This window comes from Lathyrus oleraceus, chromosome 5 (genome assembly GCF_024323335.1).
Source record: "Lathyrus oleraceus cultivar Zhongwan6 chromosome 5, CAAS_Psat_ZW6_1.0, whole genome shotgun sequence".
Lineage (NCBI taxonomy): Eukaryota > Viridiplantae > Streptophyta > Magnoliopsida > Fabales > Fabaceae > Lathyrus > Lathyrus oleraceus.
The window spans coordinates 621,026,114-621,098,202 of NC_066583.1; the positions used below are offsets into that span (position 1 = coordinate 621,026,114).

At 36.7% G+C, this 72,089-nt stretch overlaps 1 protein-coding gene across 1 annotated transcript; it reads right to left on the minus strand.

Moving 5' to 3' along the window:
- Positions 1-37,819: 37,819 nt before the first annotated feature.
- LOC127082468 (uncharacterized) lies at positions 37,820-39,196 on the minus strand. Its single transcript, XM_051022705.1, has 2 exons — positions 38,848-39,196; positions 37,820-38,736 (listed from the first exon to the last, which is right to left on the minus strand). The coding sequence occupies exons 1-2, from the start codon at positions 39,194-39,196 to the stop codon at positions 37,820-37,822; spliced, it is 1,266 nt and encodes a 421-aa protein (XP_050878662.1).
- Positions 39,197-72,089: the final 32,893 nt, after the last annotated feature.

The window sequence follows — 72,089 nt, forward strand, 5'->3', positions numbered from 1 at the left end:
CTTCTTCTTGTACATCTACAATATCTTCCGATTTCTTTTTGGATTTTGACGTGTTTAGAATTTTTGTTTATGGTAGTTTGAGGTTGGTTCTCTAGTGTCAAATTGCTATTTTGGTTTTTGGGTTATTGTGATATTTTTCTATTAAAAGAAGTTGAAGAACTACATAATCATCTACGCCTCAAGATATCAAATGCATATGATATGTTTTTTATTTATTTAGCCATGAGTTTAGTTATAGTATTTTAATTTTAACATGATAGAACATAGTTTTAGATTCTAATTATAATTGATGATTGCTATTTTAATTTTAATTTTAATGGAGAGTGTGTCAATAAATTTTCAAAATATTTTAGATTTTTCCAGAAAGTTGAGGCTAATGAAAACATATATATGTTTGCACAAACTAACATTTTTTGTATTTACTACTACTAATAATAATATATTTTTTATAGGAAGCGCCATATGACACTCTAAACACTAGAACAGTAGCACCGACGCCAATGGCAAATAACAATAAATTACAAAATCAAATTAAATATAGAGGTTAACGATTAAATGTTACAAGTTCAAAATATCATAATTAAAAAAGGAATAATTTAAAATAGTTTATCCTTTTACTCCTAAAATTTATTTATTTGTAATTTTTTAAAGGAATAACTTAAAAAAAACTATAGTAATTTTTTAAAAAGAACATCCTTCTATTTGTATTATTTATTTGTAAATTAAAATTAAAATTAAAATTATTATTATTATTACTATTATTATTATTATTATTATTACTATTATTATTATTATTATTATTATTATTATTATTATTATTATTATTATTACTTATAAAAATAATTATAAATGTGTGCTTTTGTACAGATGCGATAGGGAAATAATTTCTTAATTTATATTAGATGTTATGATAATTTTTTTTTTTAATTTAAATTGAAAGAATCACGGTCTCTTATAAAAGGCACAATTTTTCAACCTTAGTAATAAAAGCTCTTTAATTTTCATTTCTCATAAGTAATATTTTTCTCCTTTTACTTCTCCAATGATGATTCCCTATGAGAACCCTTTTCTTAATTTAAAAAAAAAAAAAAACAGACTCTCCTTAATTAATGTTCTATTTTTCATTCAGAATAATTTTCTCATTTTTCTTCTCCAATGTTAAATCCATTTATAAAAACACGCCTCATTTTTTAGTCTGTTCATAAATCTTTTTCTCTACAAGTATAGCCTTTGTTAAAGCTTTCAAAATATTTTCACCATTGAAAAAACATTGATTAAACAATGGAATGGTTTCAAGAAGAAGACAAAGAGAAGGTTAATTTTTTGGATAATATTGAACTAAGTAAAAGAGAATAAAAATAGAATTTAGTTCATTTTTATCCAATGGGCTAATCTTTCCTTTGCGTGTATTTAATGCTTTGATGCATACTTGTTGTGTGTGTATATTACAGTTACATTCTATTTGTACTCTCAGATTATTTTATAAAATGTTTTGGATTTTGCTAAAATGAGATTTTTTTTAGTATCATAATGTAAAACTTATACTCAAAATCAAGATCAAGGGTAAAATATGGAAGAAAAACATGACATTAAAGAGCTCATTATGTTAGGAGAAGAAAAAATAATATGAAAATCAGTTTAAAAATGACAAACAAACTTTACAATGAGATGCACATTGTCCATTGGTATGACTTCACTCGAGGGTATGATTAGGGGTGGCAAACGGGCATGCCCGCCCTGTTTAGGCCCGCCCCGCAAAAGCCCGCAAAAAAACGGGACGGGGCGGGACGGTCATAGTTGAGGATGTGAGCCTAAAACTTAGACCCGCCCCGCAAAAACGTGAGGGCGAGGCGGAGAAAGACCGCGGACACTGCACTCTTTAAGCCTAAAAATGCAAGAATTTATATAAATACACATGCCTGCAAAAACTCGCGAAAAAAATAGGACGGGGAGAGACGGACACATTTGAGGGTGAGAGCCTAAATCCTTGGCCCGCCCCGCACAAAAGTGCGGGCAAAACGGGCATGCCCCGTGGACCGAGCCCGTTTTACCACCCCCATGTATGATATAAACAACTTGAAAATCAAGGAATCAAAATATATAAATCGAAATAAACTATAATATACAACACATCAACTCTTTTGTGAAAAAAAGAGGCACACTGATAAGAATAGAAAGAGAAGGAAAAAACGAAATCAAAGGAATCAACATAATAAAGAAGACTTCGAGTTTCTTTATCAATACATTCAACATCAATAATAATAAAAATAAAAAAGATAGAGTTAGGGCTTGTTTGGTTTAATTTTAATTTTTTATTTTTAAAAACTGTTTTATAAATTAGTTTTAAAAATTATTTTTAGGATGAAAACAAAATAAAAATTTATTTGAAATATGTATTATTTAAAATTATTTTTGAGATAATAAAAGAAAAAACGTGTTTGGTTGATTTGTTTTTAAGAGCTAATTCAAATATTGTTTGATATGTATTTTTTGGTGTTTTCCATGTGTTTAACCCAACAAAAACACATTTTCTATTATAAATTCATATTTAACAAATTAATATAATTACGATCATGTCATTAATAAAAATTTAAAATTTTCCATGTATTTTCAGTTTTGGTATTTTAAAAATTCAAAAGTAAAATAATTTTTAAAAATTTTGGTTTTTGTTTTTAAAATAAAAAAACAAAAACGTTTTTTCAAAACAACTCTCTTAAAAATTATTTATCAAATGAGTTTTTAGTTTTTCAATTTTCAAAAACTAAAAAATGTATTTGAAAAGGGAATCAAACCAGTCCTTATTATTAAATAAAGAAGATATTGATATTCTAACCGGAGGAATAGAAGTGAGGAGGAGGAAGAATGTGTAATAAAGATGATCCATTCAAAATTTAAAGACCAAAAAATAAGTGAAGCTTATTTATTTCCGTATCAAATAAGCTTTTGTGTGTTTATATTTTACTTTTGCGTATGAAATAGTTTAATGTTGCAATACAATATATTTTTTAATTTTGCAAGTCTTTTGCATGTGCCTCTGTCAACATATTGTTTATGTTGTTGATTGGAGTTAAATAAAAACAATAAAATAGAGTAGGTGAAAGATTATTCATTGAGAAGTTGAATACAATGGTAGAAAAAAAGTTTCTCGTAACATATAATAATAAAAAGGGAAATGATAAAGAGTGCCAACGAATGCTTTAGGGACACTGATTATAAAATTAAAATAATAAGTTGAATATTATTTAAAATATTAAAAAGACATATTTTTTCTAAATATATGTATATTAAATATACTGAAAATATAAATAATTAATTTTTTTAAAAAATATTATATGTATTTAATAAATTGAACATAACATTTTTTTTATTTGAATTTCTTAACCAATGTTCTCTGGACACTAGTTAGATGACCTTGATAAAAAAATTGTAGACAAAATCTATAGAAAAATAACTTAATGATGTTCATGGATGATTTGTGGGTTTAATATACAATAATTGATATCATCGTAATATTGAATAATAAATATAAATATAAATAAAAGTTAATACAAATGTAAATAAACATTATTGTTTTTTAAATATATACATATCCTATCACTTCTCCGCAATCGAAGCGATAGGTTGTGAGATGCTAAGACTGGCTCTAAAATTTTGAAATAAATTTAAGGGTAGAAATTTGGTTAAGATATCCACAATTTGATAGCATTCCACCTTCAATATTACTATAGTTAAAACTATTTTTAACTTTTTAGTAAACGTTATGCCGGTGTAATTGTGAACAATCATTCAAATGCTTTGTTTCGCCAGGAACCCCCCCTCTTTAAAGTAAAATATTATGTTGGACTTTCATGGGAAGATCCTTGCGGCCCCTCATGGAAATATTACGTTGGAATTTCATGGAAGATCCTTGCCACCCCTTGTGGCAATATTACAATGGACCTTTATGGAAGATCCTTGCCTCCCATAGTGGCAATATCACGTCGGGCTTCCACGGGAAGATCCTTGTCTCCCCTCGTGGCAATATTACGCTGGAGTTCTATGGGAAGATCCTTGTTGCCCCTCGTGGTAATATTATATTGGACTTCCACAAGAAGATCCTTGCAGCCTCTCATGGTAACATGAATATACTAGACCGTCATGGAAAATCCTTCCAGTCCCTTGTAGCAATATTAAGTTGGACCTTCATGGAATGATCATTATCATCCCTCATGGCAATAATATGCTGGACCTTCACGGTAGAATCCTTGTTTCCCCTCAAGGAAATACATAGGCTACGGACTCCCACCAGAGGATTATTTCCGCCCCTAAGAGAGATACAAATAAATATCATCTAAACACTCCGCTTGAAGGAATTAGAGTTTCCTCGAACGGGATCAAGACATATAAGTCATGCCCAAACGGGAGCGACCTATATCAAGCTCCTGAGACTTAGTGTGAAGTCTTACTAGAGGGACCGATGGAGATCCCTCCTGAAATATTAACGACCAGCCTGAGGGACTCGGTATCCCCTCAGTCGGGATACATATTATAACATCTGAGGGACCTATATTCCCTAGAGGGAAAAATCCGCTCCCGAGGGACTTAATATATCCTTAAGAAAAATATCTTTGGAATTCATTCTCAAACGGGCGCGACCTATATTAAACCCCAAAGACTTAGTGTCAAGTCTTGCTAGAGGGCTTGATGGAGGTTCCGCCTAAAAGATTAATGACCCGCCTGAGGGGCTCGGTGCCCCCTTAACTAGGCTACATGATATAGCATATGAGGGACTTAGAATCCCCATAGGGAAAAAGTCTCACTCAAGGGACTCGGTATCTCCTCGGACGAGATAACTTCATGAGTCATTCCCAAATGGGCGTGACCTATATCAAGCCACAAATACTTAGTGTTAATTATTACTAGAGGGCTAGATATAGCCCCCCCCCCCCCCAGAAAGATTGATGGCCCGCCTGAGGGACTCAACGTTTCCCCTGTCGGGCTACCTAATACAACATTTGAAGGGCCCAATACCTCGGCAGCTAAGTCGTATGGTCGTAGTTTAATAAAAGCTTGAATTCCTAAAGGTCGACAAAAGCCTCATAAGGGAAAACATCAATCCTCAAAATACTCTCATTTAAGCCTTATCTAGGGGCGACAATGCAAGGTCACCCGAATGGATGTACCGCCTCGCCCCTACGTTTTCCTCGCCAATGGGAAGAAAAAACATGGGATAAGATATGTCTTGCATAACGGGAAAGTCAAGATAGTTTTTGACCCATGTCTCCCTTGGAAATAGGACTTCAATAGTCCACCTTTTGACTAGGTGGACGATGACCTTTCCAAGAAAACCCTAAGAATAAGGAATCTCTATAAATACCCATCCCTCAAAGGGATAAGAGAATCAAGTGGTATTCACTCAATATCATCCAATACTACTTAAAGAGAACTTTTCTCCTAGTAGTCATAACACCAATAATTTAATCGCCCGCCTGCAACCTAGCAGTGCCGACCACCAATAGAGCATCTCACCTCATGTGAGTTGGTTCCTTAAACAACCTAAAAAACAATTGTACATGGATACTCACCACAATGATCTAGCTTTCACCTCATTCGTGTAATATACCTAATAGGGTCTCTAAGTATCCATGCTCTTTCAAGGGAAACACACACACCTATACTTTTTTTGGACGGTATAAAATGTATAGTGAATGTTAAGTTTGAAAGGGAACCCAAGTCAGTAAGCGCATGGGAGTTTCAAGGATCATATTGAGTGCGTATTATTTGGTTGTCAAGAGTAGGAGAGACTTATTTGGAAGTCTTTGGGTCGATTATCTTCCAAAGTAGTATTAGGTTATATGAAATCAGTGCATGTCTTTCACCATTTGTTGGAACTAAGTGAATTCTGAATCCCACTTTGTGTTCCATCATAGATGTGTGAGTTTGAGAAAAGAGTTTCAATATTAATGCAAGTCGGGTCGTTAGAATTGCCTTTGAAATTCCTAAAGGTGTGTTGCATAGTCGATCACCCGTAGAGATGCCAAGGAAGTTATAAGCTTGGGGAGCCAACCTATATGAACTGTATTTAGTGTGAATAAGCCTTGGACATACCACTCTAGAGTGAATCTAGAAGAAAGTTACCGAGTGGTGGTCTCGAGATGATGAGTTCATTGTCTTGTTAATGTGTCGATAAGGTATGAGAGGATAGTCATAGTATGGCATCTGGATAATTTAGTCATATACACGGCCTTGGAGGTGGATCCCCATGAGAGTGGTACTTGATGTATACAAGGCTATCATACCCTGTCGACCAGATACATGAGATATCCTCCTAGGAGAGAGTGGGGATGAGATATTCCTATGAGATAGACTAGGTTCTTAGTCTATTCTTATGAGGATACCTTGAGTCGTCATAGTCGTGTAAGTATTTCAGGAGTTATGTCGTTAGATGCTTCTCATTGTTTGATGAAGCTCAAAGTGTTTCCATCTTAGAAGCTTAATTTAAGGTTTACATGTGACTTCTGCATATCTATCATTTGACATGTGTTGGTTCTATTTTCAACAATTGTGCATTTGCAAGAAAGTTATTCTATCGATGGATGTCGATAAAGTGTTAGTATTATTTTAGACAGTAGGCGCTTAAGAGGGAAAATGCGTATTTTTTATAGAGGCCCGTAAGCTAACCAATAATGCTTATGAATCTCATGTGTTCCATGCCGATTGAATCAGAGTAGGGAAATAGAAGCGATGGATCGAATAGCTCAGTAAAGTTCATAGAGAATCAGAGAAATGATTGCTCCTAGGATTGGAAGTAAGACACTTTTGCATCAAGTGTGTGAAATTTTATTGGAGTAGTGAGGAGGAAGTGAGGCATCGGGAGTGTGGATGCTTAGTATGTAATACCAGGCCAAGTGAAGTTTGATAAGATTATCAATAGCAGGGGAGTAAGGTATCTTGAAATTGTTGAAGAATTTATAAGAGAAGAGTCATCGATATTGCATGTAGGCAAGGAATTAGTGGTTAACACCATGAAAATTTGATAATGTTGGCTATTTGACTAGAATAATTTGCAGTGATTATGGAATTTGGTTAACTCAGTGCAAGAAAGCGTAAGTTTCAGACTCCGGGTTGATCTGTGACCAAACAAATCAGAGTGGAGGATCAGAAGAGGTAAGATGTTAAAAAGTTAGGAGTTAGTTAAGGATTATAAATAGAAGTATGGTTAGACCAAGGAGGTATTGAGAAGTCCAGAAAGAACGATAAATGCTAATAAGAGAAGTTAGAATTTTGAGTATGTCAGAGTGTTGTACACCGGGCAGTAAATCGAACTCAAGCAAAGTCAAGTGTTAACTTAAGCCTCATATGCAAGAATTGTATTCATCTCCTTACTTAGGAGAAATTCGGGAACAAATTCCAATTTAAGGGGGGAGAATGTAATATCTTATATCCTGTTAAAAACTATGTTCTTTGTCGTTGGGACAAATTGAGTTCCTATATGCTCTATTCTTTGTCGATTGAGACAAATAGAGTTATTAATGATCTCATATGAGACTAATTCTCAACCAAATTCTCTTGATCTTTACTAACTAGTAAGATAAGACATTTTGGTCATTTTGGTGGATGGCATTTTGTAGATTTTGAATGAATGGTAAGGGCAAAATGGTCCTTTCTCATTGAAGCCACTAAAGTCAAAATTCCTTACTAAATATCTTCTCTTAATTTATCTCATACCATTCATGTATTGTTAGTAATAAGAAAAGAAGGAGAAGCTCAAGGAGAAAAATCATCCTGTTCATCTCATTTTCATCATCACCTTTTTCCTAGAGGTGGGTTCTAGGTAGTTTTAGCTTTTGGGGGAGAAATTTCCATGAAAAGGGAACTAGGTTTTAGTGTGTTTTGTTATGAGAATGAATTTGGTGTTGATACATGAAGTCTTATTGTTATATATGCTTGCTTTTGATAATCCATGATTATATGTTGTGTTGGTGTTATATGTTATGTTTTTGTCTCCTTGAGACATGAATTCTTATTGTATTATTGTTGCTAATCCATGAACTTAATGTTGTGTTGATAATGTATTGTTGTTGTGGGAACATATGATGAAACTATGTTATTGTTGTTGTTGTTGTTGTTGTTGTTGTCATGATATGTTGATAACATCAATGGTTTTGGTATGGTTAGATATTAATGGGGCTAAGAAGTGATGAAATAATTGTGATCTATATATCCTTATATGATGTTAATTTCATGGTATGAAATTCTTGGATATGTTAGACTATGATTGTATATGGTTTGGATGGTTAGAGGTTGAAGAAGGTGGGTTTAAAGATGATTTTTTTGGGAAGAAAACAAAGAATTTCAGCTCTAAGAAGTTTGATACAAAATAAGGTTTTAACCTGATTCAAATCAGAGGTCAAAATTCTATAGAAAAACCTTCTACCAAGATTTATTCGAATAAAGAAATACACATGATTCGAATTAGGAGAGACAAATTTTGTCCCTACCTTGTTTTCCTTATAACTTGAGTTTCGTAACTCAGATTTAGACATGATCGGATGTATTGGAAAGATAACACAGAAAGCTATAACATAGTGGAGCTTCTGTGTTATTATTCAAATCTAATTACCCATTTTTTCCAGTTAACCCCACCATAGGATAATCAATTATGCGCTTACTATGTGGCGTGTAAGTGGATTAGCTTAGGCTGAAGTAGGTTGCGTTGAAACTTTGCCCAATGCTTAATTAGCAAGTTAATTGAAAAACTTGTGAGGAACCATATATGAATGTCACATATTAATAGATTGATGATATTATACTATCATGTATGCTTATCACTTGTGTAATGACTTATTTCCCTGTTTCCACCATAAAATGGGATTCATAACTCTGATTGATGTGAGGTCAGATACTTTAGAAAGCGATTCCAATGTTATACCTTTTGGTAAAGAGAAACCGTGTTTATGTTTCCATTATTGGTTGGATGTTTAGTGAGAAACTTTTTTTCTAGAAGTCCTATTTGGTGAGGAACCTTTGTTTCGAAAGTCCTATTTAGTGGGGAACCTTTATTCCGAAAGTCCTATATGGTGATGAACTATCATGTGTGCTTCATGTATAATATTATGTATAATATTATTATGTGTATCAATTGAATGAATAATGAATAAATCAAGTTATAATGATGACAAGTGAGAGTAAACATAGAGTTATAGTTAGGTGAATGAAATTAGTAAAAATAACTTAGGTTGTGATATTCAGACGTGAAGGTACCTCGGTGTGTATCGCAGACGAGTAGTCACTTGGAATGAATCGTTCCATCTATGAGAATGTCAAATGACATGGATGGTGAACAATAGTTAATTCTAAAATTAATGGGCTTTGTATGGAACATGTTATGATGTTAGAAAAATGGTGAGTATAACCACCTAGTGGTTGTTGAGTACAATCACGTTATGAATGTTGAGACTGGTCATGTATTTGGAAATAACCTTTACTCGTGCCTGTCTCGATTGTGATGCTTACGTAAAGTATAATTGGGATATACGCACTATTGATTCATATTCTCATAAGTGGTTTAGAGTCCCATAGAGGAAATATGCCACATAAGTGGGTTAAAGTCCCATAGATAAGTGCACCTCAAAGTGGGTTCGAGTCGCATACGAGGAAAGATACTCAAAGTGGGTTTGAGTCCCATACGAGTGATGATTCTTAAAGTGGGTTCGAGTCCTATGAAGAATATGAATGCATAAAGAAACTTAAATCATGATACAAACATTTATGACCCGTGTCCATAGTCTTAGACGTAGGATCATCCTGGGAAAGATGCTTTAGTGCATTTTCCAATAGTGACTTATTGGGTTGTGTGAACTCAAGTTCACATATTTTCCATATAATGAAAAAATCCCATAGATACTTAAGTTTTGCTTTATTGTGTCAATGTACACATGTATTGCAAAGTTGAGAAACTTAATTTAAGGAATCTATAATAGTCTATGTAGAGCTGAGTGGACCCATAAGATAAGGAACCCAATGAGATTATCACCTCATCCCACTATTATTGTTATTTTTCAAGTAGTTCAGAGTAGGTGAAAGGAAATGGAAAGTTTGTCTGATGATGTTTCGAAGACTTTTGTTATCGTGATCCTTCGATGTGGATTATGTGCATATGTGGATATTGTACATATATCTTAGTTTTTATTAGGTACTGAAATTATGTTTCTCAGGGAACATATGTAAAACACGGCGCTCAAACAAAAGGTTCGACAAGATACACCAGAACCACTATAATAACAATTACTAGATAATGGAGTAGAAAAGAAATAAACAACACAATCAATTGTTTACCCAGTTCGGTGAAACTAAACCTATGTTTGGGGGGCTTAATCCACAACCCAAGAAAGGAAAATCTTTTATTAGTAGTTTAGTCCAATTAGACTTACACGCAACAACAAACCTTATCTTGTTCAATGCCTCTTCCTGATATTACCAAATGGATTTCTATTTAGAACCTCCCCTTAAATGTGAGAACCTACTCACTTTATTCTCTGCCACAAAACTAGTGTAAGGGGAAAATAACTACTAAACCCTAGTGATCAACTTCAATCTTCACAAGATGAACGAATGTTAAATATTAAAACTCAACTAGACAATCATTCTCTGCCAAGTTACTGAAACATAGAGGTGTGCATAACAATGTTGAATATTACAACTCAACTAGACAAATATTGTATGCCAAGTTACTGAAACATAGAGGTGTACATAAACAAGGACTCTTGTAAACCCTAACACTTTAAGATCTTTAATGGGAGTGCTTGCTTTCCAATGTAGGTTTGAGTTCCTTATATAGAAAAGCAACTCTGGGATTTTCTTTATGGATTTGAGATTGATTTTCATCAAGAGTTAATGCATAATTTTCTCGATATTTGATTTATTCCTTGCATATCTTCAAGAAGATATGATTTATTTTAATTTAAATTCAAATTTAAATCTTCGTTTAAATCCTAATTAATCTTCACCCAATTTTCAAACAAATCACCCAATCATATAGTTAAATTAATTACAATAAAATCTTTAACAAATGTTATGTAAAACATACTCCAAAACACAACATTCTGGCGCTTCTTGCACAAGGCCCAGATGTCGTACCAACATGCTGACGCATCGCGCCTAACATGTGTCTCTTCTTCAATTTCATAGAGCTTTAGCAAGCTAGACCAATATTTATTACTTGGATAATTCTCCAAGTTTTTGTTTTGACAATCAATCCAAAGGGACAATCCAATAGGAACAACAATATCCCCATTTGGAAAATTATGGCAAAACAAATCTTCAAGATTAATAACACTTCTTCAATCAGAACAAGTGACAACCAATAAATGTACTTGATCTTCAGAGCATTTTAGGAGCAACAACTTCCATCTATCAGAGTTAAGCATCAGTAGTAGCAGAATTCAGAAGCAACAATACATATGCTTACACATAGTCGATTCAGTTGCTCCAAACCAAACAGGAAGTCATGCAATCATTCACAGACTTAGTCATGCAAGAATCTAGTATGACATAGTTAGTAGCATTCAGTCCTACTAACTGTCATATATCAGTATGAAATCATTCACATACTTAGTCTTGTACACACAATCAGTTAGTAGTTGATATCAAAATATCAATGAATACTTCTAAGACAGATAATCTATTTTCATAGATACAAGGACCAAGACTAGATGTCGTACCTGATGTTGCAGCATGGAGCATAACATTAGTACATTCTGAACATCCAGTACTAAACAATCATGGCGTGTATCTATACACAACATATACACCACTTCCTCATATTACTCCTCCTTTTTCCCATAATTTGGCAAAGGGTTAGTCCCTCGACATGGTCAGTATGCATAGACAATAACATATACAAGGTCAATCATTTAAGGGTTATGTTAGCACATGCACACCTAGAAACATGAAAAACAACTAGAACCAACATAAATAAATGCACAATCATTATTACACAATCCAGTGTCAAAAAGTTTATAAAGCCCTTACCAGAAAACAACAAAAAAACATGTCCAACAAACAAGGACCACCAATCTGACCAGACAGGAGCATAAGATCCTTGAAGGGTAGTCTTCAATCTTCATGCCTAGTTGAATTCGAGTAGTTCTCAAGGTCTTCATCTGATTCAGAATCATTTCCATACAGATTCATCGGGTCCTTTATAATATCCTCCACCTTCCTTATCTTTTCAAGGTTAAGATTCTTAATGAGACTCTTCTTATATAATGTTCCACCAGACGGTTTGTCATACCCCAATTTTTCCCCTCATTCAGTAAATTGATACACTCATCATAAGTTTTGCATCATCTACATAGCATAACATGCATTCCATACCGCATATTGCCTAGAATATCAGCTGGAATAATTTTTCGGATCTACAGGCAAATCGGTTGAATCGATTGTCAAATGTGCGTCAAATCAGCGGGCGAAAAATTTTAAAATCAAGCTTGCATACATCAGTTTTATTAATCTATGTTTCGTGTAGTTTAATCTAGTATGCTCGATTTATTTTTCGGCTAATTGTTCGGTCATATTTTGACTCGTCTGAGCATTTGAACCGGGCATTTTCTATATCAAAATTTACCAAAAACCTGTATGATTTCGAGAAGTTTAGTTCGGGCTGATCATTTTGGTGCATTCATTTTAATTTTCTGAGCATTTTTGTGCCCACTTTTTATTCATTTTGAGTCACTCTATTTTTATCCTTTTGTCAATATGGTCATAAAAAATAAATAGAATTAATTGCATTTTCATTATAATTTTATCTTGGTTATTTAGAAGCATTTGATTTTTATTTGATTTAGATTTTAAAATTCATTTTTAACACTCTAAGGGTATTTTTGGGGAATATTAAAAATATGAAAAGTTGTCATCATATATAATAGACCAATGCATGAAAGAAAAAAGGATGACAGATAGCATCCTCTCAAAAAAGAACACGCGTGCCAACTCTCAAAAAATGAAACCATCATGCATGTATGTGGCCTGACTTTGAAGGAAGATGTGATCATTTTGTTTTCATAAAAAAAGGAGGAATTCGTTTACTCAAAAAAAGGGAGAGGACGGACCACATAAAGAAATGAAGGAAGCACATTAATTTAAGGAGGAACAAATCACAAAGAGGATTCTCTCTCATTATTCAGAACATTGACAAAAAAAAACAAAAAACAAAAGAGAGTGATATTGGGATTCGTTTTCCAGAAATAAGAAAGACACTCAGTGACTTTCCTTTTTGGGGGGACTTCATTTTTTTGTTACTTCATGCTCATTCCCACACAAAAACTTGGACGTTGTTTTTCCAGTCCATGCATCTCTCTTCACGCTAAACACAAACTGAACTTTATATATTCACCTCCCGTACTACTAAACATAAGAAAAAAAATAAGACACACATCTCTCCCTCAACCAATTGTTCACACCCCCGACACGAATCGTAACTCATTTCCATAACCAACTCGCGACTACCCTCTCCATGTTTCAACCTAACCACCTTCGACATCAACAACAACAAGACACCAAACTTTCTTTTCATTTTTTACAGAAGAAACATGCTGGTTTTTTTCTTCATGATAAAATATCATGATCTCCACCCACATTCCAACCATTTCAAACTCCATCAATTTTACAACTTCTCCATGCGAAAACCATTATGAAACTCACACCGTGTTTGTTTAACTTTTCACTGTGTTTCCATCATCGAACGAAACCGTAAAATTTCAGCAACACGCGAGCCAAGCAACAACGCCTCTGATTTACTCGTCCAGCTCAATACCTTTTTGCTTCGTTAACCTCATGCTGTCATTTCTTTGTGTTCATCGATGAGACTCTTCTTATATCATGTTCCACCAAACGGTTTGTCATACCCCAATTTTTCCCCTCATTCAGTAAATTGATACATTCATCATGAGTTTTGCATCATCTACATAGCATAACATGCATTCCATACCGCATATTGCCTAGAATATCAACTGAAATAATTTTTCGGATCTATAGGCAAATCGGTTGAATCGATTGTCAAATGTGCGTCAAATCAGCGGGCGAAAAATTTTAAAATCAAGCTTGCATACATCAGTTTTATTAATCTATGTTTCGTGTAGTTTAATCTAGTATGCTCGATTTATTTTTCGGCTAATTGTTCGGTCATATTTTGACTCGTCTGAGCATTTGAACTGGGCATTTTCTATATCAAAATTTACCAAAAACCTGTATGATTTCGAGAAGTTTAGTTCGGGCTGATCATTTTGGTGCATTCATTTTAATTTTCTGAGCATTTTTGTGCCCATTTTTTATTCATTTTGAGTCACTCTATTTTTATCCTTTTGTCAATATGTTCATAAAAAATAAATAGAATTAATTACATTTTCATTATAATTTTATCTTGGTTATTTAGAAGCATTTGATTTTTATTTGATTTAGATTTTAAAATTCATTTTTAACACTCTAAGGGTATTTTTGGGGAATATTAGAAATATGAAAAGTTGTCATCATATATAATAGACCAATGCATGAAAGAAAAAAGGATGACAGATAGCATCCTCTCAAAAAAGAACACGCGTGCCAGGTCTCAAAAAATGAAACCATCATGCATATATGTGGCCTGACTTTGAAGGAAGATGTGATCATTTTGTTTTCATAAAAAAAGGAGGAATTCGTTTACACAAAAAAAGGGAGAGGACGGACCACATAAAGAAATGAAGGAAGCACATTAATTTAAGGAGGAACAAATCACAAAGAGGATTCTCTCTCATTATTCAGAACATTGACAAAAAAAACAAAAAACAAAAGAGAGAGATATTGGGATTCGTTTTCCAAAAATAAGAAAGGCACTCAGTGACTTTCCTTTTTTGGGGGACTTCATTTTTTTGTTACTTCATGCTCATTCCCACACAAAAACTTGGACATTGTTTTTCCAGTCCATGCATCTCTCTTCACGCTAAACACAAACTGAACTTTATATATTCACCTCCCGTACTACTAAACATAAGAAAAAAAATAAGACACACATCTCTCCCTCAACCAATTGTTTACACCCCAGACACGAATCGTAACTCATTTCCATAACCAACTCGCGACTACCCTCTCCGTGTTTCAACCTAACCACCATCGACATCAACAACAACAAGACACCAAACTTTCTTTTCATTTTTTACAGAAGAAACATGCTGGTTTTTTTCTTCATGATAAAATATCATGATCTCCATCCACATTCCAACCATTTCAAACTCCATCAATTTTACAACTTCTCCACGCCAAAACCATTATGAAACTCACACCGTGTCTGTTTAACTTTTCACCGTGTTTCCATCATCGAACGAAATCGTAAAATTTCAGCAACACGCGAGCCAAGCAACAACGCCTCTGATTTACTCGTCCAGCTCAATACCTTTTCGCTTCGTTAACCTCATGCTGTCATGTTTTTGTGTTCATCGATTTTATTTTAGTTCAAGGTTGGATTTATGTTGATGTTAGAGACATAGTTGTTTGCTGCACTTTGTTGTTATGTTCCAGTTGAGTTAATTTAGTTTATTACACTTCTCTATTTTGTGTTAAAATTGCATAATGTTTTGATATAATTTTGGGCATCTTATTTTTGTTTAATACAAATTCGAATACTGTTATTGTTGTGATGTGGAGTTCGAATGTATTACTTTTATTTTTCAAATATGTTTCTACTGTTTTGATGCGAGTAGAGTATATAACTATTGTTCCAACACAACGTTGAATGTGTTCCGATACAATGTTAAATGTTGTTTATTAGTGTTGTTTTTTCTTCTAAAAAGTTTACATTTGGTTTTGGTTTGTAATGATGTTTGGATTCAATATTTATGAGGATTTTATTAAGATATTGTTTGTGATTTTTGGTACTGGTGTTTTGTTGTTCTGTTTGAGCATGTTTTGGTTTATGAAAAATTATGCTACTGTTATATTAATTTGGCTGGTTTTAAAGTTTCATTGAGGTTTTATTATATATATATATATTATTAGTTGCAATTGAATGATAAGAAAATATTCTTGGTTGAGTGGTGGAGCTTATGTTAGCAATCCCAAGGTTATTGCTTTGATTCTTGGTATCTCACACTTTCTAGGTTTTGTTTGTTTTTCCTCATTTTTCCATTTTTTAATGAAGTATATATTATATATTATTTGGTTGCATTTGTTTATTACTAAGCACTAATGGTATTAGAGGTATTTTGTGCTTTCCACTAGGTTATGGGTTCAATCCTTGAACGCTCCACTTTCTACTTGTTGTTGTATTATTACTACTATTTTTATCTTCACCTTTTACATTTAGTCCTATTTTTCGATACTTAATAAATTAGTTGCTAATGGATTTTTTCAATTTTATTTTGTTCTTGTTATTAGGTTCTTTTAAGGAAATCTTTTATGTTGATTAGAAGTAATAATATTGAGATATGATTTTACAAATTTGAAGTGAGCCAAGAGTTAAAAAAAAGAGAAGATAATAAACCATGGAATATTGTTTACAAAAATGAAATATTGTCACTCATTATTTTAGACCAATGATAATATACAAAGTTTTCTTTAAAAAAAAAGAGGAAGAGGTTTTCTCTTTTTAACTTGCAAAATTGAAAAATTTGGGATTTATAAATCTTTAGGCTTGCTATCATTTAGTGTAGTACATAAAGCATCAAATTAACCATATAACCAACATTGGATGGAATCTTTGACCAAGCAACCTACACAAACAAGTACATCACAGGCATTAGCATAATTTTGAAAAGAAATACAAAGACATAAAACTAATGGAAGAATGGGGGAGTTTTTCACTAGGGATACTTCTTTTCTAGAGCAATATCTTTGTAAGAGACGCACCACATATTCATCCAAAACCTTAAGATGATAGGTGAATGAGTTCTCTCACTTATAAATGTTCAAGTCTCCATATTACTAACCAATGTGGGACTATTATCCACACTACTCACATTTGATACATTCTCAACACTCCCCCTCAAACACTCCCCCTCAAGTGTGAGTCCACAATCTTTTTACTTCCACAAATTCTTGTACCGCACAGGCATTAGCCTAATTTTGAAAAGAAATACAAATACATAAAACTAATGGAAGAATGGAGGAGTTTTTCACTAGGGAGACTTCTTTTCTAGAGCAATATCTTTGTGAGAGACGCACCACATATTCACCCAAAACCTTAAGATGATAGGTGAATGGGTTCTCTCACTTATAAATGTTCAAGTCTCCATATTACTAACCAATGTGGGACTATTATCCACACTACTCACATTTGATACATTCTCAACACTCCCCCTCAAACACTCCCCCTCAAGTGTGAGTCCACAATCTTTTTACTTCCACAAATTCTTGTACCGCACAGGCATTAGCCTAATTTTGAAAAGAAATACAAAGACATAAAACTAATGGAAGAATGGAGGAGTTTTTCACTAGGGAGACTTCTTTTCTAGAGCAATATCTTTGTTAGAGACGCACCACATATTCACCCAAAACCTTAAGATGATAGGTGAATGGGTTCTCTCACTTATAAATGCTCAAGTCTCCATATTACTAACCAATGTGGGACTATTATCCACACTACTCACATTTGATACATTCTCAACACTCCCCCTCAAACACTCCCCCTCAAGTGTGAGTCCACAATCTTTTTACTTCCACAAATTCTTGTACCGCACATAACATTTCTTATTCACCACACTGACGCGAAGGTTTCTTGGCGCGAAAGTTTCTTATTCACCACACTGACGCCATTGACTTACGATACAAGTAAGTCGGTCTCTTTTTCCGAACCAAAGGCTCATGATACCATTGTTCGGGGAATTTTTTTTCACTAGGGGACATTAAACATTGTGGGTAGAGCAACACCTTTGTGAGAGACACGTCACATATTCACCCAAAATCTTAAGGTAATAGGTGAGTGAGTTCTCTCACTTATAAATGTTCAAGTCTCCACATTATCAATCAATATGGGACTATTATTCACACTACTCACACGTCATACATTAGATACATTATCATAGCAGGAAACTTACAATGAAATGTTAGGACATTTTTTTGTCCTCATAAAAAGTGTTTCAAAAACATTACCACTTCTATCAACTTTGCAGCAAATAGAACACATACATTGCAATAAAAAGACCTAGCAACCATTTGAGAAAGGGGAGGAAAACAGTAAAAAAAACACATTTTGCACCAAAACTACATCACATATCACGAGACTGAGAATCACAACAATACAAAATAGCAATCTATAGTTAAGCAGGCATACCTTCATTTGTTTTTGCGGAGCCGCGGTTTCCGTGAGGTATTTTTTCGTTGACTCCATATGTTGATTCATTTTGCTCAGATCATTGTTGTTTTGATGTTAAATCCATCTTCTCTTTCACTTATATTATTTGTTGAGATTTTGAGAGTTTATGGAGAGGGTTTTTCAAAAGAAAAAGGATATACCTTTTTTATAATTTCGGACGAGATCATGAGCATGGCCAAGCGGGAGAGCAAGGAGAGAGATGTGTTGTCGGTCGGTCGCCCCCTGATTTTCAATTCATGGTCGTTCATGAGATTGGGAATGCATTTTTGTTACGCTCTGTTCTCACTTTTATTTGTATTTGGTGAGTTCTTATTTGATTAAATAGGGCATTAATTATTATTTAATATTTTGTTTTTTTATTATTTTTAAAAAGAGAGGAAAAACAAGGTTAGAAGGTGAGAAAAAATGGTTCTTGCGGTATTATTATTTTTTATTTTTCTTATGTTCCTAAAATACCACATGTCATTCTATGGGTGGAGAATGTGTTTTTGAAACTTAAAACTTGCATAAGTTATTCGCCCCTCTCTCATGTTTTTACTGTTTTTAAATTTTTTTATTGTTATTTATTTCTCTAATTTTTTTTCCTTTTTTAGGACATTAAGTGTTAATAAATATTTGTTTTAGTTTTGTTTAAAAATAATAATAATAATAATAATAATAATAATAATAATAATAATAATAATAATAATAATAATAATAATAATAAGATTGTTAGAGATGGGGTGTGGCCCCTTTGATCACTTTTTTTTCAAAAAATAATTATTTTATTATTTTTCTCTTTTAATTTTATTTTATTATTACAATTATTAATGTTATTATTATTATTATTATTATTATTATTATATTATTATTAATATTATTATTATTATTATTATTATTATTATTATTATTATTATTATTTATTATTATTATTATTATTATTATTATATCTTTATTATGATTGTGGTTAGTGTTGAAATTCAGTTTTTGAGATTCTTTGATATAGTAGCGCCCCATGTCCATATTTATACCCTTACTTTATTTTACTCTGATTTATTTTATTTATCAAAATATGTTAATTAAAACTAGTAAAATAAGATATTAGTTTTCTCCCATTAAATTCAACTCTTCTAAAAAAAATCAAATATATCCTAATGTCTAAAAAATAAAAAACATATCTTTACTTTTTCTAAAATAAATAAAAACAACATGAAGATATATAAAAAAAAATAAGTTTTTTTTATGTTTGTAATCTATTTTCTTTTATTTTGTTTATGTTTATTTATGTTGGTTGTTTATTTTTATATTATGTTTATTATTTGCTTTATTGATTTTTTTATTCTCTAAATGACAAGTGTAACTCCATCCTTTTAAATTGTAATATGTATTTTTTTTTGCCTTTAGATAGATTAATTGAATTAATTAAATAATAGACAAAAATATATAAAAGCAAATTTTCAAATAATAAAAGACATTTGGTCAACACCAAATCTCCACCATTCAACTTCAAACCCACTTCACCTTCAATCATTCAAGTAATTTCAAACTTTTTTAAGGATTTCACTTTTAATCTCTTCAAACCATTTTCTTTAATAAAATTGGAAGAAAAATATTACGTGGGTGAAAGGTCCAGTTGTAATCCCGAATGCTAGGCTCAAGTTGTAAGAGCTTGCAAGCCATAAGTGTTCGTCTTTTCTTCTAAAACACTTGTAAATATTCAAACCCTTTTCTTAATAAAATTGAAAGAAAAAGATTACCTGGGTGAAAGGTCTAGACGTAGTCCCGAGTATTAGACCCAAGTTGTAAGAGCTTGCAAGTCCTTGCAAGTCCTAAATACTCGTCTTTCAAGCCCAAAAATACATTCAACCAATCAAACTCTTTTTTCCCGGTCGTGCGGTCTTTAAACTTTTTCATAAATGAAAGACATCTTGTCTTAAGATGATGCAAAGCAATGCTTTATCCATAATTGTTGAGTTGAGATAAGTAACGTTTTTCCAAATGTTGATTTGTAAACCCATTCGATGTATTGTATATGCCCGCTCCTCATCTGTTTTGGGTAAAACAATGTTTCTCGTAGATTAATACAAGATAGATTTTGTTAAAATAGACCAACAAACAAACCTTTTCTACCCATAACTACGTGTGCCTTGAATTCTCTATTGAGATATGTAGGAGCAGGATTGTGAAATTTTGTCAGACCCATTAATAAAGAACTTAGGTTTAGTCCCCTTCATTGCAAAAAATAAAAAAAAAAACTTCTCCTTTCTTTTGATCCTACTATTCTTTTCCTCATAATAACTTGAGAAGCCTAACATTTCTAAGCTAACACTGACGCACACAATTAACCTAATGGTTCCCGTTGAGTACAACGGATGTGAGGGGTGCTAATACCTTCCCTTTGCGTAATCGACTCCTGAACCCTCATTTGGTTGCGACGACCATAATCATTGTCATTTTTTTGGGTTTTATCTATATTTCCCCTTTCTTTTTTAGGATTAAATAAAGTTCGATGGCGACTCTCTTTAGTCCATCATGCGAGCGTGCGATTGCGCTTCGCTAAGTCGTGTTCTCATTTTTCTGAGGTGCGATAGTAGCCTTTTGCGTGGATGGTCTACTTATAAGAAGACTCCCGTTTATACTTGTTTTGCATAAATTCCCTGTTAGGAATCTCCAAAATGTTTGATCGAATGAATTTCTTGTGAGAAATCTCCATAATTGTCAAATATACTCTAAAGTGTCGTCAGGTCATGTCTGAACCTGTTGATAAAACTCCCTTTGGTTTTTCCCAAGTGTTGTGAGATCATGTCTGAACCCGTAGGTGAAACTTTCTTTGAATATCCCAATGTTGAGGTCATTTATGAACCTATTGGAATTTTCCTTGATTTTCTAGTATTGTCAGGTCACGTCTGAACCTAATGTTGAAACACTTTGAATTTTCCAATGTTGCCAAGTCATGTTTGAACCTATTGATGGAACCTTTTGGTATCCTCCAGCATTTTCAAGTCATGTTTGAACTTGTGATTGAAACTCTTTGAATATTCCAAATGGTCAAGTCATGTATAAACCTAATTATGGAATTCTTTGATTTTTTCTAGTGTTGTCCGATTATGTATGAACCCGTTGTCTAAACTTTCCTTGATATTCAGGTTGTCATCAGGTCAATGTCTGAATCTGTTGTTCAAACATTCTTTGTATGTTCCCTAATGCTGTTAGGTCGTGTTTGAACTTGTGAGTTGAGCACTCTTTGAATAGTCATGTGTTGTCAGGTCATGTTTGTGAAGGAGAAGAGCGATCCAAAATGCAGCGGAATTTAAAAAAAAAATCTCCTTTAGTGATCCTTATGAACGGGCATGATCAGTGATAGAATCATTACCTTTTGTGGCGATTGAAACCTTTGATGCAAATCTACGAGTCGATCACGAACGTTGAATGGTGACAACGCCTCTACTCGATCCACACGAACGAATTCCTTCAATCTCAGTGCTAGCTGCTACGAATGAAGGCTTTGAGTGTGTGTGTGAGAGAGAGAAGCGAAATTACAACTGCACAAATACTTCTGCACAAGGGTTCTATTTATAGAACCACTTGTATGGGCTGCAAGCTAAAATCCCACTTAACTGTATGTGGCCCATATCTTATGATATGCCAAAATCACTTAAGTGTGTGGTACCTTACCATATTTCATATTCTACTTAAGTACATCGTATCTTACGATGTTCTACAATTCACTTAAGTGCACCGTACCTTATGGTGTTCCTTAGTTACTCTATCTCTTATCAATCCGTCCTTTTGTGTGTGACCCTATAGGTTTTCGCGACATTAGCAATTATATTAAATCATGTATTTAACATAATAAACAGTGAGCAGTATCTAGAAACACATCACTGCTATCCAAGACACGAAAATGTCATGTGATCTGACAAATCCTTTTGTGATAATACTTATGTGTACACTTACCTTTTTTCCCCTATGTCTATATTGAACACAAGGCATAAACCGTGTCATCCTTGTCCAGTTCAATATTGGGCCCGTAGACATTTATCCTGTTACACAGGATGGGAAAATTCCATCTAGGTCACTCATATCCCTTGGCATGCTTCGTGGAGTACCCATAAACTGTCTTTATGGTCATCCAGTTACAGACAATGTTTGATCAGCAATAAAGCACTCGACTCTACATCTAGGGTCCATAGTGGTTTCAGGTCGAAGGGTGATATACACCACTATCGCCATGAGAATAACTTATGACACTTTGCATAACATTCTATATGGTATTCTCATAGCGGGTCAATCCAGTATAAATATTACTCCTAATATTCATACCTATGTTTAAGACTTGATAACTCCTTATCCATGATCCATGAGATGTGATCATCAGTCTATATACATAACAGTCTTAATGCTTTAATATTATCCCACTTCACAACAAATCTCGACTGCGGATACTTTAAGAATAGTTTCCTTATGTCTAATGGGATCTCATGGTTAAGTCACACTTGATACATTAAACGGACTATCTATTCTAGGGTCTTTATTAAAAAAACATAATAAAGAAAAATCCTTTTATTATTAATAAATAATTCGATACAAGTACCAAAAGTATTGGCCTTTAGGGCTTACATAAACAATCTCCCACTAGCACTAGAGCCAATCAGGCATACCCCTAATGCCCATAGATCTAGTATGGCCATCATGCTTTAGCTGTGCAAGAGGCTTTGTTATTGGGTCATCAATATTGTCAAGTGTAGGTAATTTGCATATTTTTACATCTCCTCTATCTATTATCTCTCAAATGAGGTGATTACGCCTAAGTATGTGTTTGGATCGTTGGTGAGATCTAGGCTCCTTAGCTTGTGTGATAGCACTATTGTTATCACAATAGAGATCAATGGGATCCACAATACTAGGAACTATGCCAAGTTCACTAATGAACTTTTTGATCCAAACAGCTTCCTTTGCTACACTTGAGGCAACAATATACTCGGCCTCGGTTGTAGAATCATCAACTGTATCTTGCTTTGAACTTTTTCAGCTCACATCACCACCGTTTAAGCAAAACATACAACCAGATTGCGATCTAAAGTCATCCTTATCTGTCTGGAAGCTAGCATCGGTGTATCCAATTACAGCAAGCACTTCCTGACCTCCATATATCAAGAATGAGTCCTTAGTCCTTCTCAAATACTTAAGGATATTCTTGACAGCTACCCAATAAGCATCACTGGGATCAGATTGGTACCTACTCATTGCACTTAAAGCATACGAGACATCTGGTCGAGTACATAACATGGCATACATGATAGATCCTATTGCAGATGCATATGGAATCTCATTCATGCGATCCCTTTCTTCCTTAGTTGAAGGGGATTGTATTTTTGATAGACACAGGCCATGTTGCATAGGTATGAATCCTTTCTTGGAATCATGCATATTAAAGCGTCTCAACACTTTGTCTATGTATGTACTCTGACTTAGGCCAAGCAGTTTTTATGATCTATCTCTATAGATCCTGATTCCTAATATATAGGCTGTTTCACCTAGGTCCTTCTTAGAAAAGAATTTCCCCAACCAAGACTTTACTTGTTGTAGGGTAGAGACATCGTTTCCAATGATTAATATGTCATCTACATATAATACTTGGAAGACGATCATGCTCCCACTAACCTTCTTGTAGACATAAGGCTCATCTTCATTCTTGATGAATCCATATTGTTTTACTGTTTCATAAAAACGAAGATTCTAGCTTCTGGAAGCTTGCTTCAATCCATAGATTGATCTTTGTAACTTACATATCTTTTGGACTTCTTCTGCTATGTCAAATCCTTCAGGCTGTGTCATGTACACATCCTCAAGAAGATTCCCATTAAGGAAAAAAGTTTTGACATCCATCTGCCATATTTCATAATCATGATATGCAGCGATAACAAGTAAAATCCAAAAATATTTAAGCATTGTAACTGGTGACAAGGTTTCATCATAGTCAACCCCATGAATTGGTTTATGTCCTTTTGCAACCAGTCTTGCCTTATAGGTATGTACCTTACCATCCATGTCAGTCTTCTTTTTGAAGACCCACCTGCATCCTATAGGGTTAACTCCTACAGGAGGCTCTACTAAGGTCCAAACCTGGTTTGTGTACATGGAATCCATTTCAGATTTCATGGCTTCTAGCCACTTCTCAGACTCGGGACCAGTTATGGCCTCTTGGTAGGTCACAGGCTCATCTTGATCCATGAGTAATACATCACCTTGATCAGTTGTAAGATATCCATATCTCTCAGGTAGGTGACGTATCCTTCTTGACCTACGCTGGTCTTGTTCTACTTGAGCAGGTTGCTCTAACTCTTCCACAACTACTTGTGTTTCCTGCTCTAATTCCTCCATAGGTGTATCAATGCTTTGTGATTCTTGAATTTCTTCAAGCTCTACTTTCCTCCCACTGATTCCTTTGGAAATAAAATCCTTTTCTAGGAAGACTCCAGTTCGAGCGACAAACACTTTGCCCTCAGAAGGATTGTAGAAGTAATACCCTCTTGTTTCTTTAGAATACCCCACAAATAAGCATTTTTCAGATTTGGGCTCAAGCTTAGTTGAAATTTGTCGTTTCACATAAACTTCGCAACCCCAAATCTTCATGTAAGACATATGTGGTTTCTTACCACTCCAAATCTCATATGGTGTCTTCTCAACCTTTTTGGATGGAACACGGTTAAGTGTGTAAGCTGCTGTCAATAATGCATGTCCCCAAAAGGAGTTTGGAAGATCGGCGTGACTCATCATGGATCGGACCATGTCTAACAAGGTTTGATTTCTTCTCTCAGATACACCATTCCATTAGGGTGTTCCAGAAGGAGTAAGTTGGGATAGGATCTCACACTCTTTCAGATGGTCATCAAACTCTAGGCTTAAATACTCACCACCTCGATCTGATCGAAGAGTTTTAATATTCTTACCTAGTTTGTTTTGTACTTCATTCTTGAATTCCTTGAACTTTTCAAAGGACTCTGATTTGTGTTTCATTAAATACACATAACCATATCTACTAAAATCATCAGTAAATATGATGAAGTACTGAAAACCTCCTCTGGCTGGTATGTTCAGTGGTCCATATACATCAGTATGTATGAGGACCAAAAGATCATTAGCTCTTTCACATTTTCCTGTGAATGGAGACTTTGTCATCTTTCCAATTAAACAAGATCTACATGTCTCATGTGATTCATAATTGAAAGAGTCCAAGAGTCCATCTTTATGGAGTTTGGAAATGTGTTTCTCATTTATGTGGCCTAATCGATAATGCCAAAGGTAAGTTGGATTTAACTCATTAGGTTTCATCTTTTTAGTATTAATGTTATAAATAGGCATTTCAAGATCAAGGAGATATAGTCCATTGTTCATTTGTGCAGTAGCATAGAATATATCATTCAAATGAATGGAGCAATAATTGTTCTTTATTATAAATGAAAAACCAAACTTGTCTAAACAAGAAATGGAAATAATATTCCTGCTAATTGCAGTTACATAATAACAGTTCTCTAACTGAATTATTAAACCACTAGGTAAAGTCAATACATAAGTTCCTACGGCTAAAGCAACAACCTTTGCTCCATTGCCAACTCGTAGGTCAACTTCACCTTTTGCCAAATCTCTACTCCTTTTTAGCCCCTGAAGTTGAAGTCTCTACTCCATTCTTCTTATCTTCCAGGTAATTTGGAAAGTTTCTCTTCCAGTGTTTGGTCTTACCGCAATGGAAACAGGTGTCTTCCTTTGCCATGCCTCCACTAGACTTCAAAGCAGCAACAATGGGTTTGGGTTTGGCAACTTCCTTGCCTTTCCCTTTATCATCTTGCTTGGTGGGTCTTTTGTTCTATCTCTTTCCATTTCCGATCATCATAATAGACTTCCCTTTTGACTTCAGATTCTACACAACAGTTCTTAACATGGCTAGCAGTTCAGGAAGAGATTTGTCCATATCATTCATATTGAAATTAAGGACAAATTGACTGAATCTATTTGGCAACGATTGCAAGATCAAATCAGCCGCAAGTTCCTTACCAAGGGGAAAACCCAACCTCTCAAAGTTCTCCACATACCCAATCATCTTGAGCACATGGGGACCTACAGGGGCTCCCTCGGCTAACTTGCCTTGAAAAAGGGCTTTTGAAACTTCAAACCTTTCATGCCTTGCCTACTCTTGATAGAGCATCTTCAGGTGTTCGATCATATCGAACACTGCCATGTTCTCATGTTGCTTTTCCAACTCTGAGTTCATAGTAGCTAGCATGAGGCAAGCATTTTCATTGGCATCATCGACATGCTTCTTATAAGCATCTCTTTCTGCCTTAGGTGCAAAACTAGGAGGTTCCTCTTCATGAACAAGTTTCTCCAAGACATACAACTTTCTATCATGTTTGAGGATAATTCTCGAATTTCGGTGCCAATCCAGAAAATTTATCCCAGACAATTTTTCCTTATCAAGCATTGATCGTAAAATGTTGTTAGAGGTGTTTGTTGTCATGGTAATATACATAAAAATAATGAAAATATAAGTATCAATAACATATTTAATTAGGCCTTTAATTAAATATGCTCCCACTATTTTACTCAAAACAAATGACCCTCGCCATTTGATTCGGAAAATCCCGTTGGAAGATTTTCTAGTGGGTCGAGATCCACATTTCACTTTGTTTTAAGTCCGCGTAGGTTGATTACACAAAACTAAGTTATTTAGGTAGGAACTCCTTCCAATTGTATCTAATACAACTCTCGAATATTTTAGTTGGGTGAATAACTCCTTATTCCAATCCATCACATGGATCATTTCCAACTCTTGCTTCTAAACATATATAATCTTATTATAATTTTTTTAGTTAAGTTTGACCCATTGTTTTAGCAATTGGATATTACAATTATCCCATCGCACCTTACTAATATAGAACATGCATCTCGCGTAGGCGAAACCTACATTATTCGATACTAGTCATGATGAGTGCTAAAACTTGAAAATCATAAACTTAATATTTAATTTGAGGGAATTTACAATAATTCTGATCTCACCGGCTTATTTATCATATAAATCGTCTCTCACATGCATCAACATACATACAAAATGAAACAGTTATGGCCCCTAGCGCAATTGTTCTCCCAAGCCAATGAGAGAACCTAAGCTATTCTAATAACGATCTAAGCTTCTCCAAGCAAGATCTTCAAGGGTGTCCTCCTTTGATATTTTATTCTTCTCTTTCTTCATAATATTACATTACATAAAAGAAACTCGTTTTACATACGAGGGAGTGAGATGAGAAAAGAAGTTACATTAAGAGATTAAAAGAGAGGTACGACACACAGGTTGTATTTTAAAATCCCAAAACAAAATAAAGGAAAACTAAGGCCATAACCGATCACCACAAGACAATAATAATAAACACATTATTATTATTATTAATTTAAATTATGTTAATTAAATAAACCAAATTAAATTTCGATGACCGATCACACCACGCAGAGTTAGGTGGGGGTTCCGCTGCCCGGTCAGCACTTGATACTTTAAAGCACAACTCTTGCGCAGTCACAACCCTAATCGCATAACTCTTTGATAGCACAATCCTTGTATCGTTATGAACCCTAATGCACCAATTTCAGACCGTCAAACACACCTCGATTGTTAATTCAGTATGATTGATCAACACATCATTGCTTCACCATACTAATGTCGGATTAAGAAGCAAATGACCATTGATCGCTCAAAGGAAAATAACCATTAAGTGTTTGGATGAACGAAATAGAAACAGTATATCATATATACCGTATTTTGCATCAGGATTACTTATATCATATATATAACTTGATCGATCTCTAATGCGTAACCTATGGACGACCAATGTATCGCTGCTTCACCATACTAACGTCGGATTCCGAAGCATAGTCACCATCAATCATCCAAATCATACACATATGATGCCAAATTTAATTACTAGTTTATTCTTTGATTCATTCTGTCTTTTAATTGTATTAATACAGAAAATACAGAAAATAAATAACTATTAGATGCATGGTTTCGTAAGTGGCTCAGATACCACTGAAGGAGAAGAGCGATCCAAAATGCAGCGGAATTTAAAAATTTTCTCCTTTAGTGATCCTTACGATTAGGCATGATCACTGATAGAATCGTTACCTCTTGTGATGATTGAAACCTCTGATACAGATCTACGGAGCGATCACAAACGTTGAATGGCGACAACGCCTCTACTCAGTCCACACGAACGGATTCCTTCAATCTAAGTACTAGCTGCTACGAATGAAGGCTTTAAGTGTGTGTGAGAGAGAAACGAAATTAAAAATGCACAAATGCTTCTGCACAAGGGTTCTATTTATAGAACCACTTGTGTGGACTGCAAGCTAAAAAGCCAACTTAAGTGTATGTGACCCATATCTTATGATATGCCAAAATCATTTAAGCGTGTGGTACCTTACAATATTTCGTATTCTACTTAAGTATATCGTACCTTACGATGTTCTACAATTCAAAATGCACCGTACCTTACGGTGTTCCTTAGTTACTCTATCTCTCATCAATCCGTGTTTTTGTGTGTGACCCTGTAGGTTTTCGCGACATTAGCAATTATATTAAATCACGTATTTAACATAATAAATAGTGAGCGGTATCTAGCAACACATCACTGCTACCCAAGACACGAAAATGTCATGTGATCTGACAAATCCTTTTGTGATAATACTTATGTGTATAATTACCCTTTTGCCCCTATGTCTATATTGAACACAAGGCATAAACCGTGTCATCCTTGTCCGGTTCAATATTGGGCCCGTAGACATTCATTCTGTTACACAGGATGGGCAAATTCCATCTAGGTTACTCACGTCCCTCAACATGCTTCGTGGAGTATCATAAACTGTCTTTATGGTCATCCAGTTACGGACAATGTTTGATCAACAATAAAGCACCCGACTCTACATCTAGGGTCCATAGTGGTTTCAGGTCGAAGGGTGGTATACACCACTACCACCATGAGAATAACTTATGACACTTTGCATAACATTCTATATGGTATTCTCATAGCGGGTCAATCCAGTATAAGTATTACTCTTAATATTCATACCTATGTTTAAGACTTGATAACTCCTTATCCATGATCTATGAGATGTGATCATTAGTCTATATACATAACCGTTTTAATGCTTTAATGTTATCCCACTTCATAACAAAGCTCGACTGCGGATAGTTTAAGAATAATGTCCTTATGTTTAATGGGATCTCATGATTAAGTCACACTTGATACATTAAACTAACTATCTATTCTAGGGACTTTATTAAACAAACATAAGAAAGAAAAAGCCTTTTATTATTAATAAATAATTCGATACAAGTACCAAAATTATTGGCCTATAAGGCTTACACCAACAGTTTAAACCTGTGGATTGAGCACTCTTTGAATAGTCAAGTGTTGCCAGGTCATGTTTGAACCTGTTGTTGAAAATTATTTGAATATTCTAGTGTTTGTCATGTCATGTACGAACCTGTTGTTGAAATCTCTTTGCATATTCCCCAGTTGTATTTCCTCCAGCAGGATTGTTATCCCCAACAAGTTTTCACCTTCATTTTTGTTTCATGTGGGCCACCGTTATAACATGCCTCCATCATTCCCCACAGGTCCATTTGTCATTCTTCATCCATCACAAAATATCCAGTTAGGGTTCATCTCATATCATATCCCTAGAAAATCAAAATAAAAAAAATTCCCTCATGCATTCATAACATTTCATATTATCTTCATTTAGGGACAAAATTAGGGTTTTTTTAGTATTAAATTATCTCCCACCGCAATCATATGAAGATTAACATTCTTCATATTCCCTGGTTGAAGATATTTAAATAGAGGGAACTGTCATACCCCAATTTTCCCCCTCATTCAGTAAATAGATACACTCATCACGAGTTTTGCATCATCTACAAAGCATAACATACATTCCATACCGCATAGTGCCTAGAATATCAGCTGAAATAATTTTTCGGATCTACAGGAAAACCGGTTGAATCGATTGTCAAATGTGCGTCAAATTAGTGGGAATTTTTTTTTTTAAAATCAAGCTTACAGACATCAGTTTTATTAATCTAAGCTTCACGTAGTTTAATCTGGTATGTTGGATTTATTTTTTGGCTAATTTTTCGGTCACATTTTGACCCGTCTGAGCATTTGAACCAGGCGTTTTCTATATCAAAATTTACCAAAAACCTAAACGACTTCGAGAAGTTTAGTTCACGTTGATCATCTTGGTGCATTCATTTTAATTTTCTGAGCATTTTTGTGCCCATTTTTTATTCATTTTGAGTTAGTCTATTTTTATCCTTTTGTCAATATGTTAATAAAAAATAAATAGAATTAATTGCATTTTCATTATAATTTTATCTTGGTTATTTAGAAGCATTTGATTTTGATTTTAAAATTCATTTTTAACACTCTAAGGGCATTTTTGGGGAATAATAAAAATATGAAAAGTTGTCATCATATATAATAGACCAATGCATGAAAGAAAAAAGGATGACAGCTAGCATCCTCTCAAAAAAAAACACATGCGAGCTCTCAAAAAATGAAACTATCATGCATGTACGCGACCTGACTTTGAAGGAAGAGGGGACCATTTTGTTTTCATAAAAAAGGAGGAATTCGTTTACGAAAAAAAATGGAGAGGATGGACCATATAAAGAAATGAAGGCAACACATTAATTTAAGGAGGAACCAATCACAAAGAGGATTCTCTCTCATTATTCAGAACATTGACAAAAAAATAAAAAACAAAAGAGAGAGATATTGGGATTCGTTTTCCAGAAATAAGAAAGGCACTTCGTGACTTTCCTTTTTTTGTTACTTCATGTTCATTTCCATACAAAAACTTGGACATTGTTTTTCCAGTCCATGCATCTCTCTTGACACTAAACACAAACTGGACTTTATATATTCACCTGCCTTACTACCCAACAGAAAAAAAAAGACACACATCTCTCCCTCAACTAATTGTTCACACCGCCGACACGAATCATAACTCATTTCCATAACCAACTCGTGACTACCCCCTCCGTGTTTCAACCTAACCACCATCAACATCAACAACAACAAGACACCAAACTTTCTTTTCATTTTTTACAGAAGCAACATGTTGGTTTTTTCTTCATAATAAAATATCATGATCTCCATCCACATTCCAACCCTTTCAAACTCCATAAATTTTACAACTTCTCCATGTGAAAACCATTCTGAAACTCACACCGTATTTGTTTAACTTTTCACCTTGTTTCCATCATCGAATGAAATCGTAAAATTGCAGCAACACGCGAGCCAAAACAACAACGCCACTGATTTGTTCGTCCGGATCGGCACCTTTTCGTTTCGTTAACCTCGTGCTGTCATTTTGTTGTGTTCATCGATTTTATTTTAGTTCAATGGTTGGATTTGTGTTGATGTTAGAGACATAGTTGTTTGCTGCACTATGTTGTTACGTTTTGGTTGAGTTAATTCAGTTTATTACACTTCTCTATTTTGTGTTAAAATTGCATAATGTTTTGATATAATTTCGAGCATCTTATTTTTGTTTAATAAAAAGTCGAATATTGCTACTGTTGCAATACGGAGTTCGAGTGCATTACTTTTATTTTTCAAATATGTTGCTACTGTTTTGATTCAAGTAGAATATATAACTATTGTTCCAACACAACATTGAATGTGTTCCGATGCAATGTTAAATATTGTTTATTACTGTTGTTTTTTCTTCTAAAAAGTTTACATTTGGTTTTGGTTTGTAATGATGTTTGGATTCAATATTTTTGTGGATTTTATTAAGATATTGTTTGTGATTTTTGGTACTGGTGTTTTGTTGTTCTGTTTGAGCATGTTTTGGTTTATGAAAAATTATGCTAATGTTTTATTAATTTGGATGGTTTTAAGGTTTCATAGAGGTTTTATTTTATATATATATATATATATATATATATATATATATATATATATATATATATATATATATATATATATATATATAGTATGCAATTGAATGACAAGAAAATAGTTATGGTTGAGTGGATAACTTAGGCTTGCAATCCTAGGGTTTTGCCTTCAATCCTTGGTATCTCACATTTTCTAAGTTTTTCTTGTTTTTCCTCATTTTTCCATTTTTTAACGAAGTATATATTATATATTATTTGGTTGCATTGGATTGGAACTAACCACCCATGGCCAAGTGGTAGAGGAATTTGATGCTTCCCATTAGGTCATGGGTTTAACTATAAAACACTCCACTTTCTACTTATTTTACTATTATTACCATTTTGTTTACTATTTTTTTTCCACCTTTTACGTTTAGTCCTACTTTTTGATACTTTTTGATTTTTTTGATTGTTTCTCTGATTTCTTTTTCTTGATTAAAAATCAATCTTTGATCTATGGATTCAAAAATTTCCATGTTCTTATTCCATGATTATTTTATCGATATATTGATAGTATTTTGCCGCATTTTGATTCATCGCATACGATATTTCGATTATTGTTAGTAGGCGCATACCAACTTAGAGCATATTACCTAGAGTTTTGTTTGCTTCTCAATTTCCATTTGCCTTCCATGTCTTTGCGTTACGATGACCTTAATTTGCATTCTCGTATCATGATATTTGCAAGTCCCGGTTTTACTCCTTTCAATTTAGCTTTTGAGTGTGTTGTAAATATAACTTGTGTTTTTTTTTGTTATTTCCTTCACTTGACTTACACTTGGGCCTATTCTCAATGAGCTCTTAGGCAATATCAACTTAATTTTCATTAATTTCAAACCTTTGTAAATTAATCATTTTTTTAAATTTCAAGTCATTCTCATAACTAAAATTGGAAGAAAAAGATTACCTGGGTGAAAGGTCCAGTTGTAGACCCGAATGCTAGGCCCAAGTTGTAAGAGCTTGCAAATCATAAATGTTCGTCTTCCCTCTAAAACACTTGTAAATATTTAAACTTCTTTTCTCAATAAAATTGAAAGAAAAAGATTACCTGGGTGAAAGGTCCAGACGCAGACTCGAGTATTAGATTCAAGTTGTAAGAGCTTGCAAGTCATAAATACTCGTCTTTCAATCCCAAAAATACATTCAATCAATCAAACTCTTTTTTCGCCACCATACGATTAATCAAAAAAACCTTTTCATAAACGAAAGACATCTTGTCTTAAGATGGTGCAAATAAATGCTTCATCCACAATTGTTGAGTTGAGATAAGTGACATTTTTCCAATGTTGATTTATAAATCCATTCAATGTGATGTATACGTCCACTCCTCATTTGTTTTGGATAAAACAATGTTTCTCTTTGATTAATATAAGATAGCTTTCACTAAAATCGACCAACAAACAAACATTTTTCTACCAAGAACTACGTAATCCTTGAGTTCTCTATTGAGATATGTAGGAGCAGGATTGCGAAATCTTGCTAGGCCCATTAATAAAAAACTTAGGTTTAGTCGCCTTCGTTTCAAAATCCAAAAACATCTTCGATTTTATATTGACGTTATTATTCTTTCCCTCATGATAACTTGAGAAGCCTAACATTTCTAATCTAACACTAATGCGTACAATTAACCTAATGGTTCCCGTTGAGTACAACAGACATGAGGGGTGCTAATACCTTCCCCTTGCGTAATCGACTCCCGAACCCTGATTTGGCTACGACGACCATAATCATTGTAGTTCTTTCTTGGGTTTTATCGATATTTCCCCTTTCCTTTTTAGGAATAAATAAACTTTGGTGGCGACTCTGTTTAGTCCATCATGCGAGCATGCGATTGCGCTTCACTAAGTTGTGTTCTCATTTTTTCAAGGTGCGACACGGTTCAACAACATTTATGTGATCCCCAATAGCTTCAGCTTTATTGGCATTTTTCAACCATAACTCCAAATTTCACACCCTAATTTTGCCCAAGATTTATCCTATAGTGGAGATTTTTGTTACATCATCATCTCATAGTGGCTTTCTCAGTACAGGTATTTGATTTAGGTTTTTGTTGCCTTTTGTTGCATTGTTTCAATGGGTCCTGAATTCCATTTGGTCCATGTGACTATTTCATCCAATTTGTATAAGTTAAAAGGTGGAGGTTTTTCTTTTATAAGAGATCACAAGGTTCTTCTTTTTAGGGTTTTTAAATTGGTTTGAATTAAATGGCCATTGAGAAATTTTGAACTATAACTTCATAATACTTAGTACTCTAGCCCATTAGTTGATCAAAACCACTATGTCACTCTTGTTCAAATTTCCATTTTACTATCATTAAGTTCATACTAAAAATTTGAAAGAACACGTGCAAGCAAATGTAAAGTGAAGTTGATTTTTGAAATAAAGTGCACATTCTTATACAAGCACAAGCATGCATATCTTTTTGTCACAAGGATGAGTACACATGTGAATGTTCTTTTCATGACATCAAGTTCTAGGTTACAAAAGAATTCTAAGTTGATACAAAATTTCACCCATTTAATTTATAGTGACATAAGGTTCTAGTTTACAAATTTCAATATTACAAGAAAACAACATTCAAAGACCTAAAACTACTTGCAATCATCATGTCTTTCCATTCACATATTTCATTCATGCATCCCCTTCATTTTCATTATGTCATTCCTAAATAAATGCACTCATATCTTTGAATTCATTCATCCATTCTCACTGTTGTTGGTTACGTATGGGTTCATTGTTTATTTCACCTTCATTGATCATACATAAAGTCCTACATACATACATACAAGTGGAACACTGCTATTGAATAACAAAGATCATGTTGTACTTAGAACAAGCATTTTGAATCCAAAAACAACATAAGCCTAAATCTAGTAGTTACAAGATATTACATTTCAAGTATACAAGCTACACAAGTTCCCAAGACCTAAGATCTAATGCAAAATTAATCACAATCATCATCTGTTATCCTCAATTTCTACTCATTCATTTTCCATCGCTGTCATACCCCAAAATTTGTCAAACTTTTTTTAATTTTTGTCTGGCTTATTGCTCATTGCATCTACATATCCACCTGTCCTAATCATCCATCATAACACATTCATTTACAACTGTATCCTCAAATAAGCACTATTGATTCAAATGGTCTCGCTTATTTATGATACAAAGCTAGTGGATCAAACTTACACTATGTCTGGACTATTTTGGCATAACATTGGTGTTTGGATCATTCTTTGTGAACCAATTCTTATGAAACCCTAATTTTTTATTCTTGGCACTTATAGATAATACGGTTTACAGCTTGACATTGCATTTGATTATGGGTTGCTGGTTTACTAGGTTAACCATGAGTTTTTTGACGTTGATGCTTGTGAATCTCTTCTTGTTACTTATTAAAGAAGATACCATGGTTATGGGTAGCTAAACCCTCTTGATTTAAGACTGGATGTAATAAATCTTAACTTGAATGTATTTCTTTTGATCTTTTATATGTGAACAACTTGATAATCAATGTAGATGATAACCTTTGCTTTTATTGAATATTTATGGTTTAAATCATTGATGAGAAAGATCTTTTAAGTCTTGACCTAATTTTATCATCTATCAAAGACCAATTCTTGACATGTAAGTGGAATTTGATATTCACTTTGTATCGGACCATTAATGTTATTTATATTGTTTAATAGGTCGAGACATTGTCGATTAAACAATATGGCAAAAATCCAAATACCGTCTTAGACATGAGCGATATAAATGAGCGATACGTGGTTATGTTGATTATAAATGAAGTTCACATGCTTTATTAATCGAATACTTGCAAAATAGTTTGATGAAATATAGTCTTTATATGTCTTTTAAAATGTTAGTATTTCTAAACTTTTATGATTGCTACAAACTCTTATGAATGTTACTTTCACCAAACCGAAACCATCACTTAAGACATTTTAAACTGTAGAAAAACAGTAATATCGCATCAATCCCTATGGAGAAGATAAAACAAATACCCACTAAAAACACTTTCAAGAAAATGGAACCGTTGTCGGGGATTGTTGTTATGATATTGCAAGCATTGCAATAGTTTATCCTGTTTTAAGTTTTTTGTATTGTCATCTCTTATCTCATTTCTTTTACCTTGTGTTTTTTAATTTGCTTGGTTAGCTTTTTAGAAATCTGTTTATGTGAAGAAGTGTACCCACAAATCAACTTACTTTTTATCCTGAGATTGAAAGAACTGCTCGTAAACTTAACGGCAAGACCAGAAGGAGAAGACAACTAGCTAAGGAAAGAAGAGAACACGAAGGAACTTCTAGTAGTACTCCATTAACAAATCCTATTTTTACATCGGTCATGGAAGATCCACCTCCTCCTCCATATCCTGCAAAAGGTCCTTGTACAAATAGTCCAAGGAGAAATCCTCAGTTTGCTATAACTGCAAAAATGATAGACACTAGGAGATAAAGATCGAGATACTTCAACTTTTGTATGCAAATCCCTTCACAGAGAGGGTGCAGAGAGTTATTTTAAGTTGGTATGCTTATGTTTATTTGTTGTATGCTGGTTTTTCTGGTTGTTTTGCAGATGGGTCCAAGGACTTTTTCTTCAAATAGGGCAAGAACTAATGGCGGCTCCTCATCTTAACAGAGCCCTCCTGCATTTAACCAGGAAAGTTTTTTAGGGGCTGAGGAGGAAGCACAGTACACTGAGTTGGCTACTAGAAACATATGGTCGGAGAGGACTTTCAACATCAACCCTCAAGGGAATTACCGAGGATGCCTTGGTTTGATAAAAGGCAAAAACTAACACAAGCTGTAACCCCTCCCACAGATTTGAACTATGAGATTATAAGGGAATTCTATTCTAATGCGCTTCCGGTTAAAGGTGTGAGGTATCCCTTAACCACCTGTGTAAGGAGAAAAGAATTCATACATTTTTGCATTTTCAAACTTTTTTCCATGGTCACTTCTGATTCTGACAATCACGCTTTCGTTCTCTCTTTGAAGGCATTGAAACAGATCTTTGAATACTTCAAAAGTGTCTGATTTTGCTCTGATAAAATTCACCCAAGTAAACCTTGAAAAATCATCAACAACCATATAGACAGACCTCTTTCCGCCAAGACTTTTAACTTGCATAGGCCCCATTAAGTCCATATAAAGAAATTCTAAAACTTTGGAAGTAGTATGATGTTGTAACTTCAGGTGTGACATCTTGGTTTGCTTCTCAATTTGACACTCACCACAAACTTTACCCTCCTCAATTTTGAGCTTTGGTATACCTCTAATAGCTTCTTCAAATAGAATCTTCTTCATACCTTTGAGATTCAGATGTCCAAGCTTCTGGTGCCATAACTTGACTTCATCTTCCTTGGACATTAAGCATGCAGAAGAGCAAGTAGTTTCTTGTGGTATCCATAAATAAAAGTTGTCTTTAGACCTAACTCCTCTCATCAGAACATCATTCTTTTCATTTGTAACCAAACATTATGAATTGGTGAAATTTACTTTTAAACCTTGATCACATGATTAACTAATACTGATGAGATTTGCAGTCAAGCCTTTCATAAGCAGAACATCATCTAGTCTAGGAGGACCAGTGCAACCTATCTTTCTTATACCCTTGATTTCACCTTTAGCTCCATCACCAAATGTGACAAAACTATAGGAATAAGATTTTATTTCCACCAAATACTTATTGACCCCTGTCATGTGTCTTGAACAACCACTGTCAAAGTACCAGTCTTCTCTAGATGGAGCTCTAAGAGAAGTATGGGCTATAAGACTATAGACAACAATCTTAGGTTTCCACTCCTTTCTAGTTTTAATCATCACATGATTAGTTGTTGGATATTTTGGATATTTTGGATAACCATATAGTCTGTAACAAAAAGGCTTTATATGTCCATATTTACCATAGTAATCACATTTCCAAGGCAAAAACTTGACTTTAGTTTGAGTTTCCTGATGTCTGGCAGGATGTTGTAACATTTGGTCGGACATCATAGGTTCATACTTCCTTTCTAGAGGAATAAATTTTGTCACAGGGGTTTTTCCTTGTTTATTTTGATATTGGTAATTAAAACATATACCTTTTAAGTTTCCATCCCCTTTTCCAACTTGAATAATTTCATATAGCATGCCAGACCCATTGTTCAACATTCTTATGGATTTGGTCATTTTTTCAAGTTTAGATGACAATAGAGTTACCTTATTTTCAAGATCAGTGACAGTAGATAAAAATTTCTCTTTTTCAGCCTGTAGTTGAGCTAGGATTCTCTTTTGCTCTTCTCCTGTCTTACACACCTCTTTACTTTTGACACAAAGCTCTTTGTAGGAAGCAGAGAATTCTTCATAAGAGACATCCTCAGCACACGAGTCTTCATCATATTCATATCTACTAGTGAAAGATGTAACATGCTTAGCAGTTTCATCATCAGTTTCACCTTCAGAATCATTAGACCAAGAAACAGACAAACCCTTCTTTTGTTTCTTGAGATACGTGGGACATTCTGATCTAATGTGACCAAAACCCTCACATTAATGACACTAAATACCTTTTCCTTGATTGGGATTTTCCTCTCTTCTTGCTTTTCTATGAGAATCATTGTTCTTACTTATGTCGAATGACATGTTCTTGACATTAGGTCTTGACATCCTATCCATTATCTTCAACACCTTATTGAATTGCCTCCCAAGAAGCACAATGGCATTAGAAATTCCTTCATCAGTCTCTAAGTCACATTGATCCTCTTTATTCTCAGTGTTAGAGATAAAAGTTATGCTCTTGTTCTTCTTTTCAAATCTATCATTGATAGCCAATTTAAAAGTTTGAAGTGGCCCAATAATATCCTCCACTTTCATGTTGCAGATGTCTTGTGCTTCTTCAATCGTTGTGACCTTCATGTCAAACTTCTTAGGCAAAGACCTGAGGATTTTTCTAACAAGCTTCTCCTCTTACATCTTCTCTCCCAAGACACTAGATGAATTGGAAATATCAAGAATATTCATGTGAGAATCATGAATACACTCAACATCTTTCATCCTGAGATTCTCAAATTTGGTGGTGAGAAGTTGAAGTCTTGACATTTTTACTTTTGATGTGCCTTCATGAGTGGTTATGAGGATTTCCCATGCATCTTTGGCCATATTACAAGTATTTATTAACCTAAATATATTTTTGTCAACTCCATTGAACAAGGCATTCAAACCTTTAGAGTTTCAAAGAGAAAGTTCATCTTCTTCCTTTGACCAGTCCTCATCAGGCTTCAAATTAGTTGTGTCCTTACCATCTTAGTTCTGCACCACAGGATATTCCCAACCTTTGATAACTGCTTTCCAGGTTCTGCTATCCATAGATTTTAGAAAATCCATCATACATTCCTTCTAGTAATCATAGTTGGTACCATCCAGAATAGGCGTTCTGTTGACAAATCCTCCTTCCTTGTACATAGTACCATAAAATATCTCCCTGGAGCTCACCCAAAATAGAATAGGTTTCCTGCTCTTATTCCAATTGAAATTTTAGTACGCAGATAACAGATGTCATATACGATATCATGACACCAAAATCAGGACATCTCATGCCAGAAATAAGTAGGAAAATAACATATGTAGTATACGATGTCATGACACAAGGATCAAGACATGTCACACCAAAAATAATTACAGTGTTAAAGTAAAAAGTAGGAAGTAAATAACACAGGTCAATTGTTAACTCAGTTCAGTGCAACGTCACATACATCTGGGGGCATCAAAGCCAGGAAGGAAATCCACTATATAGTATTAGTTTGAAGTTTTAAACAACCTCTGGTTTTACAAACTTTTCACCTAATCACTACCCTTGGAATTTCTATCTAAGACTCTCCTAGATATGAGACCCTTCTCACTTCCCTTCAATCACACAACAATGATAACAACTTCTAACAATAAACGGAAGACACACTTCCAATGAAATAGAATCCACTCTTGCTTAAAAGCTCATGAGTGATTCACAATTACAACTCAAAAGCTCGGTCCAATTCAAGCATATAAGTGATACAAGAATGACTCACAAATAACAATGAACAAACTAAACCCTAACAGAGACTATCACATAGGCATCTTAGTTTTTTTTTGGTTTAGAATCTTCCTTTAAATAGCCCAAGAATAACATGGGCTTCGGGCTAAAAAATTAGCATATCCAAATCAAATCAAATTTGATATCTCCTTAAATGTTTTGACATCCATTATGCACAATCTTCTACATAATCAAATCAAATGTTTTCTTAAATGTTTTGACATCCATTCTGCATAATCTTCTACATAATCAAATCTAATATTTCTTTAAATGTTTTGACTTCCATTTTGCATAACTTCTGCAGAATCAAATCTAATATAATGTCTCCTTAAATGTTTTGGCAACCATTCTTAGGAAGCATTGCACAGCTGGAACCGATCTTTGAGCTTCTAAAATAAACACTTTGAACTGCAGAATGTGTGGAACACATCATCAAAGAATCTTCACTAAACACACGCTGAAAACCGAATCTTCCAAGAAACTGAAACTGAAGCACTCCACGATGTCGTACAAGCATGTCAAGACATCTTGTCCAACATCTTTCTATTTCACTTGTTTTAACAAAATGATGTCAATCACAATACAAGCAACTTAGCATTGACATTTCAAGTATTTTTAACTTTAGAGCTTTGCATCAGTCTTTGCTTTAACGTTATTCTTGTTTATGAATTGTGGTATCTCCATAGTCACTCTTTTACTATGTAAAGTATTTATTTGCTTTTAGAGTTTAGGTCGCATTACCAATGTTCATCTGTTGTGGTGGAATATATGCTCTAACATGAGAGCCATAACTGCTTGCCTTATGAAGAAAACAATACATTTGATTGTAATGAAATGGAAAATATGCCCCTTCAAATTTCCTTTTTTTTGCAACTTGGTGTATTGAATAATGTTAGCTACCAATTTTGGTTGATGCATTTGCTCACTATCCTTAGCGTTTGTGATGAAAGCATGTTAATTTGTACCTATATACATATCATATTTGGCAATTTGCTTTCCTTTTGTCATACCCCAAAATTTTCCCTCCCCTTTTCATCTGTTCATTCAATCCTTGACTTAGGAATCATCTTTATACATCCATGCTTCATCCATGTGCATCATTCACCCATTAAGATAATCATTGTAGATTCAAAGTTATTAGCTTGCAAGCTAGGGTTTATGTGTGTGGATGAAAGCTCGAAAGTATGACATTGGCTATTCATCTGAGCATATGGGATGTGAAACCCTAATTGCCTGGTATTTGAAGCATGGATTCAATAAGATTTCATCATGGCATTCCTAAGGGCTTCTAAACTCTAATTTCTTGATCATATGGTTATGGGGCCTTATAGATGTTCTTTGGGCCTTGTCTTGGTTACCAAAACCCTAATGATGGGCTCATGCATTAAAGATTTGCTTGTGAAGCATCTTGAGTCATTCAAAGGCCTTGTTTGAGGGGTGTGCCCCATTGAAACCCTAATTATTGATCTTGGATTCAAGAGACTTGATAGTGGCATACCTTGGTTCATCTAAACCCTAATATGGCCTTATTTTCATTGGTAGGCCTCTTAAACCTAGTTATATGTGGTGTGTACTTCACTCAACTTCTCATTCATGTTGTTGCCATGGTTTTGGTTACATTCATCTATGTTTGAGTCCCTTGGTGTTAGCCCATGTTCTTGACCTCAAAAACCTCATTTATTCCCATTTCATTCATCTAATCATGGTCATTATATTATTGCTTGGACCATGGTTTTGCTTATGCCTTAGTGCATTGCATTCTATTGGCCTTGCTAAGGACTTTGTGGTTTTCTTTCATGTGTCATTTGTGGTCTTTTATTTGGTTTCATCTAAGTCATTTCAACATGTCCATGCCTATGCATGCTTAAACCCATCTCATTATAAGTTATGTTCATCCAAATTCAAAATCAAGAAACATGTTCATACATTTAATCTGTTAATTTGTCATTCAAATATTCAATTTCATTCATTATCATCCATAAGTGTTCACTACATACAAAAAATCCAAAAAAATACATGTTGACCAAATGTTGACTTTGGTCAACACATGACTTTGTGGTCAACTATTGACCAAGGTCAACTCAAAGTTCTTTACCATCCTAAGCCAGTAAATGTCTAATCCTAGTCCCAATCCCATTTTCCAATTCCATCTTGATTTTCATATGGTCATTTGCACATGCTCTTCAATGCCATCATGCCATGAACCTATCTTGAGCAAGCAAGCCTAGCAAAACCAGGCAATGTTGCAGCATGTTAAATCATGTAAGATGAGGTTATACCAAGGTTAGAAGTGAGGCAATGTTAATAAGCTATATCGACAGAACCAAGAACAAGTCAGAACATCCCATGAGTCTATGTAAATCATGACCAAGTGTTCATCCAAGCATGACAATTGTAGCCATGTATCATGTAGCACATAAACCAACAATACATTCATGACAAGCACATCACAAGCATGACAACAACACATGATCATACACATTGGACATCAGTTAATACTAATTGTTGCATGAAAAACTTACCATGGCATACTTTGCCTCTCAATCCTAAATCAATGTTAAATGGTCAATCTGCAGCAAATTCAGCCAATACCTAAGCATGTGGTAACATCCAAACATGTTATTTAATTTCCATAACAATATACCAAGCATTATGGTTCCATAAAATACGTGATTAGGGACATGAACACCATATATTTCAGCATAATTTAGCAAGCCTCATTGATCAATAATTCCTTCTGCAACAAATCAAGGCACCTCAGTCCAAATGTCTGCAACAAATTCTCAGTTCATTTAACACTATCATTCACCAATAAGCATCTAACAAAAATGATGGTAGCCATCAGTTTCAAACCTTGAGTATCAATGGGATGCAACAACTTTAGAAAGCAAAACATGTTAGTAATAAAAGTAAACTGTAGCGATAAATTCATGACCATCAAGCTATGGATAAGCTAGACGTCAATAAAACCAGAGTCGCTACCGTGCTTTTATTGTTTCCAAGGGAAAAGGGAAAAGTACGAACAAAACTCAAAAATAAGAAATTTTCAAATCAAAACTAATAAAATGCCAGAGATTACAGGTAAGGGGGTGGGTTACACAGAGGGAAGGTGTTAGCACCCAAAGTGTCCTAGGTACTCCTAGGGAGCCCTTTCTTGTGTGCATATGTGTTTTTGTACAAATGATGTCTGCAAACAAATAGAATGAAAGGATGAGAAAAGAATTCATTAATTATATTTTTGTGTTTGACAAGACCTTTGGACTTGTGCCTACGTACCAACATAGAAATGAGGGATCAAAACCTCGTAGTTCGTGGTATCAATTTCAAAGTGGATGCATTGCTTTTAACAAGAATTTAAGTTTGAAAGGCACAAGGGCCTAAAATGGTTTGAATGAGTGTTAGTTATTTTTGGCTTTTGAAATTTTAAGTCAAGTATAGTTAAATTTATTTACAAGTTTGATTAAGAAAAGATTTTTAAAAACGCAATGGCATAAGGCCAAAGTTTCTAGTTTGCAATAAGGTCAAAGTTTAGAAAACAGACACAAGCAAAGAATATTTTAAAAGGAGGGATAGATTTTAAAATTAAAGAAATGGGGAGGAGATGAAGATACTAATCCTAAGCATAAATTTAAAAGTTGAGAGTTGAAAAGATCTGACCAATGGGCTGCAATCCAGTAGACAAGAATGTCATATAGAAACCCAAATTCCCCTTGGACTTTAGAATCACACAACAATCAATACGTAAATAGCAAGTTGAAGAGCAAGACATCAAATAAATATAGCCACATCCAAGCTTAGCAACTCCATAATCTTATTCAAAATTTCCCATGTATCAGATGACTTCCAAGATGGCATAAATCACATGTTCAAAATAACAGCTTCACAATGATCATGTTGCAAATGAACTCAAATGGATCTTCAATGATGTATCAGATGAAGTTTCAATTCACAAGCAATTGGTCTCATGAAAGTTGGCATTTGCCAAGTCCTTTGCATAGGGAGTGTTGCCTATATTCGAAGTCCAATAGTCTCAGATCAAACTAACAGTCCACACAACATATTTTTTAGAATTTTTGTTCTTATTATGTACGTTAAGGTCAAAAGACCACACAAACAAACATAATATACACAATCATAAAATATGGTCCAAGTGGATAAAATAAAAATGACATTAACATAAACAATTTGAATGGTATGAATAATGGCAAATGAATAAGGCTTAAAAATTAAAGTGCATTAAAAGTAAATGACTTGAAATTAAATGTTAGTTGTTAATGAGTTAGAACTTAGTATTGCTTTTGCTTTTATTTTGTTTAAGTCATTCTTTGGAGAATACTCAACTCACTTATCACAAGCATGAATCCTTGAACCAAGACATCTTCCAAAGGAAGGAAAAAAGGCCAAGTTTCCACACAATACCATGAAAGAGGGGAGACTTACAATCTCACTAACTAGAATGCTATGCCTTTTTGTGTCACAAATTTAGCACTATGTTAAGCAATCATAATTGGACTTATGTAGAAGTCACAACTATTTGAGGCCGGGCAATAGAATTTTAGTGTTAATGCATGTTAGAGACATAATATGATGAACTATGCTCATGAAATATACCACACACAAAAAGAATATGCAAAATGGGGGACCTAATCTCATCCATACTTATGTTGATTTTGAAATCAACTAGCCTTAGGATATAGAGACATTATAGGTCCATGACATGAATGCATAAAGAATGGGAATGAGATGAAGAGGGAGGGGAAATGGATCAAACACAAATTGGACAAAGGAGGACTTTTACCAAGTTAAGATCATTCATTCATTTTGGGAGATGGAATGTACATTCCATCAATCCCCTAAATCCAATGATCTTAACCTAACAAAGTCAAATCAACCTTGACAAAGGCCCAACAACACAATTCAAACTCACAAAGTCAATTAAAATGGCTCTACACAATTTATTTGGCATTTAATCAATTAAAAATAATAAAAATAATGCATTAAATTAAATATGGTTTTCCAAATTCCTAAAACCTCATCAAAACACCAAAGAAATGGCCATGATATTTATCATAGGTCACACAAGGTCAAAGGACATTGGAGAAAAAATTTCAGAATTTTTGGAAACTTAAAAGCATTTTTAAATAATTAAAAATATTCACATAATAAATTAAATCATGAAAAATATTAATAATGATCCAAAAAATAATTTTAGTTCAGAAAATGAAAGAGGATTTTATTTAAAAAAAATTGGTGAAACTCTCATATTTTTTGGATCAATATTAAATTTAATATGAATTAATGAAAATAAAAGGAATAAAATGAAAATCAACTAAATCAGAAAAACGTGGACCACTTGATCTCCCTCATTAATTGAGGTGACAGATCAAGTGGTGGAAAATGCACGCTCCATGATATGCTTGAGTCAGCGCGCCACACATATGGTATTCAAAAGCAACGTTCAAGGTTAAAACGATTTGAATTAATCCAATGGCTCAGAACACATCCAACACATCGCCGGAGCAAAATGCCGGTCATCTTCTCCGATGACCCTGGCCGGACTGGTTCCCACATCACCATCATATAAATGAAAAAGGAGGACATGATCTTAAAGAAAAAATGGCATATATCACGAATATCACCTCAATTTAACCTAACTCCAAGTATATTGAGAGATACGTGGAGTTGAATTTTGAGGTGTATGAACTGAGTTGCTTCGATTTGACCTCAAAGTAACTCAATTTTCTTGCCTACATTGGTAAGGACTTCAAACAACCAAGGATCCAAGAGAATTGATGAGAATTGAGGGAGAATCGAGGAAAAGAAAAATCTGGAAAAATACCTTCAATGCTGTGCAGAACTGGATCTCTTTTGCTTCAATTCGTGCTTGATCTTGCTTATGGAGCTTGTAGAAGTAGATTAGGAATGGTACAAGGCTTTGGATCCTGGAGTTCTTGAATCTCCAAACAGTGAGATTCAAACTCAAATTTCAAGTGAAATTTATCAGGTTTTCCTTTGAATTGTGAGGGTTTCAATGGTTGGAGGCAAAGATGGCGTGCAAGGATCCTTTAAAGTGATGCAATGGACCTCTATTTATAGCAAAATGCAAGTGATATTTTCACACTTGAAAATGCTTCCAAAATTGGCAATGTGAAGTGCACGCTTGCATGGGCATGTACAGGCCCATGAAGCAACTCAATTAGGTCCAAATGCAAGTGAAATGATGTCTGAATGAGAATTGTGATGCAAGGCAAAGATGTTTTGATGTTTGAAGCATGACTCTTGCCAACTGATACAACCGTGTTCAAGCCATGCGCAGACCCCTCAAACCTTGTCCAAAATGGATGAAGTTGGACTCTTTGGAAAGGTTAGATCAAGAGGAACAACTCTTATGTTGAACACGTTTCCATTTGGAACTTGTATCATGGTAAATTTTGAGGAGGAAGTTTGGAAATTTCAACATGTCAAAATATTTTCTAAGTGTCAAGCCATATATTCAATTATTCCACATTGGCTAACTTTTTATGTGAGCTTCAAATGAGAAAGGTGTCTTCAACAAAGTTGTAGCTATTTAAAAAAAAATCAAAATAGTCACCAATTTGACATCATTTGGATTTGGGATGAATGAGTTATGCATTTTTGAATTTGAGGAAAATCACTTGTTCAATGGTATTGGTCCAAAATGACCTATAATGTATCCTCATATCACATGCTCATAAAAGTTGATTTAGCTCTTCCTCCAAACATCAAAGTTGAATTAGACACCTTTAATAGGATTATAAAACTTGGAAATCTTTCATATCATAAAATTGGGAAAGTTATGGCCTTGGGAAGTTGACTTTCAAATTAGGGTTTAGACAAAATGACCTATAATCTTTCAACGTAAAAAATGTATTTCCAAGTAAAACTAGCTCTAGACCTCAACATGAAAGTTGTTTGGATTGTCATTTAGAGTAACTTTGATCTTGTAATAATTTTCATATGATGAAAATAGTAGGGGATAGGGTCTAGGGAGACCCAGTTTTGATCAGATGAATTCATCTGGCCAACCACCATCAACCAACTTGATAACTTGCAATTCTCTTGACTTTTTAGGCTCATGGGAGATCATATATGCATAATATGATGTAATTTGAAGTGTACCTTGAGATATTTGATCAATGGGTGAAGAAGCTTGTTGAAGAAGTTACTCATGATACCCAGATGAACTAGGGTTTCCAAGGCAAACTAACTCCAAACTCTTGAAGAATTCTTGATCAAAATAACATGTAGAGATCATTGGGACTCATATATGATGCCTAGAACCATTGTGGATTATTTATTGGTTGAGCTCTTGGCAATGAGGGTCTTAAACCCTAGATGTGAACTTGATGAATCAAATGTGATCATGTGCCCTCCCTACAAAAGAGTTAGGCAAATACAAAGACGTATTTTTGGTATTTTAGTTAGTAAAGATGATAAAATAACAAGTATGATACAACCACATGGTTCTTGGTGATCTCTCCCAAAAACAAACCCAATGAAAGAGGGGTAAGGAGGATGCCAAGGTATGATCCCAATTCTAATGCATATGATGAGATGGCATGAGGGATCTTAGGGTCAAAATTGGGGTCTTACAGCTGCCCCTATTTAAGGACATTCTAACTGAGAAGGTGAAGGTTAAAATCTTCATATCGACTCAGTAGAATAGGCTTAAATAACAACATATAGAAATGAATTTTGGTCCTTAAGAGACCTCATGATGCATATGGTATGAATGTTAAAATGAATCTTTGTGGGGAAATGTTGCCACAAAGGAAAAGAATCCGGAGAGATTGAAAGCCCACAGGAGTATACTGCATTTCCCTAAGGAAAACTCACCGGGGAGATAGAGACTCTGGGGAAAAAGGTTATGCGTAGGCCAGGCTACGACTTAAAAACTATTAGGGGACTAGAGGAATTCCATGAAAATGGAAAGACTCAGCCGAGGAAACAAAGGACGTTTGCATAGGAAACAGGTAGATCAGAATAAAACTGAAATACTTGACTCATGCAGGAAAAGCAACTTCACTAAGGAAATACGCACTCAACTCAACTGGGGAAGAAACAGACTTCAACACAGGAGGAGCAGAAATCCATTATCCACTACCAGTTACTGGGTACGGGGATAATAAAAATCTGACAATGAGGACATCCGTCACCGGTTAGGATGAACATATCAAGGATAGACTTGCCTGGGGATGTTAAGGAGGATACTTGTCATCAGTTAAGATGAACATATCAAGGATAAACCACCTGAACAAAAGGTAGGAATTACATCTATCGAATGCTGGATAGAATACCATCAAAGAGAAATATTTGTCACCGGTTAAGATGAACATATCAAGGATAGACTCTGAGGGGAAAACTAGGGATTACATCTATCAGTTACTGGATAGAAGACCACAAGAGAGGATATCCGTCACCGGTTAAAGTGAACATATCAAGGATAAACTCTGCAAGGGGAGAAAAGTAGGATTTACAACTACCGGTTACTGGGCAGAAGACTGAGAAGAGGAGGAAACCCGTCATCGGTTAGGATGAACATATCAAGGATTAACTCTCTGGGGAATAAAGATAAGGATTATAACTACCTTTTTACTGGGTAGAATACCAAAGATGAGAATATCCGTCACCGGTTAGGATGAAAATATCAAGGATAAACTTAAGGAAGGGGGAGAACATATCCGTCATCGGTTAGGATGGACATATCAAGGATATACTTCCCGGGGAAACATGAAAACGAATCCGCTGGGGAGAAAAAATGTTATTTTTGCCGGGTATTAGGCAAGAAGTAACAAACTGCAAACTAAGAAGAATATTACCAGTTACTGGGTAATAGACTCTTAGGGGACCAAAACATCTATCTAGGTAAGATCTAGAAAGAAACGGTCAATCAAGACTTAACCCAATCAGGGTATAACTCAAGGGGAGTGGTTCCATCCAGATAATCAACTGGGGAGGAAAATGAAACAATCATCATCCACGAGGTAATAACCCAGTGGGGAAAGGAGAGAGATTAAAGTCTTTCTACTTAAGGGGCTGACACTCTACAATTGAAGGAGAACAGACACCAAACTTGTATGGGGATAAAGTACCACCATAATAGAGAATAAGAATTACAGGAATGAGTCTCAAAGCGCAATGATGCAACAATGAAATTATATGAGTGTATATGTATTTGTATATGCATATATGATGATTATGCTGGCAAAACAATCACAAAGGATACAAAATGTCACAAATTTGAATCATCGATACAATTCTCGGCCAATCCACAAAAGAGGGAAACAACTGCTGGAGAAAAGAGAGATTAACATCTCAAAGGATCAACCCTAGCTGGAGAAGGATGAGATCTGCTGAGGAAAAGTGTTATCAACTCTGCAGGGAATTTTAGGTCGACACCATATCAAATGGGAGACAACCACGCAGGGGATAACCACAAATAACTGCTCAGAAACCAGGAGGAAACTCTGACTGGGAGCGGATCTGATGGCGACTGGTGAGGAAACCAAAGTCCTATCGGAACCATGCAAACTGCTGCAATGAAATGTTCTCACTCTGCTGGAGACCAAATCTAAATTTGGTTGGGAAATAATCAACCAGATCAGCTGAGGACGACGGAGAAATATAACCATCTGAAGAATTCCACAAACACTGAGTGTTGAACAATGCTGTCGGGGATGAAAAAGAAATAGCACATACTGCTTGGGGAGAACCAATAATGCTCCACATTTAGGGCTTACCATTTTCAAACCACTGTCGATACTCCTTTTAAATGAAATCGATTGCTTAAAATTAATGCTTTTATATGTTTAAGAAAACATGATTTTGATTAAAAAAATTAATTTTCAAAAATGATCACAGTAAAATTTAAAACTATTTGGCTGAAAATAAATAAGAATGGAAACAATTTGGATAAAAGCTCAACTTTATTTAATGGAATGGTAGTCTGTAAATGACAAGACTCCATAGATCTTTACAAAGTTAAAAATGGTAATTTACATGGAAAAGGGTTACATTAAATACAATAATCTCTAACCCTTCTACCAACTCTTGATATCCACTATGCTCTTGGCTGCTACTAGGGACGATGAATCAAGATCGTTCGTTGTGCTCAAGAACGTCTTCAAGTCTGAAGATCAGTAGGATGCAGTTACTTGCCATAATCCCTAATTTTTGCATAAATTGCCCCAAGGCGGGGTACTCAATTTATCGGGATAATTCTTTCTATTTTATGTCTCTAACTTTTGCCTGGATCTCCCTTTTGGGTTTTCAATCCACCGAGACGCTCATTTTTGCCTAAGCCTCCCTTTCGCGTTTTCAACTTAGCGAGCCGTTCTTTTCTTTTTTAGGCGAAGTATTTCTTGACTGCATCTGCATTCATAGGACGAGTGAACTCTTCACCATCCATAGTTGTAAGGATCAAAGCATCGCATGAAAAGGCTCTCTTAACAACATATGAGCCTTCATAATTAGGAGTCCATTTGCCCTTAGAATCTAGTTTGAAAGATAAAATCTTCTTGAGCACAAGGTCACCTTCTCTGAAAACACGAGGTCTGACCTTCTTATCAAATTCCTTCTTCATCCTCTGCTGATATAACTGACCATGACACATGGCAGTTAATCTCTTCTCTTCAATCAAATTCAGCTGATCGTACCTGGTCTGACACCATTAAGCCTCAGTCAGCTTAGCTTCCATGAGTACACACAATGAAGGGATCTCAACCTCTACTGGGAACACAACTTCCATACCATATACAAGAGAGAAAGGGGTTACCCCTGTTGAAGTGAAGATAGATATACGATACTCGTGCAAAGAAAATGGGAGTATCTCATGCCAATCCTTATATGTTACAACCATCTTCTGAATAATCTTCTTGATGTTCTTATTTGCAGCTTCAACAACCCCATTCATCTTAGGTCTGTAGGGAGAAGAATTATGATGTGCTATCTTGAAGTCTTTGCATAGAGCTTCCACCATATTATTATTCAAGTTCGATCCATTATCAGTAATGATGTTACTTGGCACACCATATCGGCATATAATTTGATTATGATAAACCTTACAACAACTTGCTTGGTCACATTTGCATAAGATGCCGCTCCAACCCATTTTGTGAAGTAATCAATAGCTACTAAAATGAAACGATGTCCATTCGAAGCTTTGGGCTCAATCATGCTAATCATATTGATTCCCCACATGGAGAAAGGCCATGGAGAGGAAATGTCGTTCAATAGTGTCGGAGGAACATGAATCCTATCGGCATATATTTGACACTTTTGGCATTTCTTCACAAACTTGCAACAGTCAGATTCCATTGTCAGCCAATAGTAACCTGCTCACAACATCTTCTTTGCCATTGCATGTCCATTGGAATGAGTACCAAAGGAACCTTCATGGACTTCAGTCATCAATAGGTCTGCTTTGTGTCTATCCACGCATCTGAGGAAAACCATATCGAAGTTTCTCTTATATAACACATCACCATTCAGGTAGAAATTGCCGGCTAATCTTCTCAAAGTCTTATTATCTTTCAAAGACGCCCCAGATGGGTAAATCTGACTTTGGAGGAAACACTTGATGTCATAATACCACGGTTTTTCATCTTTGACTTCTTCAACAGCGAACACATGACTTGTACTATAAAGACGAATTACAGTTAAATTGGGAACCTCATTCCAATATTTCACTATAATCATTGAAGCCAATGTTGCAAGATCATCTGCTATCCGGTTTTCATCTCGAGGGATATGATGAAACTCAACCTTTGCAAAGAAAGTTGAAATCCTCCTCGCATAATCTCTATATGGTATTAAACCGGGTTGGTTCGTCTCCCATTCACCTTTGATTTGATTCACAACCAAAGCTGAATCTTTATAGACGTCTAAGTACTTGATTCTGAGATCAATGGCCTCTTCAAGCCCCATAATGCAAGCTTCATATTCTGCCATATTGTTTGTACACTTGAAAGTCAATCTAGCTGTAAATGGAAAATGCATGCCTTGAGGAGTAATAATCACTGCCCCAATGCCATTATCGTATTGATTAACAACTCCATCAAATTCCATGCCCCAACGGGAACCAGGTTCTGGCCCTTCTTCAAGGAATGGTTCATAACAATCTTTCATTTTCAAGTACAAAATCTCTTCATCGGGAAAATCATACTACACTAACTGGTAATCTTAGATTGGTTGGTGAGCCAAATGGTCAACCAAGATACTACCTTTGATCGCTTTCTGAGATCGGTATTCGATATCATACTCTAATAACAACATCTGCCAACGGGCAATCCTCCCAGTTAATGCAGGCTTCTCAAATATATACTTGATGGGATCCATTTTGGATATCAACCAAGTGGTATGATTCAACATATACTGACGCAGATGCTTAGCAGCCAAAACCAATGTGCAACAAGTCTTCTCAAGCATAGAATACCGAGTCTTACAGTCGGTGAACTTCTTACTGAGGTAGTAAATTGCAAATTCTTTCTTTCCAGATTCATCTTGCTGACCAAGAACACAACCCATACTTTCTTCAAGCACATTCAAATACATGATAAATGGTTTTCCTTCAACAGATGGAGACAAAATCGAAGGCTCAAGCAGATATTCTTGGATACTATCAAAAGCTTTCTGGAAATCCTCGGTTCAATCACAAGACTGATCTTTCCCAAGAAGCTTGAATATAGGTGCACATGTGGCAGTCATGTGTGAAATGAATCTTGAGATATAATTCAAGCGGCCGAGAAAACCTCTAACTTGCTTCTCAGTTTTGGGTGCAGACATCTCTTGTATTTTTTGACCTTGGCAGGATCAACTTTAATACCCTTCTTGCTGACAATAAATCCCAGCAACTTACCAGACCGAACAACAAAAGTACACTTATTGGGATTCAGACAGAGTTTATACTTCCTCAAACGCTGGAATAGCTTCAACAAATGCTTAACATGTTCTTCTTCATCAATGGATTTAGCAATCATATCATCAACATAGACTTCAATCTCTTTATGCATCATATCATGAAAAAGAGTAGTCATTGCTCTTTGGTAAGTTGCACCAGCATTCTTCAAACCAAAAGGCATCACTCTATAACAGAATGTTCCCCAAGGTGTAATGAATATGGTCTTCTCCATATCTTCGGGTGCCATCTTGATCTGATTATATCCGGAAAATCCGTCCATAAACGAAAAGACTTTGAATTTAGTTGTATTGTCTACCAACATATCAATGTGTGGCAGAGGGAAATCATCTTTCGAACTAGCTTTATTCAAATCTCTGTAATCAACGCACATATGTACTTTTCCATCCTTTTTCGGCACAGGTACAATATTGGCCACCCACTACGAATACTCAGCAGTTACAAGGAAACCAACATCAATCTGCTTTTGCACTTCTTCTTTAATCTTCACAGCCATATCGGGATGAGTTCTTCTCAACTTCTGCTTGACTGGTGGGCATTCTGGCTTCAACGACAATTTATGCTCCACAATCTCAGAATCCAACCCAGGCATGTCTTGATAGGACCAAGCAAACACATTTGAATACTCTCGGAGAAGATCAACCAAACCCTTCTTAACATCAGGACATAGTCGAGACCCAATCTTGACCTCCTTCACGTCATCCTCGGAACCCAAGTTGGCTAGCTCAAGCTGCTATTTGAACGACTGAATGGATTTTCCTTCATGCTCAAGAAGACGAGACAATTCATCACTTACTTCTTCATCACTTTCCTCCTCAACCTCAAACACAGAGAATTCAAAATTTGGAGAAGGATAAGGATCATTATATTCAATGGGGTTAGAAACCAACCTGCATAATGATTTGATATTTTGATTTTAGAGAAGTGAATTTGTGACTAAATATTATGCAGATGGACAATTATATTATTTATTTATGTTTTTTGTGATTACCATTTTCAGAATAAAGCAAAAAGTAAAACAAAACATCATAGAAGTGGATGAATAGAATTATATTTTATTGATGATCAAATTGAAATGCCCAAACAATGTTCACTTCTCCCTTAGATCGATGCATAATAATAGGAATATCAACAACGATCCAATTGTTGCAAGCTTTTCCATGCGTCACAAAATTGGTGCAGTCTTCCTCTTCATCATCTTCTAGCACGACAACTAAGTGTTGTTCATTGCCATGAATGAACCCTCCGCTACGGAAGTTGAGTTGTACATCTTCGGATCTGACTGCTGACGATCCTTATTGGAACCCCAATCCGGCTCTGCTCTTGTTATCGGAGACTTCTACCATCTGTCCCCACTGATCAGACTGACCACCTTCAACAATCTTCCTTGCATCTTTAAATAAGGGCATAAGTGCCCAAATCTCTTTTCAACATCAATAGATAAAGGCTTGGAACGGAGTTCCATCCTCATCCTCAGCTTCAACATAAGAGAAAGATGACAGGTGGCTGACCAACAACTCCTTCTCCCCGCCAACAATAACAAGCTTCCCATTCTTGACAAACTTGAGCTTCTGGTGCAATGTTGAAGTAACGGCTCTTGCCTCATGAATCCATGGCCTTCCAAATAGACAACTGTAGGCCGGGTGGATATCCATTACTTGAAAAGTAATTTGGAAGTCACTGAGACCTATCTTCACCGGAAGGTCCACCTCACCAATCACTGTCTTGCACGAACCGTCAAAAGCCTTGACGATCACGCCACTATATCTCATAGGCACTCCTTGGTATGACATCTTCGACAATGTTGACTTTGGCAGTACATTTAATGAAGATCCTGTGTCGACCAACACATTCGATAAAACATCCTCCTTACAATTCATTGAAATGTGCAGAGCCAAATTGTGATTTCTACCCTCCTCAGGGAGTTCCTCATCATAGAAGCTAAGATTGTTACAGGAAGTGATGTTAGCCACAATATGATCAAACTGATCCACCGTAACATCATGTTCCACATACACTTGTTCAAGAACTTTCTGCAGTGCTTCTCTGTGCGCTTCTAAATTCATCAACAGAGACAGTACTGAAATCTTCGAGGGGGTTTGGAGCAACTGCTCCACCATATTGAACTCACTTTTCTTAATCAATTTGAGTACCTCATCATCATCATTAGGCTTCAAGCCGCTGGATTCACCAGACTGACACCTTGGAGCACTAACTGATTCTACTATAGGCACATTCACCTTCTTACTGACAGTCGAATCTTCTATATTCTTTGGGAACACTGGCCCAAACACACGACCATTACGGGTCACCTTAGTAACATCAGATATGCATGCAACGGAACTGGTCATAGGCAAAGGAACCTCTTGACCATTCTCCAACATAGTAGCATTGTACTGATACGGGACAACTTTATCGGATGCATACGGGACTGGACCGGCCAACTGTATTACTAACGGCGATACCGATCGATTGTTGGCGCTGTTACTACTGCTGCTATTATACTGAATAACCACTCTCTCAGGAGTTTTGAAAACTGGTACTATTACATTGAAATCGTCATCTATACGACGGGATTGAACAATCTGAATCAAGCCTTCATCCATCAACCACTGGGTGTCTCTCTTCACAACCACACAACCTCTGGGATTGACACTGCAAATATCATAACCATCATAGTCATGCTCACAATCGCTCACCAAGCAAATATCCTTGTGCATCATCACCAAGGATCTTCTAATAAAGCATACATTGAATACCTTGAACTCCCCTGGACAACCGTCCACCATATTAACAGATGAATTCCCATGGACAGGCAGTGGGTTGCCTTTAACATTCGGCACTCGGTCCTCAAAGGACACCATTCCACTCTTTACCAGCTTCTGAACTTCATACTTGAGGGGATAACAATTCTCTATATCGTGCTCGGGAGCTCCTTGATGAAAAGCACAGTGGAGTTCTGGTTTGTACCACCAAGGAAGTGGTTCGGGAATTTGCAGAGGATTTCTTGGTTGTAACAGGTTCTTGAGAACCAAAGACGGATATAGCTCTGCATATGTCATCGGAATTGGGTCAAAAGAGACCTTCCTCTCAAAACTTTGTTGTTGATGATTGTTAGTATTGTTGTTGTTGTAGGTGTTTGTTCGTTGATGTGGTTATTGTTGTTGACATTGTTGTTGTTGAATTGGTGTTGACTGATTTGCTGAAAATACTGGAATGACTGATGATACTTGATGATGGTGTTGATGGGGTGGTTGATTTCTTCTTACATGAGGCCTCATTTGCCTCCCAACTGAAACTACATTAGCTTCACTCTCATTCTTCTTGCTGAAACTGTTGCCATACCTTTTGCTGGACGACACCTCCTCTCTAGACAATCGTCCTTCTCGGACACCTTCTTCGAGCCTCATGCCCATGTTTACTATATCGGTAAAATCACTGGGGTCACTGGCGATCACCCGCTCATAATAAAATGAGCTCAGGGTCTTAAGAAAAATCTTAGTCATCTCCTTTTCCTCTAAAGGAGGGATAATTTTAGCAGCAAGTTCTCTCCATCTCAGAGCATACTCCTTAAATGTCTCCTTATCTTTCTGAGACAACGACCTCAACTGGTCTCTATCCGGAGCCATATCAACATTATACTTATACTGCTTCACAAATGCTTCGCCCAAATCATTGAACGTGCAGATGCTTGCACTATCCAATCCCATGTACCACCTCAGAGCGGCACCAGTCAAACTGTCTTGAAAATAATTGATCAAAAACTGATAATTATCCATTTGAGTAGACATCTTTCTGGCGTGCATCACCAAATGACTGAGTGGACATGTATTCCCTTTGTATTTTTCAAAGTCAGGCACTTTGAATTTCACTAGAATCTTGACATTTGGAACCAAACAAAGTTCCGCAACACTCTTCCCAAACAAGTCCTTACCCCTCAAAGTTTTCAACTCCTTACACAGCTCAAGGAATTGGTCCTTCATCTCGTCCATCTTCTCATCCACATCAGGGCCCTCAGACGGCTCAGAATGATAGATGGTGTCTTCTACACGGGGTTGAGTATGCACAACAAGCGGCGGCACAGACATGACCGAGCTAGATGCCGGCATAGAAGCAAAGGTAGGTGCAAAGCCTTCAAGCACAAAGTTCGGCGGCATTCCCAACAGGAATCCGATAGGCATGTTGGGTGCAAAATGAGCAGCAGTTGCAGGAATGGTAGAAGTAGCCACCTCTGGAATGACAGTCTTCTGAGGATAAGGAGTTGCGGATGTTGGAGAAGACTAGCTCTAAGCAGTTAGGACTGACTCTATCATGGCAGTCAAACGAGCAATCCCATCCTTCAGGTATCTGCTATCTTGTTCAAGATGTTCCGTAATCTTCAGATGATTGGCGCGAGTATTATATCGATGAGTCAGCTTGGCTGAAGCACAGAAGAAACAACAATGACATCTGACGAAAGAGAAACCTGCTTATGCAAATGATGCATGAAATGCAATGCTTGATTGTTTTTTATTTTCAAGGAACTTACTAGATTATTTGCAAATATATATATATATATATATATATATATATATATATATATATATATATATATATATATATATATATATATATATATATATTATATATATATATATATATATATATATATATATATATATATATATATATATATATATATATATATATTATATATATATATATATATATATATATATATATATATATATATATATATATATATATCGCAACAATTTGATATGACCATAGAATCTCTTTTATTTATATAATTGGAAGGATTACACTTAATACAATTTCAGAAACCAAAAATACAAAATACAAGAGAAAAAGAGAATAGTCATCCTAAGAATCCCTAACAACAACAACAGAAGATCCGGCGGCAGGCGCGTACTTCCTTCGAATGCGTCGGATCTTGGTCTTAAAAGAAGCCTTCATCTTAGTCTTCTCGAGGACAAGCTGATCAACAATCTTCTTCCAAGCAATGGAAGACTGAGGCATACTAGAGGAAGATGAAACCTCTGACTCTCTCTGTCTCTTTGTCACTCGGTCTTCAAGTAGCTCAATAAGTGCATCTTTGTCCTTAGACTCAAGTTGCAACTCCTCATGCTTTCTGCTCAAAGCATGGAAACGCTTTTCCCACATATCCTTATCTTGTTTCATCTTGACGAGGGTGTCTTCAAACTCCTCTACATATTGGTTAGGGAGAGTTAATGGCTCAACCACAACCATAGACATAGGTCTCTCACAAGGATAAGGCACATTCAACTCCAAAGCTCTCTTCTTCACCCAAAGAGTGTAAGCTTCCAAAGCTACACAATTGCACAGACCAAGCTCGGATCTTCCTTTCCTATGCATATTATGCCAAGCATGCACAATGTTCTGCTTCAAATGTTGGGGATCTTTACCCTCTTGATAGAAAATACCTTCTAACAAAGTGTTATTAGGTTTGTCTCTCAAGGGGAACCCAAGTTGACGACGAGCCAAAGCAGGGTTATAGTTAATTCCTCCTTGTGTACCAATGAGAGGCTCATTAGAGAATTCACCACAATTGTCAATAATCTCCACATTGCTCAAAGAAGGACCATACCAAACTATATCATCATTAGTGAGAAACATAAGTCTCTGAGACCATCGTAGACATTGTTTGTTCTCCACAAAAGCAGGTGTCTGAGGCAAGTGCGAAATAAACCACTTGTACAGAAGAGGAATGCAACAGACAATAGTTCCACACCCTTAGAATTACTTAGATGCAAAGAGAAGTACATATCTCCTAACAAAGTAGGCACAAGATTCCCAATCAAGAAAATTCTAATGGCGTTAACATCAACAAAACCGTCAATGTTAGGGGACAAAGCTAATCCATAGATGAGCAACACAAAGATAACTTCAAAATCATCCACACTACCGGCTTGAGCAAAGACAGTAGCTTCCTTGATGAGGAAATCAGAAGGCAACCCAAACGATCCTCATTTCTTCACCCAATGAGCCTCTATCTCAGACTTCTTCAAGTGAAGAGCTTCAACAATAAGATGAGATATGGGAATCTCTTCCAATCCACTAAAGGGAGCTTTGTTAGAAATAGGCATTCCCAAAAGATGGGCATACTCCTCCAACATAGGTGTAATACCCCAAAATTTACCCTTCATTTTTCCTGGAAAAAAAAAAAGAAAAAAAAAAGAAAAAAAAAAGAAAAAAAAAATTATTTAATTAATTAATTAATTAAATAAATAAAATAAATAAATAAATAAAATATAACAAATTATTTTGGACTTGGGTCTCCCTCATTTGAGCCCACTACCCACGAAAATCAGTCTATAAATACTGAAGTTTCAGTAGAGGAAAACACACTTGGAGTTACACTTGGAGTTACACTGGGAGATTCACTGGAGAAAGAAGGAAGAGAAGCAAAACACTCTGGGGTTTCCTTGGAACAAAACCCTGAGGAAAAAGATAGTGAGAGAAAAGCCAACAGAGTTCAGAGCAACCTCCAAACCCTGAAGGGAACTTAACTTGTAAACCTCACGGGTGCAACTCAATTTCAATCAAGCTCTCCAATCAGGTTTGCCCTATATCCATCATCTTTATGCCTTTAATTTGAATGCTCTAAACGTATGAGGTATTATGGGTGAATTTGATACCTTTTTTGTGAGCCTTTTGTGAATTTTGATGGAATTATTCATGTGGTTACATTTTGATTTAGGGGCAACTCTGGATTACCCTATTTTTTTTTGTCTCTAACCCGTTTGTTGAGTTTTTGTGAGGGCTCACATGACGTTTGCAGGGATAACTTGCGTGGTTTCCCACTTTATTTGTGGGATACCCCCTGGAGGTTCATTCTGATTACCTGTACTGACCCACTTTCTTTGATGGTGCTTAGCTTGGAAGGATCCCTGGGTTTCTCATTTCTCTAATTGCTGTTACTTCGGATCTTTATCCGCGTGGTACTTTTACATTTTTCCCGCATTTTACTGCTTTCCTAGCTGGAAGACCTCGATAGGAGGCAATGTTTTTTTTTTTTTTTTTTTTTTTACAGGTTCCTTTGTCCAGGGTTAAGAGCTATGAGGTCTTATCCTCATTACCCTTTTGCATGAGCGTTCCCAAACCCTAACCCTTCATTGATTTTTCTTCTCCATAACACACGTTTACTCCTTCTACTACAGGTGAGTAAGTCTCCAAAGGTCGAGCATCCGGTAGATTGCGTAGTAACGTCGTTCATCCAAAACCCAATCCATAACCCCGTAGTTGGCCGAACTACGGCTTGCTCTGATTCTCATTCCAGATGAGATACGTAGGCATAAGACACGATGTCTTAGCGAGCACAATTACCCCCAACCCATAGGTCAGCCGAGCTACGAAGACTCTGATTCTCATATTCAGATGAGATACGTATGTAGTGGATGCGACATCCGCGCGAGTCATTTCTCTTAACCTTTTTAGTAAATAAACACATTAGGTAGACCCACACCCTTTAGACGAAAACCACAAAAGTGGATCCCGTAGAGTACTACGGATGCGTAGGGGTGCTAATACCTTCCCTTCGCATAACCGACTCCCGAACCCAAGATTTGGTTGCTAGACCCCGTCTTGTCCTTTCCTTTTTCAAGTTTACTTCGAGCGTTTCCTTTCCCTCCTTTGGGATGAATAACGCACGGTGGCGACTCTCCTGTCATTTTTCTTTCGCCGGTTGTTTTTTCGCACACTGTATTTTTCAGGTTGCGACAGCTGGCGACTCTGCTGGGGAGTCTAAGAAGTTGACCTCTTGCTGGTCCATCTTCCCTAAGCGAGTCCCTCCTAGCTTTTGTAGTTTGTTTGTTTATTGGGTGTTCATGCTTTTGTACAGTTATTTATTTACCTGCTTTACCTTATTACATTGTGTACATATCATTGTTGTATCTGTTGGCTGGCTATGGCTGCTTGGTGATCTTTGTGAGATGAGTTCTATACCCGAACTCGAGTGCACTTAAGATAGGAGAATGGCATAGTCCTGTCAACTTGTGTGGAGTATTCCTTAGTGAGTTGACTTGCAAGCCCATTCACTTGGTGGAGGTCATGTTGAGATCAATAATGTCACATAAGTAAGTTGTGGTTAGACATTACTTGTTCCAATATAGACCTAAGAAGCCAAGGACCTTAGTTTACCTAACCCATCTTGGCCTATTCGTAGGACGTAGTGCGAAATTCGTTCAAATGTAAGATTTGATACGATTGTTACGCGATACTACACTCATAAGAGTCTCTCTTGAGAATATTGTTGGAATACGAGTAGTCGTTCCTCTGATAATATCCGAAAGATGGGATTATGACTATGGGAACCTTTTGTAGAACATGTTTGGCAGGTTTAAACCTTAGTACACTCCTTTTGGGTGGTTCTTAACCTAAACTCCATGCTCGTGACTTGCGACAAACCCTTGATTCATGGTTGATCCGATCAGGTATCCTTAATATCAATGAAACTCGGGTATTGATAAGGTGTAAACCATAATCCGCCAAAATGGGTGGTTGATATTAAGGATAACATGATCCATCCCATGACCTTTGTTTGGTGTGCTCTTGATTTCTCTCTAGACAGTGCAACCTGACAGATGTTCAAGCAGATACAACAATCCTGATTGACATGCCACTGCATTGCATTCACATCGTTGCATCATATCATTTGCATTCATATCATTTAACACATGTTTATCCATTTCTGTGGGGTTTATATCTTCTACTTGATTCTAGTCGGGGTTTTCTTCTTACACTGTTTATCAAATGTGAGACTGGAATCAAGGGGGTAGAATACTTTTGGAATTGATAAACATGTCATTGCATTTGCATAGTCATCCGCATGTCTTGCATAACAGGTACCGCCACAGTGTTCTCAGTTTGTTTGGTGTCCCACTAGCAGGATAGCTGACTCAGGCATTCACCGATACGGTACCGGGAGGAACCAATAGAGAGTAATGGAAAGCCTACAGACAGAGCTCGCCGAGATGAAGATTCGCATGAATCAATTCATGGATTTGGTTCAAGGGGTGGCTCAAGGACAGCAGGAGCTTAGATTGTTGGTACAGAGGGATCCCCCTATTACTCAACCGGAGACGTTGGCTGATCCTCCAGCTGGAGAGGCTAATGGTCCCAATGGACCGGGGCCTATCCCAATCCTACATGTCACCTCCGGTCAACAACCCATTCAGGATGGTCAGGATGATCAGTTTCCCTTGCTTCAGGAAGACTTTGGCATGGACCCCATGTTTAGGAGATTGGAAGAAAGGTTGAAGGCAGTGGAAGGACAGAATCCTCCGGGAGTAGATGTTGCTGACTTGGGGCTGGTCCCAGGTGTAAGGGTGCCACCGAAATTCAAGGTCCCGATATTCGACAAATACAATGGCAGCTCTTGCCCCAAAACTCACGTGCAAGCCTATTTCCGTAAAATGGTTGCATACTCTGATGACGAGAAGCTACTTATGTACTTCTTCCAGGATAGCCTAGCTGGGGCATCCTTGGAATGGTATATGAGGTTGGACAGAGCCCACATCCGTTGCTGGAGGGATTTGGCAGAGGCTTTCGTGAAGCAGTATCAGTATAATGCAGACATGGCTCCGGACAGAACTCAACTTCAGAATCTGTCTCTTAAAAGCAATGAGTGCTTCAGGGAATACGCTTAACGCTGGAGGGATACAGCTTCCCGTGTTCAGCCTCCCATGTTGGAAAAGGAAATGGCCAACATGTTCATGAATACGCTGCCTGGACCTTATCTGGAGCATCTGGTAGGTTGCAATGCTTCCAACTTTGCTGATGTGGTCTCTACTGGAGAAAGGGTGGAGAATTACCTAAAGACCTATAAGAGCCAGAGTGGAGGTGGATCCTCATCAGGGGTGAAGAAGCCGTTCATTCAGGGACAGAAGAGAAGAGAAGGGGATGCAAATGCCATATCTTCTTATCAGAACAAGGATAACCGGAGGAATAACTTTCAGAATTATCATCAGCAACCGTATGTTGCGGCTGTGACCATTCCAGCTGCAGCACCACTACAACAACAACAACAATCACAACGTCAACCAGCTCAGTATCAACAGCAGCAACAACCGGGTAACAGACCCGCTTATCAACAGAGGCAAAGGATGATGGACCGGCGTTTCGACACCCTTCCAATGTCGTACGCCCAGTTGCTTTCTAGTCTTCAACAACTACAACTTGTGCAATTGCGCACTCTGGCTCCTCCTATTGGTAGACTTCCGGTGGGTTACGACGCCAACGCTAGGTGTAGCTTCCACTCTGGGGCACCTGGCCATGACATTGAGAACTGCAAAGCTTTTAAGCACGTAGTTCAAGACCTCATAGATTCAAAGGCCATCGACCTTGCACCAGCTCCGAATGTCGTCAACAATCCCATGCCCCAGCGTGGTGGTGCGAACGTTAATTTGGTAGAGGGAGAAGCCAAGTCCATTAAGGATGTGTTGAAGCTGAAGACTCCATTGTTGGATATCAAAGGATGCTTGCTGAAGGCCGATGTTTTCCCCGGTTGTGGGAAGGGTTGTTTGGATTGTGCCACTCAGAGTGGAGGTTGTTTGAAGCTACAGCAGGGTATCCAGGCCTTGCTCGACAAAGGTATCCTCCAGGTTGAAGATTTGTCTGTCTAAGAGTCTGTGAAAGAGGCTAAAGCGGGTGCCTCTATCTCATCCTTTAAGCAGGCACGGGTCGTGGTGGATTCAGGTGTTGCTCCCGGTTGGGGACGCCTGTTGGAATTACCAGTGAAAGAAGATAGATTCAGGATTGGATATCAGCCAGCTCTGACTTCTACAACACTTCAGGGGCCGATCACTTTCTCCAGTGCTGGCATCGTTCAGTATGGTCAAGTCTCTGCAGTCAACAAAGAAGATGGGGATAGTGATTGTGACATCGACAACTGGGTGCGTCCGAGGATCCCGGGTGAAGTCATCAATAATTGGTCTTCTGAAGAGATTATCCAAGTCACTCTTCTTGAAGAGTAATTTTCTTTGTTTATTCATGCATATCCAAGTCTTACGTTCCGCCCAGGGCGTAATGACTCATTGTAGGGCCCGTCTATGTGACACTTGCATTTTTATCATAAATAAAGGACGTCTTTTTGCATTCAAATATTTCGTTCGCTGTCTTTCTATTTTTGCAGTTTTTCAAAATAAAAAATGGCAATGTTTTGTTTAGTTTTCACTTCTTGTTCACACTCATAAGCACATACCATCACTCATGCAGATGCACATCACCGGATCCTATTGATAACGTTTCTGCTACGGCTCGCTTCGACTTTGAAAATCCAATCTTTCAAGCTGAAGAAGAGGATGATGAAGACTGTGAACTCCCTGAAGAGCTTACCAGGTTATTAAAACAGAAGGAAGGGGTTATTCAACCGCATCAAGAGTCTGTTGAAGTGATTAATCTCGGCACCGAGGACGCCAAGAGAGAAATCAAGATAGGGGCTGCTTTAGAAGACAATGTGAAGAAAGGGCTGATTGAATTACTGCAAGAATACGTTGACATCTTCGCCTGGTCTTATCAGGACATGCCCGGGCTGGACACAGACATCGTGGTACACCGCTTGCCTCTCAAAGAAGGTTGTCCTCCGGTCAAGCAGAAACTCAGAAGAACAAGACCAGAGATGGCTGTCAAGATAAAGGAAGAAGTACAAAAGCAGTTGGATGCAGGGTTTCTAGCAGTCACCAATTATCCGCCATGGGTTGCAAACATCGTCCCAGTACCTAAGAAGGATGGAAAGGTACGGATGTGTGTCGACTACCGGGATCTGAACAGAGCTAGCCCTAAAGATGATTTCCCATTACCTCACATCGACGTTTTGGTGGATAATACAGCTCAGTTCTCGGTATTCTCTTTCATGGATGGCTTTTTTGGCTATAACCAAATCAATATGGCACCAGAAGACATGGAAAAGACAACTTTCATAACCCCATGGGGCACCTTCTGCTACAAGGTGATGCCGTTTGGTCTGAAAAATGCCGGAGCAACATATCAACGAGCTATGGTAACTCTGTTCCATGATATGATTCATCATGAAATCGAGGTTTATGTGGATGATATGATTGCCAAATCTCAGACAGAAGAAGAACATTTGGTGAATTTGCAGAAACTGTTTGAGCGTTTGAGGAAATTCAAACTGAGACTTAATCCGAACAAGTGCACTTTCGGGGTGAGATCGGGAAAATTGCTGGGTTTTATTGTTAGCGGAAAAGGGATTGAGGTGGATCCTGACAAAGTGAAAGCAATACAGGAAATGCCTGAGCCAAGAACAGAGAAGCAAGTCCGTAGTTTCTTAGGGAGGTTGAACTACATTGCAAGGTTCATCTCTCACCTAACAACCACGTGTGAGCCAATTTTCAAATTGCTGAGGAAAGATCAGACTATCAGGTGGAATGAAGATTGTCAAAGGGCTTTTGAGAAGATAAAAGAGTATTTGCAGAAACCTCCAATCCTTATACCTCCAGTTCCTGGGAGACCTCTGATAATGTACCTATCAGTGACTGAGAACTCGATGGGGTGTGTATTGGGACAGCATGACGAGTCTGGTCGAAAAGAGCATGCCATATACTACCTTAGCAAAAAGTTTACCGACTGTGAAGTCAAATATTCGCAACTTGAGAAAACTTGCTGTGCTTTGGCCTGGGCTGCTCGCCGACTGAGGAAGTATATGTTGAACCATACTACCTTGTTGATTTCTAAGATGGATCCAGTGAAATACATATTCGAGAAGCCAGCTCTCACCGGAAGGGTCGCTCGTTGGAAAATGATTTTAACAGAGTATGATATTCAGTACACGTCACAGAAGGCCATCAAAGGGAGTATTCTGTCAGACTATCTTGCTCAGCAGCCGATTGATGATTATGAGCCGATGAAGTTTGATTTTCCAGATGAAGACATCATGTTCCTCAAGATGAAAGACTGTGAAGAGCCAGTTGTTAAGGAGGGACCTGATCCAAACGAAAAGTGGACTTTGTTGTTTGATGGGGCTGTCAATGCTAGAGGAAGTGGAATTGGCGCTGTCATCACAACTCCGAAAGGTGCCCACATGCCTTTCACCGCTCGACTGACTTTCGAGTGCACCAATAATGAAGTTGAGTACGAGGCCTGTATCTTGGGCATTGAGCAAGCCATTAATCTGAGAATCAAGACTCTGGACATCTTCGGAGATTCAGCTCTGGTGATTAATCAAGTGAATGGTGATTGGAATACTCTCCAGCCCACTCTGGTCCCCTACAGAGATTACACGAGAAGACTGTTGACTTTCTTTACAACAGTAAAATTGTATCATATACCTCGTGATGAGAACCAGATGGAAGACACACTTGCTACTCTATCCTCCATGATCAAGGTAATTCGCTGGAACCATGCTCCCAGGATCGATGTGATGCGCCTTGACAGGGCCGCGTATGTGTTTGATGCTGAACTGGTAGTCGATGACAAGCCCTGGTATCACGATATCAAGTGCTTTCTGAAGAATCAAGAGTACCCTGCAGGGGCATCCAACAATGACAGAAAGACTTTGAGAAGATTGGCAGGCAGTTTCTTCTTGAACAAAGACGATGTGTTGTATAAGAGGAACTTCGACATGGTTTTGCTCAGATGTGTGGACAGACACGAGGCGGACATATTAATATAGGAAGTTCATGAAGGTTCCTTCGGTACTCATGTCGGCGGACATGCAATGGCTAAGAAATTGTTGAGAGCGGGTTATTATTGGATGACCATGGAATCAGATTGTTTCAAGTATGCTCGGAAGTGTCATAAATGCCAGATTTATGCTGATAAGGTGCATGTACCGCCAAATCCTCTGAATGTGATGTCTTCGCCGTGGCCGTTTTCTATGTGGGGCATTGACATGATTGGAAAGATTGAGCCGACTGCTTCCAATGGGCATCGCTTCATCCTTGTTGCCATCGACTATTTCACCAAATGGGTCGAAGCAGCGTCATTCGCGAATGTCACCAGGCATGTGATTGCCCGTTTTATCAAGAAAGAAATCATTTGTCGCTATGGGATTCCCGAAAGAATCATTACTGATAATGGTTCTAATCTCAACAACAAAATGATGAAGGAGTTGTGTCAGAACTTCAACATTCAGCATCACAATTCTTCCCCTTACCGTTCTAAGATGAACGGCGTTGTTGAGGCGGCAAATAAGAACATAAAGAAGATTGTGCAGAAGATGGTCGTCACGTACAGAGATTGGCATGAGATGCTACCCTTCGCCTTGCATGGGTACCGTACTTCAGTACGTACATCGACCGGGGCAACCCCTTACTCCCTGGTGTATGGTATGGAAGCAGTCCTACCTGTTGAAGTGGAGATTCCTTCTCTAAGAGTCCTGTTGGATGTCAAGTTAGATGAAGCTGAATGGATTCGGACAAGGTTCAATGAGTTGAGTCTTATCGAAGAGAAGCGAATGGCAGCCATTTGTCATGGGCAGTTGTATCAGAGTCGGATGAAGAGAGCTTTTGATCAGAAGGTGCGTCCTCGTTGTTTCCAAGTCGGAGATTTAGTGTTGAAAAGGATCCTTCCTCCTCAGACAGATCACAGGGGCAAGTGGACTCCTAACTATGATGGACCGTATATTGTCACCAAGGTTTTTGATGGTGGGGCCTTAATGCTTGCAACTATGGATGGTGAAAACTTCACTTCCCCTATGAACTCAGACGCAGTTAAAAAATACTTCGCATAAAATAGACCCGCTGGACAGTAAAAAAGAGTAGTCCAGACAAAAATGGGCGTCCCAGCGAACCAAGAAAATGAAAGGGTTCGGGCAAAAATTAGGGACAAAAATAAAAAAAAGATTGTACACCCGGTAAGTTAAAAACCTGAAAAGGCAACTTAGGCAAAAATGGGTATCCCGGTGGATTGAAAACCCGAAAAGGGCGATCCAGGCAAAAGTTAGGGATTAAGCGAATGACTGCGTTCTGAGTAGTTCTGAATCTCATCTCGTGCCAATGACTGGAAATTTTCGAAAGGTAGGAAACAGTCCAATCACCTTTTCAGAAGGCTGATCATCTGGAGGATCTTGAAGACGGGCAAGTCATAGCAGAATTGGAACCCAATAGAAATCCATTCCACATTGCCATTAGATTAGTTTCTGTTTTTATCTTTTGTGCGATTACCTCTTTCCAGGGATTGCTTCTTAATGTAAATGCCTATTCAGAGGCCATTCAATCAATAAAATCATGTTATTCAGTATATCTCTGTTTTCATCTTCATTTTACTGTTTTGTTTGCAAAAATGACGTCCGAATTTTTGATAAACATTGCATCATGACACATAAGGGCTTTACAGGTACATGCTTAATAAACATTTAAAATTGCTGTAAATTTTAAGTGCTTTGGATCGTCTATTCAGAACAGATACCCTCGGGGCATTTCCTTAAAATTCCCTGCAGATGATCGTGAATATCTTCCCCAGTGAAGTCACCAACAGACAAATTCGGTGTCTTATCCCTGCAGAGCTGATCAGAGCGTTGGATTCTTCAATCCCCAGCAGGTTCTCACCACTGTACTTCCCCAAGCGTTTGTTCCAGGACATACACTCCCCAGTAGAGTTGACAGTGCCAGACTATATATCCCTAGCGGAGTTGATAGTGCCAGACTGTATCTTCCCAGCAGAAGTGGCTGCTCCTTAGAGTTCGATGCCAGATCGATAATCCCAATGCCAGATCCATGGTTTCTTTCCTTGAAGCAGAACCTCGGTACCGTATCAGTGTTTGCTCCCCCTGCTGAGTCATCTCTCGCAAACCGTGGTTGCCAGACTCATTGTAGCTTTCCTCAGCAGCAGGCTCCCAATGCCATTCTTTCCCCGATCAGAGTCTCGGTATGGCCAGAACACCGCATGGCTAGTCATCTCCCCACAGAGTTCATTGTGGTGTGTATCTCCAGCAGCCTGGCCAGAGCCCAGAGGATGGTAATCATTTCCCCAGCAGATCCCCTTGCCTCGGCTTGGTATTCTACCCAGCATTTCGCATCCCTGCATGTAGAATCATATTGTATTGCATTCCAAATCGCGTAGCATTTCCATTTTCATGGAGCATTACGCCATTGAAAAATTCAAACATACGCATGTAAGCATAAAACATTCTCGGTATCCCAAGTGATAAGCTAGAAGTTGTTTCCAGTACTCAGACTGAAGATTGTTCATGACTTACCTTTGTTATCCCCAGCAAGTGTCATTGGCCCATACGCCGCCTCTATTATCATTCCCTATTTCTGCCAATGCTGACAGGCATGAAGTTTTCCGATGTTCAGATCGAAGAAGTTTCCGACGTTCAGGTCGATGCAACTTGTGGCATTCAGGCCAGTTTTCCGGTATCCAGACCGAAGTGGCATTCAGGCCAGTTTTCCGGTATCTAGACCGAAGTGGCATTCAGGCCATTTTTCCTGTATCCAGACCGAAGTGGCATTCAGGCCAATTTTCCGATATTCAGATCGAAGTGGCATTCAGGCCAAGTCTTTCCGATGTTCAGATCGAAGAAGTTTCCGACGTTCAGGTCGATGCAACTTGTGGCATTCAGGCCAGTGTTTCGGTATCCAGACCGAAGTGGCATTCAGGCCAGTTTTCCGGTATCCAGACCGAAGTGGCATTCAGGCCAGTTTTCCCGATATTCAGATCGAAGTGGCATTCAGGCCAAGTCTTTCCGATGTTCAGATCGAAGAAGTTTCCGACGTTCAGGTCGATGCGACTTGTGGCATTCAGGCCAAGTCTTTCCGATGTTCAGATCGAAGAAGTTTCCGACGTTCAGGTCGATGCAACTTTTGGCATTCAAGCCAATTTTCCGATGTTCAGATCGAAATCATTTCCAGTATTCAGACTGATGAGCGGCATTCAGGCCATAGTTATTTTTGTGTTACCATTTATTTTGGTATCCAGTTTAACATTCTTTTTCGATATTCAGACTGACTCTCACTGTACCAGACAGATTCTTCTTTCAAGACCACCTCTTTGCCGATTCTGACAGACATTGTTACTTCACTTCACTTCAGTGCAAATTTTTGGGCTTTTATTGTATTCAATCCCTTGATACCTCGAAAGCATGAAAGCAGCTGCCATCTTCATTCCGGGTCTCCAGTTGATTGAATAAGGGCAGCTGTAATACCCCAAAATTTACCCTTCATTTTTCCTGAAAAAAAAAACGAAAAAAAAAATATTTAATTAATTAATTAATTAATTAATTAATTAAATAAATAAAATAAATAAATAAAATATAACAAATTATTTTGGACTTGGGTCTCCCTCATTTGAGCCCACTACCCACGAAAATCAGTCTATAAATACTGAAGTTTCAGTAGAGGAAAACACACTTGGAGTTACACTTGGAGTTACACTGGGAGATTCACTGGAGAAAGAAGGAAGATAAGCAAAACACTCTGGGGTTTCCTTGGAACAAAACCCTGAGGAAAAAGATAGTGAGAGAAAAGCCAACAGAGTTCAGAGCAACCTCCAAACCCTGAAGGGAACTCAACTTGTAAACCTCACGGGTGCAACTCAATTTCAATCAAGCTCTCCAATCAGGTTTGCCCTATATCCATCATCTTTATGCCTTTAATTTGAATGCTCTAAACGTATGAGGTATTATGGGTGAATTTGATACCTTTTTTGTGAGCCTTTTGTGAATTTTGATGGAATTATTCATGTGGTTACATTTTGATTTAGGGGCAACTCTGGATTACCCTATTTTTTTTTGTCTCTAACCCGTTTGTTGAGTTTTTGTGAGGGCTCACATGACGTTTGCAGGGATAACTTGCGTGGTTTCCCACTTTATTTGTGGGATACCCCCTGGAGGTTCATTCCGATTACCTGTACTGACCCACTTTCTTTGATGGTGTTTAGCTTGGAAGGATCCCTGGGTTTCTCATTTCTCTAATTGCTTTTACTTTGGATCTTTATCCGCGTGGTACTTTTACATTTTTCCCGCATTTTACTGCTTTCCTAGCTGGAAGACCTCGATAGGAGGCAATGTTTTTTTTTTTTTTTTTTTACAGGTTCCTTTGTCCAGGGTTAAGAGCTATGAGGTCTTATCCTCATTACCCTTTTGCATGAGCGTTCCCAAACCCTAACCCTTCATTGATTTTTCTTCTCCATAACACACGTTTACTCCTTCTACTACAGGTGAGTAAGTCTCCAAAGGTCGAGCATCCGGTAGATTGCGTAGTAACGTCGTTCATCCAAAACCCAATCCATAACCCCGTAGTTGGCTGAACTACGGCTTGCTCTGATTCTCATTCCAGATGAGATACGTAGGCATAAGACGCGATGTCTTAGCGAGCACAATTACCCCCAACCCATAGGTCAGCCGAGCTACGAAGATTCTGATTCTCATATTCAGATGAGATACGTATGTAGTGGATGCGACATCCGCGCGAGTCATTTCTCTTAACCTTTTTAGTAAATAAACACATTAGGTAAACCCACACCCTTTAGACGAAAACCACAAAAGTGGATCCCGTAGAGTACTACGGATGCGTAGGGGTGCTAATACCTTCCCTTCGCATAACCGACTCCCGAACCCAAGATTTGGTTGCGAGACCCCGTCTTGTCCTTTCCTTTTTCAGGTTTACTTCGAGCGTTTCCTTTCCCTCCTTTGGGATGAATAACGCACGGTGGCGACTCTCCTGTCATTTTTCTTTCGCCGGTTGTTTTTTCGCACACTGTATTTTTCAGGTTGCGACAATAGGCACGAGCTTATCATCCGAAAAAGTGAAGCAACGACAGAGAGGGTCATAGAACTGAACCAACATACTCAAAAGTCCTTCAACTACATCAGCAGACAAGAT

Bases quoted from the DNA above. Each gene is read 5' to 3' on its own strand.
- LOC127082468 (XM_051022705.1), bottom strand. From the start codon at position 39,196: ATGAAGGTCACAACGATTGAAGAAGCACAAGACATCTGCAACATGAAA. The intron at 38,737-38,847 runs GTATTTAGTGTC...ATGATTCTGAAG, and splicing joins AAATCCCAATCAAGGAAAAG to GTGAAACTGATGATGAAACT.